General features: G+C 50.2%; 1 long non-coding RNA gene across 1 annotated transcript; it reads right to left on the bottom strand.

The window, feature by feature from the left end:
* Window positions 1–33,393: 33,393 nt before the first annotated feature.
* LOC116905921 lies at window positions 33,394–34,711 on the bottom strand. Its single transcript, XR_004388578.1, has 2 exons — window positions 34,246–34,711; window positions 33,394–34,152 (listed from the first exon to the last, which is right to left on the bottom strand). It is a non-coding gene; the product is annotated as an uncharacterized LOC116905921 (long non-coding RNA).
* Window positions 34,712–72,089: the final 37,378 nt, after the last annotated feature.

Here is a 72,089-nt window from a genome sequence, read left to right as displayed (position 1 = left end):
TTTGTATCAGTGACTGCCGGATTTACATGCAAAGGTGCCCAACCCATTGTCCAAGGAATCCTGGGAATGTAGTTCGAAATAAAATCATAAATTTGCTTAAAACATTGTAACTTTTGTTTTGTTTTGCTTTTGTTTTTTAACCTCAGTGGCATGTTCTCAAGTGAGAGATGACAATGTGTCTCAGGGGAGCTAGTGTAACTTGATCACAAGCCACCAAACTCATTTTCAAAGGGACCTTCCCAGTGTGGCACTCCTGCCTGGGTGTAGGAGCTCTGTTCTCCACCAGCTAAGCTTGGTGTCTGAGCCTCTAGTCTCCAGTACCCTCAAGGGCGACAAGCAGCATCTCCCATCACTGTGGCTCCCACTCTAAGCTCCTCAAGGTTTCTGGTGTCCAAGTTTGCATATGAAGACTGTCAGACAGTATTATGTCTGTTCGTTGTCCCTTGTCCCTTTGCTCCTGATTTGTAGGTCTTTGTTCTTCTGACAATGAGGTCTGTGGGCTGTGGGCACTTCCTCAACTGTGTCTTCTGAAGACTAGAAGAGGGTTTTCGTTCCTTCGTTTGCTTTTCTCTTTAAGAAGTCTTTCCCTGTCCCAGATGAAGACGCTGCTCCTGAGCTAGGGAGATGGGGAGATGTGGTGGACAAAGCCCTTCCCCTTATAAGCACAAGTTCTAGAATTCAGATCCCCAGAACCCACATGGAAACTGAGTAGATGTGAGGGTTTCCTGTAAGCCCTGTCCTCAGTAGGCAGAGGCAGGAGTGCCCAAGCAAGCTGGTTAGCTAGACTATTTAGAGTAAAGAAGTTCAATCAATATAGTGATTGAAAAAGACACCAAACAGAAACCATGGGCCAACACACACACACACACACACACACACACACACACACACACACACACACACACACACACAGGCATTTCACACACATATACACAGGAAAATCACACACATATACACAGGAAAATAAAATTAAATCTCCCTTTCTGTAACTATTTTCTCAATTGAAACATTCTCTTCTGGAGGGAGAAAAGAGACTCGTGGGATTCAGGAAGTAAACAAAACTTAGGAGGCTCAGGAAGTTCCTGAAACTTAGAAGCTTCACCAGACCCCTCCCTAGTTACAAATCAGCAAGCACTTGCTAAGTAGACTCTTCAGGAAGCCACTTGCATCTGATGTGTGCAGAAAGCCCCAGATGCAGATTTTTGAGTTTTCACCCACTTTGGTGATGCAAATGCCTCCAAGTCACCCATGCTCCAATTATCCCAGGCAACTCATGGCTCACTAAGCTAGACCTGGGTGTGATTATTTCTTTGGTCTGTTGCCAATGTCCTACCTGGGGTGAACAGACATTTGTTCCTGTGTCCCCAACACTTATTTCCCCTCCATGGAAACTCTACGTCATTAGCTCGTAGGTTTTCATAGAAAACCCATCTCAGAACACCGCAGGCTTGTCCTCACTCCACATTTGTCTCAGCATTGCTGGTGATCTGATGGGTTTCCCACTCACAGCAAGAAGCAGGGGCGTCTGTCTCAAGACCGACTGAGGCACGAGTATGGCTCTATTTCTGAACTGTGATTCTGCCCCATTCAGCAGCGCCTAGGCTTAAACCTAAACATCCCATGCTGGATGCCAGAGCTCCGGGTTGGACTCCGTACTGGATGATTTCCTCCAACTCTATTCTCTTTCAGAATTCTTTGCTTCTCCTACCTTGGATTCTTTGTATTTCCAGATAAAATTTAAGACTAACCTGAAAGTTTCTACACAGACACGTCCTGCAACTTTGATTAAGTGACATTGAATCCGAAGTTCAATTAGTGAAGAATTGACTCCTCACCGGCACCAGCTCTGTAACAGTGTTGATCTGTTGCCATGCCAACCTTGTCTTCCTTGATACCTCTCTGTTTATTTACATCTTCAAGTCCTCTCATAATGACATTCGAAACAATAAAACGTCCTTTAATTTAATTTAATGAATCCAGGATAGCTCTTCATATATTCCTAACATTTAATTTTCAATGTTATCATAGTTGTTTGTAGACTTTCATGTTTCTGTTGTTCCCCCAACACGGTGAAAAGCTGAATCTTCTGCATTGATGTCGAATTCAGCATCTCATGAAACCCACTCCTGACTTCCAGTAATTGTTTCATAGATCCCTTAAGAGTTTCTACATTAAAAGTCATATCTGACAGAGGGGAATGGGGTTCATAATATGGTCATGTTCGTCACACACATAGCTAGTAATTTCCGAATGCGGGACTGCAGAGGTGACTCAGTGGTGAACACTGGCTGCTCTTGCAGAGGACTTGTATTTGATTCCCAGCACACACAGGGCAGCTCACAACATCTGTATCTCAAGTTCCAAGTCCGATGCCCTCTTCTGGCCTCCTTGAGTGCTTCACGAATATGGTGCCCATATACACAATGCAATCAAAACAGTCATACACATAAAATAAAAACAAATACTAATGTATGGATCTACAATTCATCTATGCTAAGAAAGGAGAAGGAAGATCCCACAGCTGTGAATAGGGGCATCTTACATCTATCTAGCTAAGCTGTAAGTCTTTGGTTCCTTTCCCCATCTTGACTCTCCCACAGTCCCCAGCACTGGTAGGCCCCAGGGGCAGGTCGTTTGCTTGTCTACCATAAGGATGATGTCTGTTATTGCTAGATGCCCTCTACTGTTTGCAGCCTGTGGAGAGGTTGTTTGTCTATTTGGTTTTTGTTTGAGCCTTGATGTATACTGATTTTTGTCAAATGTTCTCTATCTGTTACCTTTCTCTGTAGTGTGACAAAGTGCCTGGCAAAAGCCACTTAAGAGAGGAGGGGTTTGTTTGGGCTTGAGAGTTACAGTCCATCAGGATGCAGAAGGCATGGCATCAGGAGTCTGAGTTGGCTGGCTACATTGTATCCACAGGCAGGCGGTAGAGGCACAGATGACTGCTGGTTCCCAGCTCACTTTCTGACCTGGGTTTTGTTATTCCTTGGGTGGTTGGCTGGTGTCTGACATTAACTGTCAACTTGGAACACCCTAGAATAACTTTTAAATGGAGTCTTGATTGAGTAACTGTCTTTATCGTGCTTGTGAGGGATTCTCTTGATTGTATTCATTGATGTCAGGGAGCCCAGCCCACTGTGGGCAGCACCATATCCTAGGCAAGTGGTCATGGGCTGTACAAGAAAAGTTAGCTGAGCATGAACCTGTGAGCGAGCTAGCAAGCAGCATTCCTCTGTGGCTTCTGATTCAGGAACCAGCTTGCGTCCCTGCCCTGACTTCTCTCAGTAAGTCCTGACCTGGAAGTACAAGCCAAATATACCATTTTCTCCACTCTTGCTTTTGGCCAGAATGTCTTATGACAACACAGAAAAGCAGCGGTTACAGTGTCCTTACTGGGTTTTGCCAACATGGAAAGTAGAAGCGCCCACCCTGTTTTGTGAAGAGTGTGCACACGCCTGCTGCTGGATAGAACTCAACCGAAGAAACACATTAGGCTTTTCTTGGATGCTTGTGATTATAAATATAATTATTAAACTGCATGTGTGGGGAGGTCTGGCTCAGTGGAATTGTGTCTGCTCAGCAAAGCTCCATCCCCATCACCACAAAAAATATCCATCTGACCATTTTCAACTTTAATGAGGATGCTCACCCTTGCACCCCCAGTGTTGCTCTGAAGGTTCCCTGACTTAGCTCACTGTTTTGAAGTCTGTATTCTACTTCGTCATCTCCTTCATGTTCCCATGCTCTCCTCTTGCCTTCTTTATAGTTAACTTGATCTTCCCTATCGGCGTAATTTCTTCACGCTATGTGAGACGGTGCATGTGAGTGTGTATGTCAGCCAGCACTCCCCAGTCTGTGTCCTTTAGTCAATTCTGATCCTATTAATTCTTTGCTATCTGGGGCTGGGAGAGGGCTCGGTGGGTAAAGTGCTTGCTACATAAGTATGAGGTTGTGGACCCTTCTAACAGCAGGGTGTGGTAACATGCATCTGTAATCCAAGTGCTCCTGCAGTGAGATGGGAGGTAGAGAGGAGAGAATTCCCAGAAGCCCACAGGGCAGCTAGCCTATGCTGTCTACAGAAGTGAAAATAAAATGACTCTCCTCAGACAAGGTGGAAGGCATGGACCAGTGCCCAAGGTTTTCTTCTGAGCTCCACACACGCACTGGATCACATGCGTACCCATAATCATGCACACACCACAAACACACACACACACCAAACACACACACATACATAAGCACTCACATGTACACAAAGGCACAGAACCATATACACTCACACACATACACATACTCATGCACATACATGCTCACATCATATACACACATACACACATGTACACACATCATATACATATACACATATACAAGCATGCACACGGACACATACATCTCATACACACACACATGCACACACATCGCATACACACATACATATACAAACACACACACATATATACACACTCATGCACACACATACTAGATACATGCATGCATCATATACACACAGGCACACACACTCACACACATGCACACATACATGTACACACACATGCACACATATACACACACAAGAAAACTATAAAAATATATATTAGATATACTTTGGAGTATTTCCTGTCAATCAGGAGGCCCTCCTGTGTGTATGATGCATGCCTGCCTGCCAAGGAAGAAGCATGTAGGCTCATTTTCCTGAAAGTATCTTGATTTTTTCCTCTATTCTGATGGATAGTTCTGCTGGATATAAAATCCTGGAGAGGTTTCTCCTTTCTTCAGCCCTTGAAGATGTTGATCTATTGTTTCAGACACCTTTGCTTCCCAGCACTGATCAGCTCCTTGTGCCTTCTGTCCTCCCTACCTGGTCTCAGAATAGGCTCTTAATGTTTTTTGTTCTTTTTTGTTTTGTTTTGTCTTGTTGTTGTTTGTTGTTTTGGTGTTTTGTAGTTAGCAATACCCACTTGTGTGTTTTCTTGGGTTTTGTCATGCTTGAAATTCTGTAGGATTCAAGAGTCTTTGTTGATTTTGCATCAGGTCCAGGAATTTTTATCATTAAAAACAAAAGCCATCATTTTGCACAATTCTGGCTTCATCTTCTGTGGTGGTGAATCTTGATTGTCACTGTTCAGGATTTAGGTACCCATGGAAACACTTTAGATGTGTTCAGGAGGCTGTTTCCAGAAAGGTTGAACGTCATAGAGAAGACACACTTTGCAGTATCATCTTTCCATGGGCTAGGTCTCACACTGAATACGCTGAGCATTAGTGTCTGTCTCCCTCTGCTTCCTGGCTGCAGATGGACTGTGACAGTCACCTCCTGCTGCACCTGCCTTACCATCATGGACCAGACCCTCAAACCATGATGCAAATTAGACTCATTTTCTGATGTGGGTCATTTTGTCACAGCAACAAGAAAGTGAGGGACACACACTCTTGGATATAAACTGCTTCTTCATCAGAACGCACTGCTCCACCTGTCACGTGCTCCAGTCACCAAATCAACTAGATTGTTCTTACAAACCCGACTTTGTGGACTTTCATGTTCTCCGTTCTGGTGCACACCCAAGTGAAGAATGATCTCAGGTACTGTGTCATTCACCTCTTGCGTCTCCATTTTGTGTGTGTGGTGTGTATGTGTGTGTATGTGTGTGTATGTGAGTGTGTGTATATGTGTTTGTGTGTATATGTGTTTGTGTGTGTATGTGTGTGCATGTGTGTATGTGCGTGTGTGTATGTGTTTGTGTGTGTATGTGTGTATGTGTGTATAAGTGTGTGTATGTGCATGTATGTGTGTGTGGTGTGTGTATGTGTGTGTGTATGTGCATGTGTGTGTGTGTGTGTGTGCATGTGTGTGTGGTGTGTGCATATGTGTGTGTATGTGCATGTATGTGCGTGTGTGTATATGTGTTTGTGTGTGTGTGTTTGTGTGTGTGTGTGTGTGGTTTGTGTGTGTGTGTTGTGTGTGTGTGTGTGTGTGTGTCTGTGTATGTGTGTGTATAAGTGTGTGTGTGTGTGTGTGTATGTGTGTATGTGTGTGTGGTGTGTGTATGTGTGTGTATGTGCATGCATGTGTGTGTGGTGTGTGTGTGCATGTGTGTGTGGTGTGTGTGTGTATGTGTATGTGTGTGTGTGTATGTGTGTGTGGTGTGTGTATGTGTGTGTGTGTGTGGTGTGTGTGTGCATGTGTGTGTGGTGTGTGCATATGTGTGTGTATGTGTATGTGTGTGTGTGTGTGTGGTGTGTGTGTGTGTGTGTGTGTGTGTGTGTGTATTTTTCACTTCCCTGTGGAGATTTCCATCCATCTAGTCATTCAGGCTACGGTTTCTTTCTTCTTTTAACGCATGAGCCACTGTTGTTGTTGTCGTCATGTTTCTTTCTGTCCTTAAAATACCCTGGCCATCTTCAGGATGGCTCCCCCTCTGTGGTCCTCAAACTGTTGTGGTTTCTGCCTAGCATCACTTCTGACAGTGAGGCCTCCCCTGTGTCTCCTAAGTGGATCAGTGTTTTCTACACGTGAACTTTAAACTCTGTCCCAACACTGGATTTAGCTCCAGTATCCGCTTCACTCTTTCTGTCTCTCGGCTGTTGCTCCAGGGTTACGTGATCCGTGCTCCAAGGCATTAAAGAGCCTTTACCAAGAGTCTAAGCGTCTTATTAGAAACGATCTTTTTAACGTCCTTCGTAATGTGCAACCTATGCAGATGCTAGGTTAGGACCTATTGAAGTTCTGTGCTGTAAAGGAGCACAGTGCATTACATAAATCACTTCCCTCTTTTCAGTAACCTTATCCTACTTCTCCTTTGCCACACTTACCCTAACCGAACACACAGCTGGGTTTAATCGCTGGTGTTTCTGGCTGGGATTTGCATGCATTTGAATGTTCTATAGCAGAATTTGCCAGGGCCTGTTCCCTAAGGCCTCCCTCCCAGAAATGCTTCCCGGTAGAAATTCTCTGTTCAGACAAACCGGGTTGGGAGCCCTGCAGACTGGGACCCTCTTACTAAACTCACAGGGCACATCATCATGCGACATCTTTGGGTCTTGGAGTCAGGACGATGCTGAGTCCCTTGGATCCCTTTGTAAGCTGTGCAAGCTGACTGGGGCAGTGAAGCCTTTTTTTTCCCCCCCTTTCACAATGTCTGTCGCTCCTGTTTGAGGAACGCACAGTGAGTCACCATACATGGTCAGCTTTTGCTTTCAGAGTTTCCTTTCTCTTACAATATTAACTAGCCAATTTCCCAAGTTAAAAAAAAATATTAAACTGTATTCAGAGAATGGAACACAGCTCAGTCCAAAGAGCATTTGTTGAGCGCGCATAAGGCCCTCGACTTGACCCCCCCCCCGTGTCAAACTGGATGCGACACTGTGTTCTTGCAAGCCTAGCACTGGGGGAGGGGGCTAGAAGCAGGAGGACTAGCAGCTAAAGACCATTGTTGGGTCTATAGCAAGCTCAGGACCAGCCTGGGCTACCACTCCTGTCTCATAAAATAAAATAAAATAAAATAAAATAAAATAAAATAAAATAAAATAAAATGAAACCAGCAGAGTTCGAACATCATTTCTCAAGGGCTCGTCCTTCCGCGTTTCCAGTGCTCAACAGAGAGAGCCTGAGTCCAGAAACTCTTTGAGAGGTAATTCTTTTCTACTTAAAAAAGAATTTATTTTCCAGCAATGAGTGTCTCTTCATGCTGTTCAGTTTTTTGGGATGCCAACTTGTACAATTTATGTGCTTTTATTCAGATTTATTAGCATACAACCATGCAAGTAATTCCTTGCTCATTTCCTAAATCGCCTTCCTCGTGTCTTACGCAATTTAGCATTTTGTTTAATGGCTGTTTCATGTAGTCCCTGGATCAGCCCGGGCCGGAACGCTGCTGGGCTCCTCCATACACTTAGCTCCCGATTTATTTATCAGGCCTCGGTTTTGTTTTTTCCTAATTTAATAACTTCTGTTATCTGCTCTCCTCTGGACTTCTTTAGAACTGCATTTTAAAACCCTTATTGACTTGAAGACCGTGGCTTTCTTCCCCCCGGTGTTTGATGATGAACGCCTTTGAAGACAGTGTTTCATCTCCAAGGAGCAATCTGGAGAAACTTGTTCCTTTATTTCCGTGATTTTTCTAATAGTCGAGAGTTTAAATATTATTTCTCTTTCCGTTTCCCTCGCACGTTGGTAGGAATACTTTTTAATTACCAGTTGGGAAGGATCCTTAACTTAGACCTTTGTTAATAATGTATAACTTTGTTCCTTCGAGATGAAAGGCATCTGTACAAATTTATCTCTCTGTACATATTAAAATTATTATGTGTAATGTTTACATTCATTTGCCTGAAATCTGCCACCATTTGAAATACTACTTTAATTACCCAAACAAGCACGAGCATATGTAAACCCACACTTCTCCTGACCCCATTCCAAGCTCCAGTCTCCTCGTGAGAGGAGAATCACGCCTCTAGCTGAACTTACACGAGGTAATCTCTCATCAACAGAGACATGTTGCCTGCTCACCGTTGTGAAGGTTCGGAGTCTAAGACACCAGCAGGTCCCACCTGTGTTGACTCGCTGCTGTGGGAGCTCACGCCCCGCCTGGGTACACGAATACCAACCCAACTCACAGAGACTGAGCCCTCGGGCCTGTCTCTGCCCAAAGGCCTGCGTCTGAATGTGATCACATTACTGAGTTCTGGCATACAGATTTCGGAAGGGACACCCACCCTCAGACATCCCGCATGGAGGGTGCTCTCTTTGGGACACTGTTCTGCACGCTGGCACAGAGACACGCCGTTTTGTCTTGTCCACAGTTGAGCCACCTTGTGAACGTCAGTGCAGCCCGGCGTATTTGTTCACAAACGCTGCTTACACGACTACCCTTCCCATGTCCTCGCTTCTGTGTTACTCTTCCCAGTATCTACCAGCGTCCTGTGGCTTTAATAAATGGTAATTGATTCATTCCCCCTACTTGTGGACAGTTCGGTTTTCTTTGTTTTTTGTCTGTGAGCAATGGGTCCTGAGCATTCTTACATAGGTCTTCCTGTCTTCGTCCTCTGGGCTTTCCTCTTTAACTCTTTCTGACATACACCCTATACATGGAAAAGCAAACAAAACCACAAACATGAAAGTCACAGAGTATTCAGGAAATGAGAATCAGGTGTCAACCATACTGCCTCTCTTACCCTCCCTCCACTGGTCACTACGCCCCCTCCAGGGCAAGACGCAGACCCGGGCCTGACTTCAGTCCCAGAGTCCCTGGGTATGTCACCTTAAACTCTAGCAAGGGAAGCGGCCACACCGACTCTCTCGGGTTGAGGCGGTGTGGGGAGGAGGGCGTTTCATTCAGAGCTTTAAAGATTCGACTGTGTTCTGTGTGTTCGTTTGTAGCCCATCCTTGTCTGGATCTGCAGCACTCGCAGTGTGGGTGTTCCACAAATTACAGGCTCATGCTACCCCAGGCAGGCGTTTACTTTGGTGCTGTACACAGTGCTCCTCCGGTATCCCTGCTTCCATTTCTGTTAGGTCTACACCTCAGAGCGTAAGCGCTGTGTGAGCTGTGAGTAGTTCCTGACAAACATTTTCTCAGTTTTATACCAACTTGCATGCCGGCCACAGGTGTGTTCCATTTGGTGATTCTGATGGGTATTGTGCTAAGATTGCCTTGTGTACGGGTACTCCAATAATCTTCATTCCCTTACCTCTGATGGAATATGGCACCCTTTCTTGCATTTATTGTCCACTTGGACGCTTTACTGGCTAGTTTTATGTCAGCTTGTCACGAGCTAGAGTCATCAGAGAGGAAGGAACTCGATTGAGAAAATGTCTCCATAAGATTGGAGACCCTAGGCAAATTGGAGGATAGTTTCTTAATTAGTGACCAATGGAGGAGGGCCCAGCCCATTCCTAGGCTGGTGGTCGTGGTTCTATAAGAAAGCCAATAAAGAACTCCTCCATGGCTTCTGCATCAACTTCTGCCTCCAGGTTCCAACCCTGTTTGAGTTCTTGTTCTGACTTCTTCCAGTGATGAACAATGTAGACGTGTAAGCCAGATAAACCCTTTCATCCCCAGTGTTCTTTTGGTCATGGTTCTTTTTCATCATAGCCGTAGTGACCCCAAACGAGATAGACACGGTGTTCTCGGAAGGCCTGCTTCCCCCCACTTTCCCCTGGGATTATCTGCCCTCCTGATGGCCTGCGGCGGTTCTGACACATTCTGAACCTAAGTGCTAAGTCACTCTCCCTCCACTTGTGCCCTGTATTAATGAAGTCTTTACATGGCCAGGAATGCTCATTTGAACGTGGCTCCATTATTGGATGTCCGTGGTTAATGATCCTGCATTTTTCATCCAGTAAGTATCTGCCTACTCTGGAGCATTCTGCTTTCCTCTAATTTTTCATTTGTTTGCATGTCCACTTAGGGCTAGACCTGCCAATCATCTAGAATTGATTTTGTGAAATTTAATTAAAAATATTTTATAGAATGTATTTTGAATCATGTTCTCGCCTCTCCCCCAAGATCCTCCCCCAGCTCCCTACTCACCCAATTCCATGTTCTTTCTCTTTCTTAAAAAAAAAACACCCAAAACAAACAAAAAACCCACAAAACTGAAACAGACAAACTAAGAAAACAAAAAAATCCGTAAGACAATTACCCCTAAACAGAACAAAAAGCACCCAGAAGTCCCCCGTCTGTCACGTGACTTTTCTAGACCTGGGCCCGCTTTGGAGTGTGGTTGATAAACCCAGTAACTCTCCACTCGAGAAAAGCGATTTTCCCTTTTTTAGCAGATACCACTGCAAATTCTTGGTTACCAGTTGTCTGTTTGGAAGCGGTGCGGTCTTGTATCCGCTGTCATAGTCTCCACGTTCACATGTGCCTCAGTCCCCGTGTGTCTGGAAGACGCCGTTCCCTTGGAGACATTCACTGCTTCTGGTTCTTACAGTCTTCCAACTCCTCCCCATAGATCCCCGAGCCTGAGGGGGTTGATAGAGACGTCCGTTTATGGCTGAGTGCTTCAAAGGCCTTTACTCTCTACACACTGTCGGGTTGTAGAGCGCTGTGCTATTTCCCATCTGCTGAAGGAAGAAGCTTCTGTGATGGTGGCTGGGGGCGGCACTGATTTGTAGAGGGAGCAGAATGATACTAAGCCATTGTATTGCTCTGTTCCTTTAACTGAATGACAATACTGTTTTCCCCTCGGCCCATGACCTATCTCATCTCATCCCAGGCTACTTTAGTTCTTGGTCTTATTTTCAGTCTCATGGAGTGGACCTTAAATCCACTCTTTAAAAAGGTTTTGGTTACTCCCTTGTGATGGTTTGCATATGCTCTGCCAAGGGAGTGGCACGATTAGAGGTGTGGCCTTGTTGGAGTAGGTGTGGCCTTGTTGGAGTAGGTGTGGCCTTGTTGGAGTAGGTGTGGCCTTGTTGGAGTAGGTGTGACCCTGTTGGAGTAGGTGTGTCACTGTGGGGGTGGGCTTTGAGACCCTCAACTTAGCTGCAGGGGAGCCAGTCTTCTGTTTGCCTTCCAATGAAGATGTGGAACTCTCAGCTCCTCCTGCTCCATGCCTGCCTGGCCGCCATGATCCCGCCTTGATGATCATGGACTGAACCTCTGAACCTGAGCCAGCCCCCATTAAATGTTGTCCTTGTGAGAGTTGCCTTGGTCATGGTGTCTGTTCACAGCAGTAAAACCCTCACTAAGACACTCCCATAATGTTTGTGCCACCATCGAACCAGTATATCTCGTAGGCAGGTCACTGTTGTGGGTCACGGGGTTTACAGATGTGTCCTTTTGTAGCGTGTGTAGTGCCTTCCAGTACCATAAACGCTACTCAGTTAGGGGAGAGGCTTCTAGTTCATAGAAGAACTATTCATGAAGAACAAGCTTGATTTCTCCATGTTGGGTGACATAAGTTAAACCGTGTCTTACTGATTGTCTAATCTAGGATACCTTAACCGTCACCTTGTATAGGGTGGCCAATACCCATGATGCTTGAGGGTGGGGGCTATGGAACCCCTTTGGCTAATGACTCAATAAGATGTAAGCCATTTCTGGCCATAAGATAACTAGCTGGGATATTCTTCTCCATTATGTTGTGGTTCGATTTAAATTAAATTAAAATTATATATACTTAATATATATAATATATATATATTCCCTTTTATGTCTGTATAGTACTTTATTCTAAGATTCTCTCCTTTCCCCTTGTACCTTACTAGTTACTATCCTCTGTGGTCCTTCTTTTTGAAACACACATATCTAACGCTAACAGCCACAGATGAGAGAAAATGTCCATTATTTCCCCTTTGGGTCTGGGTTACCTTGGTCACCATGATTGTTTCTAGCTCTATCCATTTCGTTAACATTTGAATAGCATCCAAACATGCAACATCTTCCTTGTCCGTTCATCTGCGGATGGCCATTTAGGCTGCTTTCAATTCCTGGCTGTTATGAATAGAGCAGCCAAGAACATGGATAGGCAAGTGTCGCCGTGGCATCGTGAAGAGTCCTTTGGGTGTGTGCTCAAGAGTGGTGCTCCTGGATATTGACGTAGACGGAGTCCCAGCTTCCTGAGGTGCATCCACACTCATCTCTCTGTGGCTACACCAGTTTTCTCTCCCACCAGCAGTGATAACCGTTCCCCTTCCCTGCATCCCCTCCAGCCCGTGCTGTCGTTTGTTTTATGGGTCTTGGCATTCCGGCTGGGGTAAGATGGAATCTCAAAGTAGTTTTCATTTTCATTTCCCTGATGGCTAAGGATGTTGAATGTCTTAAAAGTGTTCCTAAGCCAATTGCGTTTTACCTATTGAGAACTCTGTTAAGTTCGGCACCGTATTTTGAATTGGGTTGTTCATTTTCTCAGTGTTTGGCTTATTATTTCTCCTTATATTCTAGACATTAACCTTCAGTTGGGTGTGTCATTGATAAAGACCTTCTCGCTTTCTCTTGTCACAGAGAAGCTTCCCAGCTTCCTGAGGTCACACGTGCTAGTTGTTGATCTTAGTGGCTGTGCTGACAGCGTCCTGTTCAGAAAGTCCTATCCTGTGACAACGAACTCCAGACTATTCCCCACTTTTTCAGGGTACCTGGTCCCGTGTTAAGGTCCTTGCTCCATTTTGAGTTGAGTTTTTGTGAAGGATGATGGACGTGGATTTAATTTCATTCTTTTGTGGACAACTCATTCAGTTTAGCCAGCACCATTTGTGGACGATGCTGTCTTTTCTCCACTGTGTATTTTCGGTTTCCCTGTCAGGAATCTGGTACCCATAGGTGTGCTGATTTATTTCTGTATCTTCGACTCTGTCCCATCAATCAGCGCGTCTGTGTTCATGCCCATGTCATGCTGGCTTTAGTTCTGCAGCTCTGTGGTGAGGCTTGAGATGTGCGATTCACCATCTCACATACTCCGAGCAGCTCTTTCATTAGTTAGGATCGTCTCGGCAATCCTGAGCTTTCCGTGCTCCCTCCTAAAGCTGAAGTTGATATTTCCAGTTTCTGTGAAGAATTACGTTGGAATTTTTTTGTGGGGATTGCATTAGATTGCTTTTGATGGGATGTCAATTTTTCACAGTGCCAACCCAACAAATCCAAGACTGTGGGAAATCTTTCCATCTTCTGGTTGTCTTCCTCAACTTCTTTCTTCTTTCTCAAAAAATAATTTTTTTTGTTCACTTGCTTTGCTAGAGTTATCCCAAGATCTTTTTTTTTTTTTTTTTTTGAAGTTATTGTGAAAGGTACTGTTCCGATTTCTTTCTTAGTCTGTTTCTCCTTTGTATACTGGGAGGCTACTGTTCTTTTGTGTGTGTGTTAACATTGAATCAGTATCCTGCTACTTTGTTGAGAGTGCCTTCCAGCTGTAGTAGTTTCCTAGGGGATTTTTTAGGTCAACTGTGTATACTATCATATCATCTCCAAATACAGATACTTTGACTTCCTTCTCCCCGTTTGCTTCTTCAGTTGTCTCATTGCTCTAGCTATGTCTTCAAGTACAGACCAAATAGGTATGGAGAGAGTGGGCACCCTTGTCTTTTTCCTTATGTTAGTTAAAACGCTTAGAGTTTCTCTCCATTTAAGATGTCTGACTAACTTGGCTTTTTCTCTGTCTCTTGATTGACTTGTCTCGGGCTTTGTCAACCTTGATTTTCTCAAAGAACCACCTCTTCTGTTTCTTTGATTCTCCGTTTCTGTTGTTGTATCTTTTTCACTGATTTCAACCTTGAGTTCGGTTATTTCTTTTTCATCTTTCTCTGTTTTCTCCTTGTTTTTTTTTCCATTTTCAGGTGTCACTAAGTTATTAATTAACAGGAGCTAGTTCTCCACGTTGTCTTCTGTAGGCTCTTAAGAACTTGCCTCTTAGAACTGAGAATTGGGCATCCTCCAGGATTTCTTTCTCGACTTCATGTTCACTCAGTAGTGAGCTGCTCACTTTCCGTGAGTTTGTGTACTTCCTGTCATTTCTGCTGTTGTTAGTGCCCAGCTGTAATCCATGGTGGTCAGGAAGGAATCAGGTCACGTCTTGGTTTGGGTTTGGTTTGGATTTATACCCCGCCTCCTCTTTTGACCAACTGTTCTAGAATTATCAATTACTTGTGTCCTCTTGGGTGTGGTTAACCTCTTCAAACTGAAGCTCATTTTCTAGTACCTTCTGTAGAGCTGGACAGTGCTTACATTTGTTTTTGTCATGGAGTGTTTTCCATTTGCCCTCTATTGTGACAGTTTGCTAGGAATTGTGACCTGGACTGGCATCTCTGGTCTTGAAGAGTTTGTAGAATGTCCACACAGGCTCTTCTGCATTTTAGAGTCTCCATTGACGAGCTGAGTGTTAATCTAAAGAGTCTGCCTTTATATGTGACTTGGTCTTTTTCTCTTGCTGCTTTATTAATTTGTCCTATACATTTAGGGTTTTGATTATTATATGTCACGGAGCCTTTCTTTTCTAATCCTGTCTATTTGGTGCTCTGCGTGCTTCTTGCAATTTTATAGGTACCTTCTCCTTTAGACTGGGGACATTTACTTCGCGACATTGTTAGAAATAGTTTCTCTGCCTTGTCTAAGTTTCTTCTCCTTACTCTGGGCTATTATTTGTAGATATTGGTCTTGTTACGGGATTCCAGATGTCCTTGACGTTTTGTGGTTGGAATTTTTAGATTTAACATTGCCTTTAACTCATATCCCCATTTCTTCTTCTACCTTGTTTTCAACACCCCAAATTCTCTCTCCCATGTCTTTCACTCTGTTGGGGAAGCTTACTTCTGAGGTCTTTCACTCTGTCTGTGAGGCTACCCTCTGAGGTCTTTCACTGTTTGTGAGGCTAAGGTCTTTGTTTCACACCCCGAGGTTTTCATTTCCAAATTTGTTTCTCAGTTTTGGTTTGCTTTAGTGATTCTATTTCTTCGTTAATTCCACTTTAATGTTGTGAATTGTTTTCATTATTTAATTTAGCTGTTTTTTTCCCACAGTCTTCATTAAGGCCTTTATTCATATCCTCGTTAATGTCCTTGAATGTACCCATAGTTGCTGTTTTAAAGTCCTCGTCATGTGCTTTGGCCAAATTACTCTCCTCTGGGCGTACTAGAGTAGGGTTGCTGGCCTCTGGAGGAGTATTGTCTTGGTCCTTTAAGTCTGTGTTTTTGTACCTGAATCTGAGCACTGGAGTAACGATATGTGGAGTGTTTCTTGGTGTAGCTCTCTGGTCTCCTCTTTGTGGTTGAGCACTTTTGGTCGCTGTTGTCCAGTCTCATTCCTAGCCTAGTATGGTGGTTGTTGAGTCCCTGGTAGAGAGGAGCTCTGCAGGTCAACGGGGAGTCACAGGGCAATGAAGGTAGGGGAGAAGGAAATTCTGAAAGGGGCCACCACCAAGAACTTGAGTGTCTTAATCAGGGTTTCTACTCCTGCACAAAATATCATGACCAAGAAGCAAGTTGGGGAGGAAAGGGTTTATTCAGCTTACACTTCCACACTGCTGTTCATCACCAAAGGAAGTCAGGACTGGAACTCAAGCAGGGCAGGAACCTGGAGGCAGGAGCTGATGCAGAGACCATGGAGGGGTGCTGCTTACTGGCTTGCTTCCCCTGGCTTGCTCAGCCTGCTTTCTTATAGAACTCAAGACCACCAGCCCAGGGATGGCGCCACCCACAATGGGTTCTCTCACCCTTGATCACTAATTGAGAAAATGCTTTACCGCTGGATCTCATGGAGACATTTTCTCAAGGGAGGCTCCTTTCTCTGTGTTGGTCAGGATTAACGATCACGCCCACACAGAGGAAGCTGTTCAGGAGAGTGGTCCATCCAGACTGTCGTCTCGCCATGCTGCAGAGTCTGTTTTTGTGGCTTTTTTTTTTTTATAACTATGCTATCATTTTGAGTGTAGAGCTTGCCCCTCCTGTTCCCATGTTTATTCCTAGGTGTTCGTATTTCCAGAGCCTTTGCAAACAGTCAGTTTACCCTGTTCATCCTCCAGTTGCCGTCCCAATGCCTAAGGCTACAGGTGCTGCTGCCGCTAAATGTGTTTCTGGCTGGAGGGTTTGAGTCAGGCCATGGTTTTGCCGCTGATTCACCAGGGCATCTCCATAATGGTCACTGTATGGTTTCTCTCCTATATGTTCCCGTGTTGTTTGGGCCTGAATGCATTTACTGGGAAATCACACTGCTGAACGGGAGTGAATATGGCCCCTGCACGCCCTGCCCCCTTCCTAGTCCTACGGTGACTGCTCTGCGCTTCCAATGTCTTCTCACGATTCGTATCTGTGTGTGCACTCATGTGCGCATGTGTGCACATGCATGTGAAGACCAAAGAACGGTTTTCGGTATTGTCCTCAAGTTGTCAGCTTTTTCTTAGAGACAGAGTCTCTCACTGGCCGGGAGCCTGCAAAGTACTCCAGGCTGACTTCCTGTGTGCCCTAGGGATCTGTCTGTCCCTGCCTGCCTAGGCTGGGTGACAATCACGCCCCGTCTACAGCTGACTTTTTTATGTGGGTTTTAATGAATCAGATTCAGATCCTTGCACTTGTGAGGCAAGCACTGTGCCAGCCCAGCCACCTCTCTGGCCCCACCGCAACCGTTTGAGGTCCTGTGAAAGACGTTTTCCCAACTGTTGGTTGCTCCCGCTAATCAGCAAATCTGTACAGTCCTGCAGTTGTGACAATGACCTCATGAGGTATATCCTGGGGTTTGATCCCATCCACGAGCTCTGTGTTCTTAGGATAACCCCTCACACCTCCGTGTATCGCGATGTCTATGTATCACAGGGCTCTGCCTGCCAGTATTTTCCTATAATGTTCTTAAAGGTGGGTTTTTTTATTCTCCTTTTTCCCAGTGTCTGTGGGCAGCCGAGGATCAGGGTGGAGCTGGTCTTACAGCATGAGCCAGGACCAGTACAGTTCTCTCTGCTCTAGGGGTGTTTGCATAAATCATTTATTAGCAACTGGGGAAACGCACTAATATAACCGAGATTTGAGTTTTATCGGTGGAAATCACTTTAATAACAGACACTATTTAAAAAACATTAAGGTAGTTGCCTGTCGATTTTGATAAGCTCTGGCTTTAGGCAGAGGGGAATCTGCCTGTTTAGGTCACCAAGTTTATTAAAGTTATGAAGCGTGTCCTCATCTTTCTAATGCCTTCGTAAAAAGAAAAAAAAAAAGTCTCTGAGATCATTTATCTGCGTTTCCCCACCGAGATCACAGTTAGGACACAGATATTTTATGAACACTTTTAAAGAAGCAGCAGGTCTCCCTCACACACCTTCAGCTCCGTCCCCCATTCCTAGTTTTGTCTCATTCCATGTGTTTCAGCAGCTTCCGCCTCTCCCAGCCTCAACACCCGAGAGCTTGGGCTGTCGATGTCCTCTCCACTGTAGACATCATCCCTCCCAGACTTGACTTCCCTCCTTGTCCTGGGGTATCAGAGGGATTGTGTTCTTTTGCATTTTCTTCTGCGACTCGATTCACGGGATCCAGGCATAACTTCCAAGCAGCCAGGCCTCTTCTAGTTCTATTTTTGTTACTGTGCGTAGCTTAACTCTGATACGGGCGGAGACCACATCAGAGCCGGGGGGTGGGGGGGGACCAGCTTCATGAGGTGGCACCTGGCTCTGGCGGCCTCCCGCATGCGGAAAGGATGCCGAGCCGGGTGCAGTGGTCTGTATCACTTGTCAATTAGGTCAGGCTGTCAGCTGCGACATTGCGGATTCTGCCTCCTCACGGATGAGCTTGCTCGCGACATCAGCCACCGAGAGGCAAGTTAGCCTCCCTGTGTGAGCGGGGCTTCTCCCTTCTTTCTGTCTCCTCCGCTTCTGTTTCCACATCCTTCCCATTACTGGTGCTCTCTTGGGGGCTGGGGCAGCCTCTCAAAGCTCGGACGGCGTGGCACACACCCGTGCCCACCCACCTGACCTCGACTGACTGTTGCCCGCTCTGCCTGGTTCGCGGTCATGCGTTCTACCGTCCCCTCCCTTACTTTTCCTTCAGCCTGTTTTGATGCCTTTAGACTCGGGAAGCATCCTTTAAGCGCCTTACACTTGGCTTTTATTTCTCTCATTCCGTCCAACTTTATTAGCCTCCTCCCTGGGCCATGAGCCGGCTGCAGGCAGCATCGTTTCTGAAGGTTTTGGTCTTAACTGTCATCTCGCATCTGCCTTCTGTTTGACTCCCCTGATTCATGTTCCGTTTCCTCTCGCCTCCTGGCTTCTTGGAGATTAATGAAGTCCTTTTGCCTTCCCACTCTCCCTGTCCTAACTTGCTAGCTCTAACACTATCGTGGTTTGGGGTGGTGGTTATCCGGGCGCTCTCAGCACTCACCCTTGGCTAATGTGCGGCAGCTCAGTGTGAACATAGACCTGGCCAGTTTCCAAGGCTGCCACAGTGTCCCAACAGTTAACTCCATTCACCCCACGCCCTCCTTCCTCATGGCCACGTTGCACCTAAATGTAACAGATTGGTCTCACCAGCCTCCTCCATTGTTGTGTGACACACAGGCAAGGCCTGTCTCTCTTGACAGATGCACCTTCCCGGTGCCCCTCGCTTCTGGGGACATCTCCTATTTCTGCTGGGGATTACTGCCTCCTGTTGGAAGAACTGCTTTTAGGATTTCATGAGTGTGAGCCCATGGTGGTGAATTCTGGAGAGTGCTTTGCCTGCAGGGGCTCCGCTGATGGGGAATTCAGACAGGCAAGCTTTTTTATTTCCGCTCTTTAGACTGTCGTCCTGATAGCTTGCAGCTTGCTTCCTTCCCACTCAGCGAGAGTTCAGCTTTCAGTCTTGTTTTAGCTTTGGAAAGGTAACAATGTATCATTTCCTTGCATCTTTTTTACAGCTCCCTACCCGATGTAGGGGTTCATGGCAAAGCCCGCAGTCTACCACTAAGCTCGCCCTCCTTTGGTTTCCAGTGGGTTTTTCCAGAAGGTAACCGGGTGTGGTTTCCTTTGTTTCAATCCTGCTCGGGCTTGCAGATCTTCCCACATCTGTAAGCCGTGCCTTCTCTTGGTTTTAGAAGTTCTTAATAGTTAGTTCTCAAACACAGCTTCAGCACTTTCTCTCTTTCCCCCTTGCTGGGCTGCAGTTACACCCGCCCACGTGGTAGGGTGTTCCCTGGTAAGCCACCCTGTTCTGCTCCCTTATGCTCTTTGGTTCTGATCTTGTTTGTCTATCCTCAGTCTTTAGCCCATAGTGCTACTGTATCTAAAGCAATGTTTGCTCAGGTCCCACCTCATTTGGGGCTGATCTCTGTAGCCGGTGAGGTTTGGGTCTGATTTCATCCTTTTGTACACCACAAACATCCCACTTTCTCAGCAGCATTTGTTGAAAAGCCTACCTGCCCCCAGTCTTAGCACATTTGTGTGGTTCCTTCTAGACCGTCTGATACGTTCCAATGTCCAAATTTCCTTCTTTTTTTTTTCAAGCTAATGCCATGCTGTTTGATGGCTAGAACTTTGTACTACAGTCTAAAGTCAGGTGAACTGTCTCCTGCCCTATTCTTTGTGCTTTCTGGGGGAGCTGTTAGGGTTTTGTCTGGTTCTGTGGTGGTGGTGGGTCCATACACAGTTGGGGATTGTTTCTTCTAGTTCTGAGAAGAGTTCTTTGGGCATTGTTACGGGGACTATTGCATTGATCCCCTGGGACAGTGTGCATGTTTTAGCAGCACTGAGTCTCGTAGCCTGGGAATGGAGTATTTCCCTTTCCTCCGTGGGCTGTTCCACTCCTGTCCCCTTGCTTTATGCTTTCGGCTGTAAAAATCATTCACTCCGTTAACTAACTTCTTCCTAATTGCTTTACTACTGACATAGCAATTAAAAGTGATTTTTATTTTGTCGAGTTCTTTTTTAGATAGGTCACTGCTGGCAGGTGGAAGAGCCACCATCAGGCTGGGTCTGTGCACTGTGGCTTTGCTGGGGTTTTTTGGTTGTGATCATCTTGAGTGCTGTCTTCAAGGGATTCTTTACACATGCGGTCACTCCGTCATCTTTGAGGATTAACAACATTACTCATCCTCTCTGGTTTGGCTCTCTTCATTTCTATCTCACAGGACTTTCATTGTCATGGAATAAGTGTGGCCTGGAGACCTTGTCAGGTTCTAGCTCCCAGCTTGCCGTGCTCTGCGTGACAGCAGACACAGGCTTGCGAGGTCTAGCTTTTATTGTCCCTAGGCACGTTTCTCCTAAGTCTACTTTGTGCTGATGCTGCATTCCATAGAGGCCTCCTCATCCTTGTCTGTGGAGAGCATCATGACATTTATCATCCCTTCGGTAGATGGGGTGCACTGTATTTGTTGATTGGTATATGCTGAACCTTCCTCGTCTGGAACTGTGGAATTACTAGGAGAAAATGTCACGACGTTAGTTCAGGCAATGTCTCTCTGATGGGGACCCCAAAAGCATAGCAAGTAGACAATCAGGATCACGTCGAATTACAAAGACTCCGTACCACAAAGGAAACGACCAACCATTTGAAAAGGCCATCCTGCAAACAGGAAGAAAGTGCCAATCACAGCTGCTGATGATTAATACCAGAACATGAGAGGAGTAAAATAACATAATAGCAATAAAAACCAACTTGAAAATGGGCAATAGTCCAAATGGGTGACCACCAGGTACCTGAAAAAAAAATACATTTATTCAATATTAGGGAAACACTGAGGCTGGAGAGATGGCTCAGTGGTTAAGAGCACTGACCACTCTTCCAAAGGTCCTGAGTTCAATTCCCAGCAACCACATAGTGGCTCACAACCATCTGTGATGGGACCTGATGCCCTCTTCTGGTGTGTCTGAAGGCAGCAACGCTGTACTCATAACATAGAAGAATAAATTAAAATTTTTAAAAAATAATGGTTTAAAAAAATATTAGGGAAACACAAACCAAAACTACAATGATCTAGCCCCGCCCACGGGTTAGGATGACTGTCACCGGAAAGGCAAAAATTGAGAAGTGACAGCAAAGGTGTGGGGAAGGGGAGTGCTTGCACGCCCTAGGTGGACCTGTGAGTTAGCACAACCACGATGACAACAAGGAAGGAGATAGCTTGAAAAATTAGCATCCGAACAGCGTGTGATCCAGCAACCCTGCAGTGGGTATCCATCCGAAGGAAGGCAGCACATCAGACACCTGCATCACTGTGTTTGTGGCTCACGTTAGCCTAGCAATGTCCGTCAGCTCATGAACAGAGGAAGAAAACGTAGCACATAGAATGGGATGCTATGCAGCCACAGAGAAAGGGCGAGATCCTGTCGTCTGCGCAATGTGGATGGAGCTACAGGTCATTGTGTCAAATGAAGGCGTTGAGAGACAAACCCTGCATGATCTCACCCGTACAGGACACTTAAAAGCCCGTCTCATGATGTCATAGAAATTGAGGAGTTCCCGGAGGCTGGAGAGCAGAGAGGGGTGCATGTGGCCGGGGCAGGGGGTGGGGCAGCAGGGTGGTTGGGGAGGAGGTTGACCGGGGGGTGAGAAGTCACAGTTAAGCCAAAAAATAAGTTCTGGGATTGCACAGCACAGACAACACATAGCAACAAGGTCCTACATGTGTCCCCCAAACCCAGAGTGAATGGTTTTGAATGTTTCTGCCACAGAGAAGCAGTGAACTTTAGAGGAGATAAAAATATATATATGTGTGTATGCAGATTTGTACCTCACACAATGTGCACATATATAAGAAACTCACAGGATGTTCTAGAGAGATGCGTAGTTTCTATGTGTCAAAGCTTGAAATCCTAAATAACGCAGTTAAACCTATTTGCTGCTTTTATTTTCCCTCCTCCCCTCCTTCGCTCTCTCCCTCCCTTTTCATCCCTTTCCTGTCTTTTGTGGCAAGGCCTCCCTATGCAGCTCAAGCTGGCTTCGAACTCCAGCCTCCCTCGGGCTGAGACTGCAGGTGTGTGGGCTACCGAGCCTATATGGCTGGTTCTCTTACTTTATAATTTCCACTTCGAATTTTTTTTTTATAGATTCCACTTCTTTGGTAAATGGTTTTTCCCTCTGCGTTTTCTCACCTTTGCCTCTCTTTCCTTGCTGGCTATTTTAGGATCCTCGTGGGAGAGTTCCAAGTGCGAGTCACTGCTGACCCTCTTCCCCGTGCTTCCTTTCTGGCCCGGCCATGTGTCTCTTGGCACCCTGGCGTGGTTGTTATTGGCAGCTGGATGCGATGTATAACCAAACCCTGCAGAAGTTATCCGCTTTGTCCCTGCCAGGAGATGTGGCCCCACCTCTGATGGTACAAGAACGGGGTGACCACCAGGTCCAAGAAGGGCTTGCAGACTGGCTCCGTACAAGTTCCGATGTGAGCTGGGGAGAGGGGAGGAGGTCTTCCAGGGCCTGCACTGACATCTTTTCAGCAAGGCTATGATTCCGGTGGGTCCTACTCTGCAATTCAGAGGTCTGAGGCTATACGTATCCTCCATACTGTGAAGTTTAAGAGCCTGAGAAACAGCCGGGAGGAACCTGTTGCTTATGTGACTCAGGCCGATCCTGTCTGCGGTCTGGACCATGGTGAAAGCTTTCCTCTTGTCTGCTCTGATCCTTAGACAGGAGCCTCAGCCTAGAGCTCTAGGCAGGCCATAAAGAAATGCCTACAGAGTGCACGCAAACCTCTCAGATCTCCCTTGGCTGGCATCTGGAGCCTCTGGCCCTGAGTCTAGCCTGTCTCGTTCTCCCTGTTGCTCTCATCAGGAGCTGCTCAAAGGAAACCAGAGGCTGTGAGGGTGTCTGCAGGCTCACACACTCACTACTGAAAGTCATATAGGGACTACTAAGGTGTCCTCTGTACAGGTCACTGAGGACTGGGTGTGCCATGGTCTCCTGAACTCCAAGTCATGGCAGCAGGACACTCATTAGTCCACTTCATATCACCATGACAGGTTGCATGTCCATAGCATGTCGATGGCATGTCCAGCATGTCCATGGCATGTCCATGACATGTCCAGCGTGTCCATGGCATGTCCATAGCATGTCGATGGCATGTCCAGCATGTCCATGGCATGTCCATAGCATGTCCATGACATGTCCAGCGCGTCCATGGCATGTCCATAGCATGTCGATGGCATGTCCAGCATGTCCATGGCATGTCCATAGCATGTCGATGGCATGTCCAGCATGTCCATAGCATGTCCATAGCATGTCAATGGCATGTCCAGCATGTCCATGGCATATCCAGCATGTCCATAGCATGACCATGGCATGCCCATAGCATGTCTCTCCAGTACCCTGAGGTCACAGGAACAGAGGGAAAGGAAAGCCTAGTGGGTATGCACAGGGCCATCTACAAGAGGATGGATGACACAGTCACAGCTGCTCACTGGTTTTACTGTTAAGAACAAGAGAGTGGGTCCTATGGGGGGGCCAGGGTCTGAAATCCATACCCTCCACTCTGTCACCCCGTGTGTCAGTTAGAACACTCTTCCTGTGGCTAATCTGGTAGTGGGACAAGGGCTCGTTTATTTAAGAATTGCATTTCCCTGATGAAGGAGATTGACTTTTGATTTGTTCCTTGGATGTGCGGGGAAACAGGCAGCATTTTAAGACTAGAGATAAATGTGTCCTGGAAAGCACTTATAGGCTCTCCATTCTATAGGGCCCACACTCTGACGTCCTTCCTGATTTCATACACTTCCTCCCTCACCACGTATTAACAATGCTTGGCTGAACTTCTATTGCAGCTGTGTCCGTTAGGTCTCCTTGTGTGTCTAACAGTTTTTCTGTGTGCATTTGTGTCAGAGGCTGCGCACATACAGGTTTAAGCTTGTCACGGCTGTGCTAGGTCTGATACCTCTATCAACATACATGATTTGTGCTGTGAGCCGTTTTGACTGAGATTAGCTCTGGCGGCTCTCTGGTCGTTTCCTCTGCGTCTACGTCAGTCTTTGTTCCTTCGCCGCACATCGGAATTTATGAAAGTGTCTCTTTTAGACAGCACATGATCCGGACTCTGGTTCCACATGTGACCTCGTTCTGCCCTCCTGGTGCGACTGAGTGCAGCTGGGCTCTGTGGCTGCCTCATCTCTAATTCCCACCCCTTTCTCTTCTGCCTTTAACCTCAAGTCAATCAGAAATGCACTCAAGTCCTTGGTACCTGTAAAAAAAACAAAACCAAGTCCCTTCCTGACAACACTCGTGTTTCTGGAGTGTGACCCATACTGGGTTTGGATCCTGCCCCTCTCTGTCTTGTTGGGAACGCAGAACTACTTTGCCCCTGCCCCCTAGCCATCCACTCCCTCAACTCATTGATGCTGGCATTGCTCGAATGTCCCCATCTGCCTGTCCTCTCTGATCTGATTACCTGACCTGCTGCCATGTGGGTCACCACCTTCCCCCAGTCCAGTTGCCAATCCCAGATCTACACCTCTAGGTCCCAGTTAGACCCAAGGCTCCCAGTATAGACCTCTGACCTTAGCTATCTGCGGGATGAGCACTGGGGTTCTGCAGCTGACTGGTTAGGGCTCATGTCTGTCTAGACCCCAAGCAGATGATTCTGCTCCCCATTTGCTCTCTTTCCTCTGAAGAATGGTTCCAACTTGCTTCCTCTGCATGGAGCCCCCATGAGTACCTGGGCAGAGCTCCCCAGGGGGGCCCCTGTGATTACCTGGGATGTCGGGAGCACATGACAGATTGTAAGATGTCAGGCACTCGACTAACTGACTGAATAGACTATTTTTAGCCTCCTAGCTCTGTCTCACTCTATACTGAATCTGAACGTCCTCAAAAACTGTCAACCGGGGGATTTCCTGTGGTGGATCTTCGGTGACTTGCTTTGTGTCTATGCCTATGAATGACATTTATCCCATGGTGACATTCACGGGCGGCAACTTCTCCCGAGGGAACCCTTGCCACCACCTGCACTGTGTCTTCCAGGTCATCAGAGTTAATTATCTCCAGACCAAGTTCTTGGAAAGGGGGTGGCTCCGTGACAGCTGAGTTTGTAAGTCAGAGAGGCTGACACATGACCACACTGTGACCCACAACGTGAGGCCTCAACCTGCTCCCCTGTTGTCTGGGAGATGCACAGAGATGCCCACAGCAGAATAGGGACAATAGCAAGCAAAAAAAAAAATCTCCCGTGGCCAGAAAGTGACATGGTGATTGATTGACAGGTTGACTGCAGCATGGAGGTCATGCAGGCATGGGATCTTTGTCCTGGGTCACTTACAGCCAATGTCACCAGCATTACACCACCCCACCAGCCCTGCTGTGCTGGGGGTTCCACTGACCTGCTAAAGCAAGTATTTCTCATCACCACTACTATGCGGGCCTACTATGTGAGCACACCCAGCTTTCCGTGTTGATCCTGCACATCAACTGGAATTAGAGAAAGACCTTGAGACCCTTGCTGAATAACAGAGTTGAAGATGTCAGACCTGGTCCTTCAAGGTGTGTTCAGCCAACGACATGATGCCTGTATTTTGTGGGAATCCTCTTCTCCGCAGGGAGGAATGGGAGGAGGGACAGTCCCTATCGGTCTGTCATTATGGGATGGAAGCTCAAGTGGGACACTTTACTTCATGGTTTACCTACAAGAGACAGAGAACAGATTTGGCTCCTTGAGATGCACAGCGGAACGTGCAGATTCCTGGGCTCCCTGTTGTCTAAATAAGTCAGGGATCCAGAGGACCCCAGAGGAGGGAGCACACTGCTGGGTGGCACTGGCAGGAAGCCTCATTGGGAGACAATCTCACTCCACCATGATGGTGTCACACTGTAGTGGCATACAGTCCTCTTAGGCTCTGCAGCTCTGGCTGCTATCCGCTACCCCTGGACCTCACCCTGAGCGCCGCAGAGCTGACTGAAACTCATTCTGTATTGCTCAGGTTGATAACGGTACCTGGGGTCCTGAGTAATTTGGAAGATGCTTTCTGTGGCTGGACTTGAACGACAGTTTTATTCTGTTTGGAACTCTGGCTGGTTCATTCTTTCCCTGAGGTACGGTGTCCACTCTTGGTGCCTGGTTATAGGGTGAAGGATCTACAGCGTGGGCTTCCCTTCCTGCTGCCTAGGGTTGCACCAGTTCTAAGACTCTGTGTGTCTGCAGGTCTTTCCCAGCAACCCCTGGGGCTGTCCTAGCACCCGCTGCTAGACTCAGGGTACATTTTACCCTGATTTTTTTTCTTTTTTTTCAGAGCTGGGGACCGAACCCAGGGCCTTGCACTTGCTAGGCAAGCTCTCTACCACTGAGCTAAATCCCCAACCCCTACCCTGATTTTTGAAAAATTAATGTTGCACATGAGGGGTCTTTGGCTTGCATGCATGTCAGTGAGCCATGGATACCTTGTGGCCAGGCCTCGAGGTCAGGTCCCTGGAACTGCAGTTACAGATGGTTGCGAGCCACCATGTGGTTGCTGGGAATTGAACTCAGGACCTCTGGAAGAGCAGTCAGTGCTCTTACCCACTGAGCCGTCTCTCCAGCCTTTCCCCTTACATGAGTTAGCCCTTTATTCTCTGGGAGGACACTGCACCTCCACCTTTGTTTTCTTATCTTTTCTTCGTTCTATTGTTTGTTCCATGCCCCTCGAGCCTCACCCCACTTCCACTGCAAGCCTTGGGCGATGTCTGTCTTTCTGCCGAAGTCCAGGGCAGCTTCTGAGTAGCCATTTGCCTTTGCTTCTCTATTTCTGGCCTTGATCTCTATGCTGGCACTATGCCTGGCCACGAAGCACCTGTGTGGACTGTCCACCCAAGATGCCTAACAGCCACACTGCACTGTTGCCCACACTGGGACCAGTGTCTGTCCTGTGTCTTGTCCCTCCCGGTACCTGATGAGCTTACCTTTAACCTATCTTCAGGGCTTCACTCCTAGAGTCAGGCATTAGTGCGACGCTTTTCACCCAGCAGCCAGAGTGACCTCAACAAGTAGAGAAGATACCCTGTGCCCAGCTTCTCCTCACTCTGATCGAAAATAAAATCCGAGTGGTTCGGTTCCTCCAACCCAAAGCATCCCTTTCCTGTCTCTAAGGATGCAGAGGAACTGCCCTGATGCCCCAGATGTTTACCACAACCGTCTTCATACCTCTGAGGTGAAATTCATGTAGAGTCTCCCCCATCACAGTCCCCAGCCCCAGTCCAAAGATGCTGTCCCTTGACGATCTCAGACCGCAGGTTACATAATTTCTGTACCACTGCTCAAACGTTACCTGGCAGGCCCTTTCCAGCTTGTTCCGGGATGTAGATAGTAGCCCCCATTGTTTCCACTAGATGACAGGAACGGTTAAATTATCTTTGTCCGGTGTAGAGCGGCCGCTTTTGCTCGTTGCTTTAGCCTGGGAACCACTTCCTGACGCCAGTGGGGACCTGGGATGTAGAACGTTCCAGAGGATTTCAGAGCTTCTGATGCTGTGTTTCTAAGTCTCCTTCAGAAGCTTCTGCTCAACCAGCACCAAGGCTAGGTATTAGCAGGGCAGGGCAGGGCTCAGGTCACAGCAGCAGAACTGGGAAGCCACCTGTGACTCAAGCCTACCTGCCTAGTTGGGACCAGATAAGGCTGGTTGTTCCTGGATGACAGAGCCTTCCACCCCATGACTGCCACCAACTTCTTTGCAATGTCAAACAGCTGAGCGGTAACTGCTGTCTTCACCTGGAGTCTGAATGACTGGCCTAGAGCCTGAGGTGCACACACACACACACACACACACACACACACACACACACACACACACACGTGTTTGCACAAATGTATGCATACATAGATACATACGCATACACTTCTGCATGCACACACATGAGTATACACAAATGTATGCATACCTATGTATATGCACACACACTTCTGCATGCACACACATGTGTTTACATAAATGTATGTGTATGTAGATACATGCACATACTTCCATGCACGCACATAGGGAAGATGGGTCAGGGGTTCTGGGAGGATGCCCGATCCTGGATATGCCATAGGCTCAGCAGTCAAGGGTTCCTGACCCCCTGGGATTTCCACATTCTCTTTCTTGGTCTGCTCTCACACTTTGTCTATACAGAGGACACACACACACGTACACACACGCGTGCACACACATCCCATGGGAGCACTGAAATGACGCTTGAAGTAACAACTGCTTGTGGCACATCTCCAGGAGGTGTTTCTAGCATGTGTCAGACTGTGCCCAGTTGGTTAAGTGAGGCAGAGGCACAGGGGACCATGAGCACAGCTGGAGGGACCCCAACTCAGCCCTACCATGCTGCCCGGCCCAGCCCATGATTCTTGTTAGGCTGCTATCAGTGTCTTCCCACCCCCCTCCCGTGCCTCAGTTTCCCCCACATCCCTCTGTGCCTCAGTTTCCCCACATAGAAGTGTCCTCTTGGCTCTGGCTGTGCTTTGGCCCGCAGGCTCTGGTTCCACTTGGTTCTCTGGCTGACTGAGCTGGACATGGAGACCAGGCTGAGGGAGCTGGCCAGGGCAGTCGATACTTCCTATGTGCCTCATTGCAAGGTTGAGACAAGAGCAGGAGAAGGCAGAGGGTGTGGCACAGGCAGCCAAGGAGCTGGGATTTTCCCACAGAGGGAAGAATGCCTGACAGAGGTGGCGCAGGGCCCAGCCGTGCCTTACAGGCCTGGGAGCCACTTCGTGTGAAGCTGCCGGTGACGAGAAGAATCTCCCTGGAACCCAAGTGTTGGCACCAACGTCCTGCCGCGCCTGGAGACAGGTAGGGTGTGGACTCTATTAATGATGTCGCAACTCCAGACACAATTGAGTCTGTGCTCTCAGCTGGGCTGGGCCGGGCAGCATGGCGGGCAGGGCCAGCGGTGCGGCTGTGGAAGGTTTCCAGGCCCGCCACGGGGAGGTGGGATGCACCCAGAGTGAATGATCTTCACTTGACTCCGAGGTTCTCCTCAGTCCTCTCCACCCTCCCCACCTAACGGACACCAGCTCTGGTCCCCAAGCAGATAACAGAAGCAGGACTGGGGGAGGGACAGGGAGGAGAACAGCCAGACCCCTGGCCGTAGTCCTTCCTCGTGCCGGTGGATGCTTTCTCTTATTACTCTGAGGCCAACAAGGTCACTCCAGGAAGATGCTCTCCCTACCCAACAAGCAGCACCCTTACCCCACACCAACAAGCATGCAGGGCAAGGGGGGCGTCTGTGAACCCCCATTAGCTCCACATGAAATGAGAAGGCCTTGATCGTCCTGCCCCCGGCGACAGCAACGGAAGCAGACAGGTGCTTGCTGGGTGGGTAGACCTCCCTACTTTACATTCAGACCACCAAGGCGGTCCCTCCAGGTGCCTGCGAACAGCCATCCTTCCCCTTGCCTGGGAAGTAAACTCCGAGAGTTGTTTCCATAAAGCCAATGGGCTGTGACTGCACACAAGCAAAACTGTCATGAAACGTTATTGCCTTGAGATACGGCGGCACCGGATGGCGGCGGCACCGGATGGCACTGGGTGGTGGGCGGCCAGCTGTAGGAGCAGATGCTCCAGCAAGGACAGGGACAACCCCCGCTGGGTAGACGCTGGGTGCCTTGGCTGCTCCCCCGTCCCCTTCAGTTACTTTCGAGTGTGCTGTGTTGAAGTCACGGCTGCCCACATCCTCAGCTTCTTTCTGGCCCACATGGGTGACTCTGGGAGCTCGAGGCAACTCCAGACGCTGTCCAGGATGCATCCTTCACCCCCAGGTGGGTCTTCCCAGCAGACCACGTTCCTTGACGCACACGGGTGAGGAGGCCATGCTCCCAAGTGGGGGCTACAGGCTCACGTGCTGGATTCTGCATTCGGCCTGGACGCATGGAACCCAGACGGGCAGCTCATAACTGACACCCTCAGGATTGTTCTCAGAACACCAGAAACACAGACAAGGGACCCTGGCTCTGTCTGCTGAGGTCCTACATGACTCCATCAGCATAGAGGAAGGTGACCACTCAATACCACATGCCATGGGTCGGTGCCTTTCGGTCACCTACCACATAGGTCAAGTGTCCCAAGGACAGCCTGGACCTGTATGTGCCCCAGTAAAAGCCTGGCCTCTGGGGCTTTCTAAAAGGCTGGCTCTGAGGCCCCTACAGAGCACAGTGGCTCGTATAACTGGGCTCAGAACCCTGTCTTACGAGGCGGATATCATTCCTGATGATACTAGATGACCCAGCCACTGCCCAGACCCTGGACCTCGGTCACAGCAGGTGACAGAGAGCTTACAGCTGATGGCTCACAGCCCAGGAAAGCATGGGCTGAAATCCAAACTCTGTCACCTTGCTTGGGCTATGGCCTGCACAGAGACTATCAGGTGACCAGTTCAGTCAGACTAAGCCCTGGGAAAACAAAGTAAGGCCGGAGGGCCAGCCCTGAGGAGCCGGGCCCAGACTAGGTATTTTCTTTGCTGTCCCTTTGCATAGTGGGGCTGACAGGGACGTCAGGCTTATGATCCTCTTCCAGGACCACAGTCCCATCCTCCTCCCTAGAGCTGAGGTGCTGAGGGCGAGAGTCAGAGGCTCCGAGACCCACCTGAGCCAGGTGTGTGCTCCGTCTGTCTTCAGAACCCACCGTAAGGTGGTCCCAACCCCATCCTTGGTCCCACATGGAGAACTGGAGATGCTGAATGAGAGCAAAATTAGAGTTCTCAGGGGCGCCCCTGCTGCTCCTCGGGAGAACGGGCTTGGATGGCACTGAGCATGGGGTCGTCTCTTCTCTGGCCATTTTGGTCTAAGATGACCAGGCTGAGCTGGGATCGGGCCAGGCTTGAAACCCAGGGTCCATAGCTGTCTTCCCTCAATTCCCCAGTCATTTATACTGCAGCAGGGGCCAGGCCGATGAGGACACTGGGAACTCACAGACGATCAAGCAAGGCAAAGCTCATGCTGTGACCCCACGTGAGAGCCAGTGCGCCTTACACCTAGATGTTGTGAGCCCTGGTTGGCACTAATTTATTGCAAATTGTTTGGAGAAAGTCAGTTTAATTAAAATCTAAATGAAGCTCCCTGGAGGCCCCTCCCCCCGGCCCTGCTGGGCATAATGAGGAGGCCCGGGCGCCTCACCGTTCAGTGGCACTCCTGGTTTTTTTTTGTCATCACAAAGCCCCGAGATAATAAAATTTATTCATAGAATTCACACTCCAGTGGTGTAAATAAATGCTGGGCTGAGGTACACAGAGAATAGTGCGGAATCCCAAACCGGAACCAGGCGCCAACCCTGTGACCATTTCCTTCACATTTTAATCAAAGCACGGTGCAGCCTCCCCCGGGATGGATCCAGGTTTGCCTTAAAGGATGGTCTGTGGAAGCACCGCTCTTGGCTTGCTTTGGAGTGGACACTATTGTCTGAGGAAAGGGGGTACTCCTGGAGCCCCAGCCTGTGCCCAGATCAGAGGAAGCCCGAATAGCTTGCTTCCTAGACCGGGGTCCTCGCTGCATGCCATGGCCAATCCTTGCGCTCTGTGGAGCCTCGGTTCCCTCCCTTGTAGTAGGGAGCACCTAGACTGGCTGGTTCTGCCATCTGTCCACCTGCCATCTGTCCGTCTCAGGTAAGTCCTCTTTCCTCCAGGTCCCAGCCCTTGGCTCATCAGCTTGCCAGGGCCCTCAGCTGTCCATCAGAGAGAGTCATCATGGCTACGCCGGGCGATCTCAAAGTCCTAAGGTAATCTCATGTGGACGAGACCCAGCAGATGCCCAGCTGCAGTCATTTGCTCCAGACCCCAAGAAACCGAAGCAGAGTCTGTGCTGCAAACCGTGTCACAGGTGGAGACAGATGGGTGGACGGATGGACAGGCGTGCATGGTCTGAGGATAGAGAAATCAGGCCAGCCCTGGGAATTTTCCAAACGCTCCTTTCCTCCGCTACGGTGGTGGCAGCTGATACTGCTCAAGTGGGGCGGGGTGTGTGTGCGCGTGCGTGTGTGCATGTGTGTGTGTGTGTGTGTGTGTGTGTGTGTGTGTGTGTGTGTGTGTGTGCGTGCGTGTGTAAACGCTCCATCCCAGCACATCAGAGGCTCCGCTTCCAATCACCCTTCAGACAGGATTGGAACAAGATGTTACTTGTGAGCCCCACAGCACACAGCATCTCCACAGTCACTGCGCTTCCAGCCCTGAGGACTCCCCAGGGGCCAGGCGCGCTGCCCACACCCTCCCCTTCCAGAACCGGGCTACCTCCCCTCCCCAGGCGCCTGCTGCACCTGTCGCCCTCTCGGAAGCCGCAGTTAAACACACTTCGGGGCTTTTATCATGGCCTTCTCTAGTGTTATGATAAATAATTGAAACTAAACCACATGTGTCAAAATAAACGACCCTCTCGCAGAGGGGAATGAGTCTCTACAGCCTGAGCTATCTTTCTCCCGAGAAGCCATAAAACGAGGGTATTCCCTGAAGAACAGGCCTGGCATCCAGACTTAGAGAGAGTAGCTAAGGACTCCTGCTGGGGTGTGGGGGCGGCTGAAAGTGCATCTTACGGAGCCGTGCGCCCTCATCTTGTGGTGTCATCTACGCTCCAGCTCAAAGGCCAGGTTCGGGTAACGTCACTGGCCAGCACCGCCTCCTGCTCTTTTTCCCATGGGTGCCCAGCCTGAGCTCAACAAATGTCCAGCCATCGGGGCTCCAGGTGGCTGGCAGGCAGTTCTGCACGACCCCAGAGCCACGGTGATTCTGTCCGGGAGCCGGCCACATCTGTCTGAGTAGCGGGTGCAGTGAGCCGTTTCTGTGTGTGATTCCAGTTCTGGGCACAGCTGGGGATGGACAGACAGTCGGGGGACAGTCAGGGCCTAGCACTGCCACATGCCAGGAGCAGCTTCACCAACCTCTGCTGGGGACCCTGAAAGTAGAGGGCCCCATGCCATCTGAACCGAGGGGCGATCCTGACCTGGCGGCAGGGCCCAGGCTGCCTCCAGCAGGCTGCATGCAGATCGTTAGGCCGTGATTTACATTCCCGGCCTCGCCAGGTGCTCCCGCCCACGTCAAGTACATGCGCCGATTTTTTATGCAAGATTGAACGACTTAACGGCCTGAACAAGTCTGATGACAAGACTTTAATTGCTATTTTTCTCCCTCCATCCCTCAAGAGAGCTATATGCAGACATTTAGAGAGGTATTTCATAAAACAGAAAAGAAAGCAATTCAGGAAGTTCCTTGTAAATTTGCCTCCCGAGCCCTGAGGCCGCAGGGTGCTGTTGTGCTGTTGTGTAGGTGGCTTTGATCAGCCTGGCTCCAGGAGTGTCACGGTGCTTCCTCTGGGGTGCATAGGGGTGGGGCAACTCCGGCTTCTAACTGGCCAGTGTCTGGGGGGTCCTGGAGGAATCTAAGACCCAGATTCCAATCCAATGGCCATCTCCAGAGAACTGAGGCTACCTGTGTCGTTCCTCATTCTCCACCAGAGTACACACCCATTCATTCATACACTCGCTAACTCGTCCATGTACACATCAAATGTCTACACGGCCAACGCCTTATACAGGCCTAGGCCATCTGGTCAGCAGTTCTCCCGAATGTGTAGTGAGTGGTAGGGAGGGGGTTAGATAAGGAACCAGCCTGAGGCAGACATACTGGACGATACCCGAGTGGTTGGTCTTGGGATGGGCTTGGGGCTGGGTACAGTGAGCTAGGAGCAGCAGAGAAAGCTGAAGGTCGGGGCCAGGTCCCCACAAGGAGCTGCACATCACTCGGGGGCTGTGGGCATCCATCCGCCTGTGTATGCGGGGACAGCGCAATCAATACCATCGATACTTGACTGCCGTGAAGACGATGCCAGCGCTGTCCGTGGAAGCACGTTTTGTCTGGAAAATGCATAAATTCTTGGGCCGGGGGGGATGGAAGAGGGAGGGAGAATACCAATGACCATAATTTGTTAGCGAAGGATCCCACCTCACCTTTAGTACACGGCATGACAAACACCTGGAGAACACGGGAAATGTATTCAGGAGACCAAATGGAAATCAATCTCTCTTTTCACGAATCTGCAGCCCGCGGTAATTCTGAGAAGCCGCCCCGGCTGTGTTCATTGCTCATTCACGACGTGTTCAAAGGACTCCTCGAGGTTAGAATTCTTCTTTTAAGAAATTGCTCAGGGCAGCGGGGCTCTCGTGAAGAGCTACTGGCTGACACCTCTCATTAACGGCCTCCGAAGGGCTGAGGGCCACTTGGGCTGAGAGCCAGGTCTCAGCCGATCTTTGTCCTGCACAAAGGATGGGCTAGAGGGGAGCACAGCTGGTCAGAGCCTGGTAGGAAAGGACTCTCCAGGGACACAGCAAAACTTTCTATTGGGGCTGTTCATACACATGGGGAAACTGAGTCTGGGGCAGGCCAGGGTACTGTCGTCAGATCCTGATCTTCCTTTCCTCACGGGCTGAGTCAGAAGTCTGTCCTTCGAGCATTTGTGTGTTTGCCCGGCGGGTGTCCAGCGCCCGTCTTGTGGTCAGGTTGATGCTGACCCCACGAGGTTAAGCCAAAGATCAGAGCATCCAGCGATTTAAAGAGAAATGACAGGAACCAGGCTAAGCCCGGTTGTCTGGGTTCCCAGACACACAGACATGCACAAGTGTGCTCCTGCGATCACATGCACACAAGTGTACACACACTCACCAAGCAGGTGTGCACACGTGTGGTATGCCTGCTTACAGCTGCCAATGGCACACTCGGGTGCATATGTACATCTCTGCTTGCACACGTGCTTACCCACACGCGTGTGCGCACACCAGGGACAGAATAGTCCAGGCTAAAGCACGAAGGACGTTTGAGGATGATCCAGAGATTCAAGTCTAGGGTCAGCGGTCAGCAATCAGTGAGTTCCTTGTTCCTCCCAGTCAATCAGAGAGCACAGAGAAGCTGTGCTTGGCCACAGGCCCTAAGGCCCTGCTGCTCAGAGATAGGCTGCAGGGAGGGGTAGGGGTGGGTGGGGTGAAGGGTGGGTTTCTCTTCAGAGCTGCAGCACCCCCACACCCCAGCCCTTGGTTCCTCCTGGTTGTTCTCCAGGACAGGCTTTTGCACCACTGAGAGGGGAGGGGCTGGGCCAAGCCGCCATGAAAGGCCCTTGGTGTGGAGGGACAGGAGGATCCCAGCCCAGCAAAGGAAATATTGAAATTAAATCCTTTCCCAGGGTTGAGGGAACTTCCGTCCTAATTAAATAGAGGGGACTCCTGGGCCTGCTGTCAGAGCCGGCCTGCTCTGGGAGGGAGGAAGCAGATGCTGTCCTTGGAAGGGGAGAGGGAAGGGGCGGTGGGCGGCCGTCCCCTTTGATGCTGATTCCAGGCACACACACACTCATCACGTCTAATTAAGGCCGAGCCTGTGTCCCCTGTCCTGAGGCACAAATCCATATTCAAGGGCTGGGTGGGGACCACAGGCAGGCCTACGTGGGCAGCTGTGAAGAGGAACTCCCCCTCCACACACACACACACACACACACACACACACACACACACACACACACACACACACACACACTGTGCATGCCTCTCCTATACGTGGCCCACTAGCTTTGATGTCTAGCACTGTTCCCCCTCAGCCCTCTCTGCTGAGGAAGGCCCTGATCCTGGAGCAAAGGAGCAGGGGAGCCCAGTGCAGAGCCCTAAGGACAAAAGGAGCCAAATGCGAGTCTCGGAGCTCAGTCCAGAGAAAGGCAGTATAAGCAGGGTTCTAGAGAAAGGGTCTGTCTGATCCCTGTGTGGCTGTAGAAAGGAAGCAGACTCCCGAGCCCCGACCTGCCTACCAGGATCCCGTACACCTATTCCCAAAGCAAGGTGGGGGCAGAGGACAACTCTGAACTTCGGAAAGAAACCATGATCACCCGGGACCTGTGCCTCTCTGGTGAGACCATCTGCAACCAGGCAAACCCCCTATACACCAGTGTTTGTCAAATTCAGGTCAAGTTCAGTTTTGAGAGACCGTGTCTGACTCTGCTGTGTTTTAGACTTCCCTGCCCTCCTCCTTGGTGGCAGCTCAGGTCTCCATGTCACTTCCAGCTGTACTGGACTGTGGGGAACCAGAAGATGACACAGACACGCCATCTTAGATTGGCTCTCTTCTAGCCTGCCTGCCTTCCCCTCCCCCTTCCTTCCTTCTTCCTCCTTCCTCTCCCTTCCTCCTACTTCCTTTCCCTTCCTTTTCTCTCTCCTTTCTCCCTCCCTCCTCCCCCCTCCCTCCCTCCTCCCTCCCTCCTCCCTCCCTCCCTCCCTCTCCCTGACCCCCCTCACTCCCTTTCTTCTGTTGGTAGCTAAGGGCCCTTAAGCTCTGTTCTCATTTCCAAGCAGGGAAAGACCTCACAGTTTTCATTGACATGGTTGTGTGCCACCCTGCTTGATGCACCCAGGGTCTGCCCCTGTGCTGTCCTCAGAACCTGCCAGCACTAGGCTTCTATCCAGGGCCACCAGGGAGTGCTCTCTTGCCTCTGCCCAGTGCTCTCAGCGCCTGTGGAAAGGTTTGTCTGATGTGAGTTAGCTTGGCTGCTCCAAGAATCCAAATCCTGGGGAATTGTTGTCATGGTCGTTAGTACTTAAGGTGGTCTTTATTCTGGGACTAGTGTGTCTTCTACCAGAGCTGTCCCTCTTCCGATTGATTTCCCACATGGTATTGGCAGGCACCGCACGGTGTCCCTTCCAAAGTTAATTTGCTGAAGCCCTGACCCCCACGTGACAATCTGGAGACAGGGTCTCTGGGGTCAAATGAGGTGACAAGGGAGGCTCTAATTTGATAAGACTCTCTGTTCTCCCAGATGCCCCCCTCTCTCTTCCTGTCTTTCTTTCTCCTATTCTTTCCCCTTTCTCTCCTTTCCCTGTCTACCCCCATCCCTGTCCCTTTCCACTGAAGGCACAGGGAGGAGGCAGCCACCTGCATGCCAGAAAGAGGACCCTCAAAAGAACCTGGGCTTGCTGACAGCCTAACCTGGGCCTTCCAGGCTCCAAACCACAAGAAACTCATTTCTACTGTGCAAGCCACGCAGCCTGGCCCCGAGTCAGTAAGGGTGGTGCTGCTGAATACGGCCACACAAGAGGTTCCCTCCAGCTAAGTGTCCCAGCACCACGTCTTCCAGCCTTTCGCTTCCTCTTTGCCCTCGGCATGACCCCACAGCATTCCACCTCATGCCCTTACAAGTTAATCAGCAGCAGACGCCAGGGCACCCTGTATGGACATCAGGAATTGTTCCTGGATTCTCCTCTTTGAGTCTTAACGCTAAGTTCTGGGCCCCTTACGACCACCCCTAACCAGGCCTCTCCATCCTGCGGCACACTGTGGGTCATGCCTCCAGAAGACTTCTCAGGGCTTGTCTCTCTTGTCTCCTTGCCTCCCTCTGTCAGGAATCACAACCTCCGGCCTGCGGTCCACCATGCAAAAGGTTCATGTCTTCTACCGAGGTATGTGGCTTTTCAGAACAAAGGGAAGTCCACACCCGTTCTCTCACGATCAAGACAACTGTCAAGGCCACTTATAGTGGTACATGTCTGTAACCTTAGTGTTCTGGGGGCCGAAGCAGGAGGACTACAAGTTCAAGGCCAGCCTGGGCAGTTTAGTGAGATCCTTATCTTAAGATTGTAAAAAGTCACACGAGGAGAGAACAGAAGCCGTAGCCCAGCCGCATGGGTGCGTGCTTAGCATGCTCACGGCCCCAGGTCCACTCTCTGCCCCTGAAACGCAAAACAAAAACATACAGCTGTTTCACTTCTGCTCATACGCACATCGGCTAAATGCTGCATTGAGGGGCGACACATCCTCACAGATGCGCACCCCGGAAGCAAGGCTGGCTTTACACAGACGAACAGCTGCCGCCAGCGCTCAGGACAAACGTGAGCATCTCCGGCACCCCAGAAGCCCCACGCGCGCCCCAACCCCAGAGGGTGGCCAGATTACCCCAGCCTGGGCTGTTCTGTATCAGAGCGCACAGGGCAGTCTGCCCCTCGCCTGTGGCTTCCTCGGGTCTTTCTGTTCTTTTCAGCATTCCGTGCTGGAAACTACACGCAGCAGTGAGTATCTTCCTCAAGGACAGCCGAGGCATGTCCACCCACGGTCCTCAGGCACGGAGTATCTCTGGCTTGCAACTCCCTGAAGGCAGCTCTAACGGCTTTTGAACACACATGTCTTAGACACCCGACGTGTGGCGCTCTGTGAGGAGGAGGAGGAGACCCAGGGGTGGGAGCGCAGAGCAGGTCTGCTCATCTTGAACAAACTCGGCCTAACCACACAGAGGAGTTGACTTGGGACACTCATGTCTCTGCTGTCAGATTACATATTCTCCCCTTTTCCTTTGGCTACTCATTGCAGAGGTCAGGTCACACAGGGTGATCACAACCTGTGTCCTCCTGACAACCAACAACATTGTTCTCTCTCTCTCTCTCTCTCTCTCTCTCTCTCTCTCTCTCTCTCTCTCGACCTGTGGGGGCCCTGAGGCGCTGAAGTTCCAGCACCCATATTTCTGCCTGTTTTTGATTGATTTGCTTCACCTCTGTTTTAAAGACTGCGTTCAAGTTCTCTCTCTCTCTCTCTCTCTCTCTCTCTCTCTCTCTCTCTCTCTCTCTCTCTTTTTTTCCTTTTCCTTCTAAGCGCGTGTCTTTTGTCAGGTGGGAGCGTCAAGGAGCCTGATGTCTCTGTTTGTTTTTTGGCCTCACTGTGCCTCTGGGCTAGCATCGGATTGATGAGCGCTCCCATTCGGACAGCGCTACCAAATCCCATTCAGTTTCCCCCACCCCCAGCCTGCTCCGTTTTGAGCCATTTCCGCATCAGGAGGACCCTGAGCGTAGCCTGCTCTTCCTAGCCTTTGTTTCGGCCCCATCTTGACAGGCAGGCCTCTCCTCTCCTGTCTACATCATTGATAAGAGTATCAGACAATGCAGGACTGATGTCAGTCCCCCGTGGCGCCGCAGACCTCCCCGCAGGGTTACACGGGGCCATTAGCTAAGGCCTTTGTCTATAATTATATACAACAGGCAGCATTCACTTAGCAGATCATCTGGGATGCACTAACCATTTCATCCTCGAGAACCACGCGGCAGACTCTGCCAATGCCTGCTGAAGTCACAGCAATCACAGGTCCCTCTGCTATAGGCTAAGGACCGTGACAAGGAGAGACAAGGAGGTTAGTCTCACATGATCAGCTCTCAGAAAGCCAGCATGGTTGGGGAAGGGAGGCCTGGGGGGTTTGGTGGAGGGGGAGGTTGCCAGCACTGTATTCTCTCTGCTCTGGGATGAGATGTGTGCTAAGAGCTGATATTTTAAGAAATCGGCAGGGGCCCTTCAAACCAGAGCAGATTTCTCTTGACTGAGCTGAGGCAGGTTGCCTAGCAACCAACTCTCATTACGTCATTGCCAGGCAGATTCTGAGGACTGGGGGTGGGGTGGGGGGGCAGAAATATGAGTATCTGGGAGAGAGAAGGCCACACAGGTAGAGAGGACAGGAGGGTCACTTACTGACTGGCCTGGGGAGGCCTGGGAGGCTTCCTGGAGGAGGTGACATTACTAGTGTCCATGCAGATGGTGTGTGGGGCAAGACCTGATGCATCAAGGTTACTTTCCTAGTTCCTGTGATAAAATACAGGACAAAAGCAACTTACATCGGGAAGTGTTTGTTTTTGCCTGTGTTTGGAGGAAACGGTCCGTTATTGTGGAGAAGGCATGGCAGGCACAGCGTGAGACAGCTGACCACGTGGGTCTGTGGTCGGGAAGCAGAGAGAGATGACCGCTGGTGCTCAGCTCAGCTCCCTTCTCCTCTGTATCCACAGGATCCCAGCCCACAGATGGTGCTGCTTACCTTCTGAGAGGGTCTTCCCTCTCAGCTAAGTCTCTCTGGAAACGCTCTCACAGAGAACAGATGCGTCTCCTAGGTAGGTTGATGCTGAAGTGAGCCATGTCACCTGGGCCCTCCTTTGCGGTGCCTCCCAGACAGAGGGGCTCAGTGCCTCTGAGGTCCCCAGAACCTGTCGAATCAGACAACAGCCCCAGGGCCTCGGCTCTGGGGTCCCACACGCTATCTCTGGTGCCCGGGTGCTGGCTGAGCATGTGCCTAGCTCTAAGAGGGCTCTGTGCACATGACAGCTCACGGCCCGTGTGTCCCTGTGCGACCTTCCCACGATGGCATACATTTACTGGGACAGACAGGAGCCTCTCTGCTGTAGATACCTGGTACCTTACAAGCCTCTCCAACTCCAGGATCCCATCATGGCTCTGTGGTCACAGCCCTGTGGTCATTGTCTTGACTTTGCATGTCACCTTCAAGCACAGACACCATGCTTTGCCTTGCCCAAGGTCTGGCTCACACAGAGGAGGCTCAGCTCTGCATTGCCCCACACTGTACTCTCCGAGCTGACACAGCTTCAGTCCTGTGTCCTGTATTTCCAGCCCCACAGGGCTCCTCTGGATTCCGTGTCCATGTCTACTGGCAGATAAGATGATCATTGTCTAGCCTTGACTGCCTCATCCCTCTACTTCTAGACACCCCTAGGGGACATTGGCCACACAGGTCTGTAACCAGCGAACCCTCCTGGCCAGTCTAAGCCAAATCCACATCCTCGCTATCCCACTTTGTCCTCTCCAAGGCAGACACCCTGGCCCTACTGCATACTTAGGAAAGCAATTTCTTCTCTACCAGCCCGGGTCTTTTGCATATCAAGTACAAGGCTCTGAGGCCAGTGTCCCCACTGCTGTCTACGCCCTAATCAGCCTGTGGGTCTGGAACCTAAGGCAGCAACAGAAAGGTCGAGGGCCCTGAAACAGGGGTAGTCCTGGATGTGGTCACAGTATCCCAGGAAAGAGGAGGCGGGGGGGGGGGGGTTAGAGTCCAGAGGACACGGGCAGGAGCTATCGGAGGACAGACCTGCAGAGCTGGCTTTGAAAATGGGGAAGATGCCAGGCCCCAGAGTACAGGCACCTCTAGGAGCAGAAAAGACCAACTGGGAACACATGAGGCCTGGTCCGGGCACTCACTGTCTTGAAGCCTTTAGAGACACGGTGATTTTAAGTTAGAGCGCAGTGTACCTCAGACCCTCAGCTAATGGAGATCCCCTCCGTACTGACCTCCATGGGACCCTCTCGGGACTATGAGCATTTTGTCTTGGAGACATCTATCTAGCAGTCCCTTGAGGAAACACTGTCTCTGCTTGGGAACACAGAAGACACCCCTAAACAGACAGCTGTCTTGAGAATCTTAGCCGGCGGGCGAGACAGACACCAGGAAGGAGAGACACCCAACAGCCCCGCCCACCCTACTCCCATGTCCCTGCCCACGAGCTGTTGGAGATGCCCCCGCCACCCCACCCCCGTATTCCCTCATCCCTGCATCCCAGAGAGGGGCCAGGTCGGACTCGCACGCATGCGCATGCGGCTTCACTGTCTGACGCTGCTGGTTCCCGGGGAAGCCTTAATCGACGTAGCAAAACAAACATTTGCTTTGGTGATCCACGCTGCGTTAGATGCACGGCATTATTTTAATTAAGCCTGGTGACTGATGAGTCTCAGGGAAGCAGATGCTCGGCTGTATTCAGGTATATAAATAAAAATAACATCAGGCGGGCGGCGGGGCGCAGGCTTTGCACAAGCTGCACGTCATCGCGAGGGAGCCCGTGTGGGCTGCCTAGACCCGGACACGCAGACCTTGGGAAAGGCCACCAGTACTCTGGAGTTCAGCATTGGCCCTGGAGGGAGACCAGGAACACTTGGCAAGTTTAGGCCTCCTCCGGCAGTCAGGGAGGAAAGACTCCCCTGGGAGGAGAACGGGTTTGTGACCTGAAAGACTTGACACCACAACCACATGCCCTTGGGCTATTACCAGGAGAACACAAAAAATCCCCTAGCTGGGACCTTAAGCTCTGACTGGTCCGCTAGGTACCACCTTGGGAGGAAACCAGGGGTCCTTGACTCAACCACATACCCACAGGTGCCCCTCTCCTACAAGATCCCACCCAGTGGTGTGGGGATTAGAGGCTTGGGTATGTTATATTTCACTCCACTTGTATGGTCCTTAGTATAGGTCAAGGGTCCGTCACCCAAGCCCCCTGGATTCTGGGGGGCTCAGATTCCTGGGATTCAATGACACTGTCTACATCACAGCCTCTCTCCCTGTACTTTAACTGTCTCCAGGCATCTTGAACTACCTCATGGACAGTGTGAGGAGCAGGAAAACCACACGGAAGGGCTCCTGTAGCCAAAATAGTCTGTGAGGGAGGCAGGACAGGGCTTGGTGAGCCAGCATCACCAAGTGAAGGGATCACCCACCGGGGGCGTGGTCTCTGGAGTCCTCACCTCCTACTCCTACCCCACTGCTAACTTGGCTTCCACACCATGTGTTTTCCCGAGCAACACCCTCAGGTTCCTTGCGATTTCCTCTCTTTCTCCATCTGGGACTTCATCCTCGGCTCTCCCCCTCCCCAGAGCAGCTTGACGGGCCTCCATCAATTAACTCCACCGTTAACTGAGCGAATAATGATCTGCGAAATTGGTGGGAGTTGCGTTAAGTAGCTTGGTGGTTAACTCTGACGCTGTTGATATTTCTGCTAAAAAATAATTAAGTGCCTCTCATTGGCCAGACTTCAGCTTACAGTTGTTACGCATCTAATAATTTTATCACAAGTCATTTAACTTGGAATTTTGCTTAAATTCACTGCTGGTTTGCAGCTGTGATAGACGCCATCAAAAGAGCCTGGGCTAGCATGAAGGATTGATGCTGTGTCCATTAGAAGCCATTACCCGGGGCCTCCAAGCCTTTTCCCTGTGATGTCCTATGGTGGAGCATTACAGAGTTAGCTGTCCTGCCTGTCATACACTGGCCACCAGCTTGGCCAAGCCATGCAGTGGTTCCTCCCATCACCAGAATCCTCCTCACTGCACGTCAAAGTGTCCCTGAGAAACTGCTTCTCTTCATGTCCTTGTGGTGAGTTTATCTTGCCAATCAGACCCCGCCGAGCCCTTCAGGAGGAAAGCAGACAGATACAGAGAGAGACCATTGCCACCACCCTCACCACAGGAACCAAGAACCTTTGCCCTCAAGAGATGATGGCAGGTGGCAGGCAGGTCGTCAAATGGTCCCAGTCAGCCAAGATTCCCAGGAGACCGTGGGACTCCTACCCGGACAGAGGCTGAGTTGATGGCACCAGTACTAACGCCTGGGTCTTCTAGAATAGCTAGGACTTCTAGAACAGCTAGGACTTCTAGAACAGCTGGGGCTTCTAGAACAGCTGGGGCTTCTAGAACAGTTGGGGTTTCTAGAACAGATGGGACTTCTAGAACAGCTGGGGCTTCTAGAACAGATAGGGCTTCTAGAACAGATAGGTTTTCTAGAATAGCTGGGTCTTCTAGAACAGTTGGGGTTCTAGAACAGCTGGGGTTCTAGAAGAGTTAGCTGGGTCTTCTAGAATAGCTGGGTCTTCTAGAGCAGCTGGGGCTTCTAGAACAGCTGGGGCTTCTAGAACGGCTGGGGTTTCTAGAACAGCTGGAGCTTCTAGAACAACTGGGGCTTCTAGAACAGCTAGGGCTTCTAGAACAGATAGGTTTTCTAGAACAGCTGGGGCTTCTAGAACAGCTGGGGCTTCTAGAACAGCTGGGGCTTCTAGAACAGCTGGGGCTTAAGGCCTCACACAGATCCCTTCTGGGAAAACAGAGTCCTACTCCTTTGGAATGAAGCTTTGGGCCAAAGGAGACCAGTGAAGGCTCAGGAGCTCAGTGTGCACTGGCCTAGAACATGTGTGCCTGGAATTTAACCTCCAATGCCAGATAGAAGAGGATGGGAATATGTTTCAGAACTGAGAACTGAGCATAGCCTCTGGTCCATTAGTGAGCAGGCAATCTGGATAATCGTGTTTACATGTGGATGGCTTTGCTGGCCCTGCGAGCCACCCTAGAGGAGAGAATCTTATACAAGGTCCTACTGGTGGGGGCTCTGCATCCACAGCGCTGTCTCTGCATACCCTGGGCCAGGGCTGTGAGGAGGTTTGGATGGGGTTGAGTACAGATCCCGAAGCCAATGGCCGAGGGACCACACAGCCCCAGTCCTTCATTCCCAAAGGGAGGCAGAAGCTCAGTGACAGAGGGGCCTCCAGTTGTCAAACAGTCAGGGCAAGGCACAGAGCAAATGAGAAACCGGTCTCCTCTGCCAGGGACCAAGGACCTCAAGTGTGTCCCGTTGCCTCAAGTGGAGGCAGCCCTCAGCCTGGCACTCACTGGTGACTACGGCTGTGTGGCAGGCCAACCCAAACTCAGCAGGGGGAAGCAGACATTGCCTCCAAGCCCTGTGATTCAGGAAAATGGGTGTGTCTTAGCCAAGCCACATCTCTTAGGACACTGTTTACCGAGGTATGGCTGTTGTGACACAAAGGTTCAGCAGGGCCAAGAGCTATGCATCAACCTTGGCCAGTGCCTCAAGTCCTAGCCATCCTGTCCTTGAGTCTCCACACAGGGTTGCCTAGTAGCAGGGCAGGCTTCCCCAGGAGGGGAAGGAAGTGTCCCACAGAGTTTCAGGACCTTCTGTTCTTTGGGTTGAAGCTCCTGTCACCCTCAGAGAAGAGACTGCCGTAGGAAGTCGAGCACTGTGACCCTCTGTATATACCGCTGCCCCCCTGTCCCCAGACCCCAGCACCCTTTCCAGTCACGTGCACGCTCACATTCACATACAAGGATGTCTTGTATATGACTCCTGGCTAAGATGCATTTGGCTCCTGAATGTCATTACGCCCTCCAGCCCCGGTCTATGGACGGTGCACACTGTGTACATTTGCTTTCGCAAAGGGCATGGCTTTTCACCTAGAGACTTCTGAATCCCCCCCACCCCTCCATCTTTGATGCCAACAGCCCTCTACAACTGGGAGGGGACAGCTTCAGTGGACCCTGACCCTCTCTGTTTCCTGGACCTACTCGCTGGCCAATGGGGTATTTGGGGTTGACACCTTGTTCTGACTTGGTACACAGAGAAATCAAAGTCTTTAGAGACCAAGAAAGGAAGGGGCTTGTGTGGAAGGTACAAAAGTGGGCTCAGGAGAGAGCCGGGCTTGGTGCTCTGGGGACAGGTATTTAATAGAAGGAGACGCCCATGCCGAGGGATGTCTCAGGACCTGGAAGGCTGGTTAGTAACACGAGACTGCTCTGAAAGGAAGGCGCTGACTACAGAAAGGCATTCATCAGGTGGGACCGACCCCATTTGTCCTTGGGGCGAAGGCTGTGCAGTGAAGGGGAAACAGAGCTCTGAGAGGTTAAGGCAGTAGCCATCTGACCTCCCCTCCTGGTGTGGACGCAGCTTGTCCCGGTCATGTCTGCCTGGGTCTCTATCACATCTTGGTAATAAATGAGACGTTCTGAGCAGGCCATCAATTTTGGCGCGATTGGCTTTCCAGGGTCCAGGCTGTCTGCACTGCCTTTGGGGTGGATCAGCGCACTGGCCGGCCTTTGTTCCCAGCTTCCGAGAGAGACCGTTTGTCAGAGAGATTTATACTCACTCGCTGGCTGGGAGCGGCTGCTGGGCCTCCGAACTCCGTTTATCTCCTGAGGGTGCTGGCTCACCTTGAGTCTCTCTGGGAGGGGTTCCTCGATGTGAGCACTTGAGGCTCCTTTGAAGCTGCTCAGAGGGTCCCAGGTCTGGCACTCAAAACTCCCAGGCCTGCCTTGCAAACGCCTGCTGTTGGGAGGAAGCATGACCATGGAGCCCTGGGACAGGCAGGAGGATTAGAGTCTCCTCAGGAACAGGCTGTTACCAATAGGCTTGTGAGTCAGGGTGAGATGGGCCCGGGGTATCTAAAAGACCTGAGGACCAGGCCCACAGTTCCTTCCACCCCAGGTATCTCATGGTAATAGTCTACAGAACAAGCTAGCAATTGGCCCATACAGCTTAACCTTGGGCTGATCAGCTGGCATTGGATCTGCAGAACCCCGGTTGGTTTGGAGCTGGGGCTGAAGCCCCCTGTTTCTTCCCTATTTCTGTTCAGCAATGGGAAGAGGGTCCAGATGTTTCCAGGAGTTTTAGACTCCTTCCATGAGGGGTTCTCCAGCTTCATTTCAGTTGCTGTAACAAATATCCTGACCAAACGAACAAGCAAAAACCAACATAGCGGAGGGAAGCGTGTGTTTTAGCTTCAGTTACAGTTTATCATCCACAGAAAGGCCAAGGTGGGAACTCAAGCAGCTGGTCAGTCACATCATGTCTACAATCAAGAGCAGAGAGAGGGGGAAATACCCATGGAGCCTGCTTTCTCTTACCTCATTCTCCTGCTATGTTCTATAGTTTAGAACCAACCCTCTCCTAGGGAATAGTGCTGCCCATAGTGGGCTAGGCCCATCCACATCAATTAATACTCAAAACAATCATCAAAGACATCCTCACAGGCTAACATGATCTGGGCAGGCCTTCATGCCAGACTCCTTTCTCAGGTAATTCTAGACTGTCTGCTCTGCCTCAGTATCTGGAACATGGCTCTGGCCCAGACAGGAGTGGTAGGAATCTGTGGAATGGGTATGCTTGTAAGAAAGAGGGAGAGTGAATAAAAAACAGGCATGCATTTTGCAAAGACGAATTTTTTTTTTCCTTTGTGGGCTTGGAAGCAGTTTTGAGATCTTTGTCCCTTGGTTGCATGCCCACCCCCACGCCCTTCCTAGAGTGTCTGCTGTTGATCTCTGTCACTGGGCTTCCTCAGGAGAGAGGAATGGGTACTGTCAATTCTCTGAATCTCCAAGTTTCTGAGCATTTCCATGGCATGGGAAGGCTACCTGTGTGGGCATCACAACACACCATTCCACTGGACCATTCCACTGTCCAGCTTTCTAGTTGGCTGACGAATCAGTGCTTATCTGAGCTGGCAGCACAGAAGCCCGGCCCCTAGGCCCAGTTGGTAGGCCCACCTCTCAGACATTGCTACTGGATCTGGGCTCACACAACACTCACCTGACCCCACTCTTCGCCAAGACTGTATAGTACTTTACACACTTCTCTTAAGTGCTAAGCTTTCTCCGTCCTGTTTTGGTGTGTTTGTGTTCTTGTGTGTGCAGGTGACCATGTGAGTGTGTGCTGCATGTGTGCACGTGTGTGCACATGTGTATGGATGGAGAACAGAAGTGATGTCATTCCTCAGGAGCCATCACCTTTGTGTGTGCATGTGCACGCGCACAAGAGTGCATGTACGTGCACGTGGGTGGGGTACACTTCCATGAGCGGAGACCAGAGCTTGTCTCCCTCTGTCACTCAACATCATATTTTTGAGTCAGAGTGTCTGAGTCTGGAACTCACTGATTGGCTAGACTGGCTGTCCATTAAACCTCTGGGCCCTGCCTATCTCACTTCCCCGCCCTGGTATTCAGGCCACACCACCATGCCTGGCTTTTTTTTTTTTTTTTTTTTTTTTTTTTTTGGAGCTGGGGACCAGAACCCAGGGCCTTGGCTTGCTAGGGCAAGCGCTCTACCACTGAGCTAAATCCCCAACCCCCATGCCTGGCTTTTGACATAGTTGCTGGGGATCTAAACTCGGGTCCTGTTTGCACAGATAGCGCTTTATCCACTGAACTGACACCCCAAACCTATCCTCTGCTTCTCCTATTTCCCTCCTCCCCTTCCCCTCCCCCTCTCCCTGCCTTCCTCCTCCCCTTCCCCGCCCATCCTCCTTTGAAGACAAAGCCTCTCACTGGGAACTGGAACGCACTGATCAGGTTGAGCTAGCTGGCCAACAAACTACTAATCTTTCTACCTCCCTAGTGCTGTGACCGCAAACGTGCTATCACGCTTGGCTTCTTATGTGGGTTCTTGGGGGTCACAATAGGATTTCAGGCTTGTAGAGGAAGCACTTCACAGACCGAGCCGTCTCCCCACCCCCAGTCAAAGTTCTGAATAAAACTACTCGGGCTTGTTCTGAGGCAAGAGTCTACAATAAAGTCAGTTTCTTGACAATCAAGTAAGGATTTCCAGGGTTTCTATGTCTCCGTGTTATCATGTTGAATAAGGATTAATGTGTTTTTCTATAAACTGCCTGTGATGGTCACTCTTCATTATCAGCCTTGCTGGATTTAGAATCGCCCTGGGTATAAACCCTGGGTGTCCAGAGAGGTGGGAAGGCTCACCCTGACTGTGGAGGACGCCCTTACATCGCTGGGACACCAGAGCTAATAAAAGAGCTGAGGGACAGAGCTAAGAGCCAGCATTCATCTCTCTCTGCTTCTTGACAGTCGCAGGCCAGCCATCCCGGACCCCTGTGGCAGCGATCTACCCTCAAACCGAGAGGGCAAACAAACCCTTCCTCTCGTTCCCTTTGCTGGGTATTTTATTACACCAATGAGAAATGTCACCAGCATATTGCCTGTTTCATCAAATGTTCCACATTTATTAATGGAGGATGTTCATGATACTGATTTATGTTTCTCGTCTTATGTTTTATGTCAATAAGCTTAACACTTTCTCACTGCTACCACCTGTGTGTGTCTTCCCACGTTTTCTTTGCGTTTCCAAGTGCACGTGCGTGTGGAGTGTACTGCATGCTTGTTTGAGTACGGGGTTGGGCGTGGACACGTTTGTGGGAGCCCGAGGTTGATTTCAGGCATCTTCCTCGGGTGTCCTCTACCTTATCCACTGAAGCAAGGTCACCACTGTCTGGACCCCAGAGCTCACAGGTGTGGTCAGCCAGCTTACTCCCGTCTCTGTCTTCCAAACTCTGAAATTACAGGAAGGCCCCCGCGTTGTGGTTTGCCCTGAAGTTATCTCTATTTTGATGCTAATTCCACTGCCCCAAGGACAGCTTCCTAGTCACTACTCAGGAATCAGGTGACTTCACCAGAATCTTCTCCCCATTGAATTTGTAAAGTACAGGTGAGGGGCAGGTACTGGATAGAAGGAGGCCTGTCATTGGAGAAAGAAGGATGGGTGGGAGAGAAGTTTGAAGGAAGAGGAGAGTAGAACAGAAAGGAAAAGACAGGAGGAAGAGAGAAGGGGAGAAGCTGTAGCAGGACAGTGGAGGCTGTTCTCACTCTGTGTATTTACAGGTTGTTACCAATGTTCCTAAGGGATGGTTGGTACCGGGCTTTGTATGTTTAAGTGGGCAATTATAGCTTATCAATTGGATCTAAGATTATTGTGTTGTGTGTTCTTTTATGTGAGGGTTTGAGTATAGGAACGTGTGCGGCAGCTGGAGACACTGGGCCGCCGAGGCGAAGTTGGGATGTGTTTCCGCCAAGATATCTAGCAGATATCTTGGGGCACCACAGTGCAGGACCTAGTGGGGGTAAAAGACACCAATTTTTTTTATTTTTATATATTTACAACAACACCCCCATGTCCACATAACCTTGGGTGGATTCTAGAATCTGAACTCTGGCCTCAAGGGTTTCTTAGCAAGCACTTTACCATGGTTTACAAACAAAAATGGCGCACACACGTGGAAGACATCGTGGTATTTTGATTGGTGTATCTGTTGCAGGAAAAGTCAACCAAGCTAAATGGCATGCTGCCTCCACCCTGGTGCATTGTGGGAGAATGTCTCAAATCTATTTTCTTGGCAATTTTGAGATACACAGTAATCTGCAAAAGGCAGTTAACGTTCCTGTCCCTGTGCCGGCCATCCCCAGGATAAATTTGTTCAGCAATTCGTTCCATTTCAATGTCTGAGCTTGTTTTGACCTCCTTCCTATCTCCTTGGTCCCCTCTTCTCAGTTTATTGAGCTAGATGCTTAGCACATTAATCCTCAGGCCCCTTTCCTTTCTAATTGAACTATTTAAACCGATTGAATTTTCCTCACGTGCCATTTTCGGCTAACCCAGCAAGTTCTACTACTAAGCACTTGATCATCATTATTTCAAAATTCCAGCTCCTCCCTGTGTCTTCTCTCGCTAAGAGACTGTTTGTTTTGTGAACTTCCGGGTATCTCCAGTTGAGTCCTTGTCACTAGATCTCACCTGGCCTTGTTCCAGGAAACACACACATTGTACAGTTTGGCACCTTGGAGTGGCTTCATCACATAGATTGCTCCAGGACCCTCAATCAGTCTCCAAGGCGACAACTTGCTGGGCTGGTGAGGTGGCTGGGCAGCTAAGATGGTTACTCACTCCAGGGGACCCAAGTTTGATTCCTGCCTCCCACGCAGCTGCTCACAACCAACAATCTATAACTCCAGTCCCAGGGGATCCAACCCCCTCTTCTAATCTCCTTGGGCACTGTGTACACAGACATACCTGCAGATAAAACATCCATATACATAACATGAATAGTAGATATTTTAAAGTGGTACTTGCCTTCGGGGTCAGAGTCAGGGATTCGTGTCCTATGGAGATGCCTCCCTGGTCCCTGCTGTCCAGAGTCTCAGCAGCCACAAAACTGAGGAAATCTGGGCAGCGGTGAGGGAGGGGAGGAGTCACCAGAGCCTCCTAGTCTCAGGGATGATAAGGAGGGCAGAGCTGTGACCCAGGCGGAATCCAGGAAGTCTCCCAGAAGAGGTGACATCTAAGCTGTCACTGGGAGGATGCCCACTGAGTCCCACCTGCTGTAGGCAATGGGAGGAAGCAAGGATCAGCCAGGGCCTGTGAGTGAGGGCGGGCTCTTCTGCAAGAGCTTCCTGGCTGTTACACAGCATTGCCCTCTTTACCGTCCAAGCTAGGGGCTGTGGGCACAGGTGTCCTTTATACGGAGGTGAGAGCCAGCTCAGGGACCCCTGCAGACATTCAAATCCTCAGATGCTCTAGTCCCTGGCATAAAGTGCCAGTGGAGCATCTGCTGAGCCCTCTCCCTCCCAATTACATCGTGTCTGGATTTCTAACAGGGCCTAATGCAGCTAACTGCTGTGTAAGTGGTTGTTATGCTGCGTTCTCCAGGGAATAATGACAGGGAAAATCCTGTGTTCAGTGCAGATGTAAATTTTTTTTTTAAGTATTTTTTGGTCCACTGGTTGAATGAGGACAGCGGACTGTTTTATCATGTGTGGGCGGGAAAAGGGAAGCAAGGGACAGCTACTTCACCAACTCGAGGTTGTTCAAGTGTAAAGGGGTGCGGTCAGGATGGCGACCCAGGAGGGCCCCCAGCCTCTCCCCATGGGACAGAGTTCTGCTCTCCCACAAAGTGGGGCTTGTAATGACCCTTGTGACAGAGGCTAGTAGGAATAGGGACCTGATGGTCTGTGGGATGAAGTCATAACACTCGGCCCTTGCTCTGGCTGGAAATGATCTGGAAATGAATGCTTCTGTAGGGACAGACCAGGCTAGCACCACCCGGGTGGCTCTCTATGACATCAGTGGAACTGTGGCACCTTTCACACGTGAGGAGACGAATCCCGAGTTAGGCAGCATTTCCTAAGTGACCTGAGGTGGCCCCTGGTTGTTCCTTGTGACCTGAGCAGAGGTTGTGTCCTTGTTCGGTCCAGACACTGAACACTTGACAGTATAGCCTATGACCGTGGATTTCACGGTCACAGCCTTTCAACCTGAGGGGCACCAAGGCCAGTTCTGTGCTTACAGTATGTGTCTGGAATGGCCTAGTGTGGCCAAAATCATCATAAGGCTATCTTCTGTGTCTGTCTCCCATGACATCTCCACTCATAGCCGGCAGACTGGGTTTTGCTTGCTGTGTTACATGGGACTGGTGCAGGAGAGTGACCCTGGAGATGAGAGTCTGAAGTAGGGTGGGGGCTTCCAGGGAGCTGGGAGAAATGTTCTAGGGACAGCCATGTGTCTGGTTACTTTGGGCCACTGGAGTTAGGAAGGTGTCATCCCTGGAAAGTGGAACTGCTCTGTTCAGAAGTCAGCTGGATTTACCAGGTTCTGGGGTCTGGACAGATCCCCAGGAGCCACCAGGACAGTGGAGGAGGGGCAGTAAGAGCCCAGGGTCCAGGCTTTGGCTCAAGTGCTCTGCCTGTAGAGGGACATCTCCTGCTGCTCATTTCTCATGCTGTTCATGTGGCCTTTGTCCTGAGAGCAGCCTCGCATGTCCTCTGCAGACCGGTCACTCTCGGAACAATTTCCCCAGCACTCAGTAAATATTCAAGAATCTACGTCCTGGTCCCTGTCACTGTCCCAGCTAGCCGGCCCAGTCCCTCCCCAGCAGGGCCTGACTGATTCAGAGTAGTGGGAAGGGGGAAGATGGCCACACTAGCTGTGTGGGATTGCTGAAGGGCACCGTGGACATCAAGGGGGGAGAAAAGGGAAAGTCTGCAGCCCATCCTTTCATCTCTCCAGTTCCTGTGAAAGGGGAGGTCCTCCCACCACGCCAGTCCCCAGGCAATGCTCTCTGAGGAGCTGAAGACAGGAACAAGGAACAGGAAGGAAGGAAATAAAGAACGCCACCCCCAGATCCATGGAGGTCTCAGACAGAAAGGCTATCCCCCCTCCTCCTTGAAGGGCCACACAGAGAGCATGGGTCCTCTAAACACAGGGACGGAGCTGGAAACCTGTCTTCCCATGTGGATGTCGCCATGGCTGGCTGACCCAGAAACATCTCCAAGGCCTTATCAGGCTTCCAAACACTCCTAACCAATATGGGAGGTCCCCCTAAGAGGGGAGGACACGGCACAGAGGAAAGGGGCTCAGAGCGTTTGATGAGAATGTCAGGATGCTGTCCTCTGTGACTAGAGCATCTGGGGAAGAGTGTCCATGAATCTAGGCCTCATCTATGCAACACAAACCTGCAGGTCTCTCTCTGTTTCTGTCTCTGTGTCTCCATGTCCGTGTCTCTGTCTCTCTCCGCTCCATTGTCCTCTCCCCCCCCCCTCCCTCTTCCCTTCTCTGTCTTTCTCTCCTTGGAAATGGAAGAAAGCAAGCGAGAAGTTTTTCCTCAGCTGATCTTCATGGGGGAGGTGACACACTGTCTCAGTCAGGGTTTTACTGCAGTGAACAGACACCATGACCAAGGCAAGTCTTATAAAGGATGACATTTAATTGGGGCTGGCTTACAGGTTCAGAGGTTCAGTCCATTATCATCAAGGCAGGAGCATGACAGCATCCAGGCAGGCATGGTGCAGGAGGAGCTGAGAGTTCTACATCTTTATCTGAAGGCTGTCTGCAGAATACAGGCTTCTAGGCAGCTAGGATGAGAGTCTTAAGCCCATGCCCACGGTGACACACCCACTCCAACAAGGCCACACCCACTCCAACCAGGCCACACCCACTCCAACAAGGCCACACCTCCTAGTAGCACCACTCCTTAGCCCAAGCAAATACAAACCATCATATTCCTCATTCATGTATCCTCAAGACTGGAGGATGGAAGGCCACCTACAGGTGATATATATGCAGGTTACAGGGACCACAAAGCAGCCAGCCTGCCCGGGGAACTGAGAACGAGGGGCCACTGGCCCTTGTCTCAGCTCCGGCTACATAGTGTGATGGAAGAGGATTGGTCCTGCATTGGTCATCCAAATACCTAGCGGAATAGTGTAAGGGAGGAGACGCTTGCTCTCACTCATGGTTCAGGGGACTTGGGTGGCCCAGCTGCAGAAGCCACAGAGACAACAATGGCTGCATCTGCAGCAGGATCAGGAAGCAATACACTTCAGAAGACACAGACAGGATGGCACAGGCCAGACTAGGCACAGGCATAACCTTCAAGACAGTCCTGCCCCTCTCCTCTCCCAGCTCTGCTTCTGGTGTTGTCTGGGTTCTGCGAGGACTCCACACCACCAGAGTGAGGGCTGAGGCACACTGGGAGGCGGAAGTGCCCGGAGCTGGCCAGTGGAGGGGCCCTCAGCATCAAGGTTGCATTCCAGTGTCTGGGAGGAGATCCTGAGTCTTGCAGGATGTAGGTGGGCCATCATCTCAGGCACCTCCCATGCCTGTGGACCCCCTGAATCAGGCGTAGAGGGTCATCACGTATGTAGACATCGTGAGTGGAAGAGGCTGAAAGTCAGACCCTAGCCGAGCTAAGGGCTGAGCTCTGAGCTGTGCCTGGAGTGAGTCCCGCCCGGAGCGAGCCTGCCCAGTCAACACCTGTTGCCTCCCTTCGTGCCTTCCTTTCCCACCAGCCAACTATCCCTGATACGTGTCTGTCTGCGGGTACCGCCAGCCCTCCTCTCACCCACGTGGGTTTTCTATAATCCAAGTCATTTGAAACACGGACAATATTTTAACTCAGCTCTACCGCCATTACGGATTCATTTGACATTCAGTGTGCAGCAATAATGAATTTCCTGGGTACTCAATGTCACGTCTTTCCACGAGAGCCAGCCGGTGTCATTACCATGCACAGCGGTGTCCCCGGCTGCGCCCCAGCAGACTCTGGACTCACTGAAGGCCAATGAGCACCTGAGGGCCTAGGCCATTCTACCCACCCACACTGCTGCTGTCCACTGAGAGAACCCACTGGGGCTGCTGGAGAATGGGAAGTGTGGCATGGCTTCCCATGGGGCCAGGATCCTAGGAGTTCCACATGACTTAACGGTCCACGTAGAGCTGGGACAGTCACTTTTACAGCAGTTCACAGACCTTGCAGATCCCCTCTGCTGGCCTGACCCGTGTCCTGTGCTGAGTGCGCCGATTCCCTCTCAGCAGAGCCACGGTGTCCCCTCCCTCTTCTTTCAGAACCAAGCTGGGTCTCAGGCTACCCTGCGGAAGGATGCAGATTGAGCATGCTCCTTGTGCTCCTCTGGCCTGAGCATGCGCCTTGGGCTCTTCTGGTGTGAGCGTGCTCCTTGGGCTCCTCTGACATCTGCTCTTCTAGCCCAGAGCCTGTAGGAAGCACCGAGTTCTGCCACGTGGCCGTAAGATGGGTAGCCCAGGACCTCCCACAAGCAAGACATGCAGATTTAGGACATGCATCCTGTGTTCCGACAACTCAAAGAGGTGGTTCTGTCCTGCCTATGAGTAAACAGTGGGATTGCAAAGGTGGCCAGCCCCAGATAACGATGCTGGGCACTTGCCCGCACCTATACCCCACCCTAGGGTCCCATTCCCACCCTCCTCTCCTCTAAGCGTCTGTACTGGCAAAACCACCACCATCAAACCGTTCGGTCTGGTCCTCCCCGTTGGCTCTGGCCTTCCCTCCCCATTAGTGTAGGCTGACACTGCCATGCCACGTGAAGTTAACTGTTAGATAGGCAGGGCTCTTTTCTTCATGTGTAGACAGGAAGCTTGAGAGAGGGAAGGCTGTAGGGGCAACAAGGCCAGGAAGGAGCAGCGGAGCAGGCGCACGCTAGGCAGGGAGACTCATGGGAAGAGTCTGCTCAGATAAGAGAGTCTACCCGAGAACCAACTGCTGACCTTGATATAGGCTTGGAAGTCCTAACTCCCACTCTCCTCCTGGGTTGTGTTAGCTGCTTTCCTTGTTGTAGCAATCTATCTGACAAGAACAACTCAAGGAAGACAGGCTTGCCGTAGGTGGAGGGGACATGCCAGCCCCTGCTGAAGAGTCAGTCAGCAGGAGCAAGAGGCAGCCATTTTGAGTCCACAGTCCAGAAGCAGAGTCGTGCATGCCGGCATTCCGCTGGATCCCTCCTTTTCTTCTGTTGTGCAGTTTGGAACCTGGCCACGCATATAAGGCCATCCTGTCACGGATGTCTTCCTCCTTTAATTAATGCCCCCAGGGGACACCCTCACAGACACACCCAAAGGTGTGTCTATCTAATCCCTTAAGTGTTTTTTAATTTAATTTAATTAGGTTGACAGTTCAAATTGAACCAGGTCTGGGGCAGGGGTGAGAGTCTTCGGCCCAGACATCTGAGAAGCCAGGAAGTTGGGACCTGGTTTACTAAACCAGGAGTGTGGCAGATCCAGGGTGGAGCAAACACCTTACTTCTCTGGGTGTAGAGTTGGATCCCTTCCTTGCCAGGTCTACACTGCCCTTGGGTAGTAACTTGTTTGACTTTAAGGGTAGGAAAGACATCTGGAAGTTCTGAGGCCAGGTTCGGAGAAGCATGTGGCTTTTGTTTGGGTCACCAGAGACAGCAGCCCTGAGGGGCAGATCCTGTGGAAGATGTCTGATCCCTTGACCCAAGGAGAGCAGCTAGGCATGCTGGGTAGTGAGGAGAGACCACCAGTCCAAGGCCCCCAGCATGAGCAGAGCTACCACCTTGGGACATGGTGGCCACAGCAGATGCCACATGGGGTCAGAAGCCCTCCCCATGAGCCTTTCCAAATGTCCAGCCCACAAAATCCCCAGGGAAATAAAAGGAGGAACTTAACCACCATCTGTAGGTTAACTCATCCCTTAGGTGCAAAGCTCAGTGATGACAGAGAGTGTGACTGGGTGCCCGGAAGTGAGCTACCACTGTAACACGTGCATCCGGCCTGTGTCATCACACCGTGCGCCCAGATAAACTCAGAAGGTGACAAACGTGAGACTGGAACCGATGAAACTCATAGAAGAGAGCCTCAGGAGGCAGCCTGGGGCGTGGCTTTGCAGGTGTGAGACTGAGGTAACACACAGTTACAAGTGAGTGAGGAGCATCAGGACAAAAGGCTCCTGCACCCCTCAGGAAACAGCCACAGGATGAAGAGGCCATTGTGGATTCAGAGGGAGGACTCCTTACATTGGACGTATGCATTTGTGTGCGTGTGTGTGTGTGTGTGCATGCGTGCGTGTGTGTGTGTGTGTGTGTGTGTGTTGCAAGACTGGTCACGACGTGGGAGGTCAGTCCTTCTGTCCTCTGTGTGTCCTAGCAAACAAGCTCAAGGTAGGCAGCGAGTGACTTCACCGGCTGAGCCTTCTGAACAGGCCTGGAGAGCGGAGTTGAAAGCCAGACATCAGTTAAGACCAAAATAAATACGGTCAATACAACAGGAAGGAGACACAAAATTTACTGAAAAAAAGTGGGCAAAGGACCCAAAAGGGCAGATTTCAAAAGACAGATGAATGCCAATAAGTACACAAGAAAATGCTGAGCACTGTCAGCAGTCAGGGAGGGCAGTGACAGCCCCAACCACATGGGGACATTGCTTGTTAGAAGGGCCCTGCCACCAAGTCTGAATATAGTAAGAGCCAGCTAGGACAAGGTGTTACAAATAGAATCTGAAGGCTCCTTTTCAAAGATGCCTGGAGTTAGCTTCAATTCCGCTAAAAATGAACAGAAAGCAGCAGACCCCCAGGAAAGCCAGCAGACCCAGGGAAAGCCAGTTAATTTACCCATCCCCCAACACACACACCCAAACTGGAAGTTAAAGTGGAAAACTACAGTCACACTTGCCTGCAAGGTCATGCTCCTGAAAAGCTTCAATGTTAAACAAGGTTTAAAACCTAGGGATGGGGGCTGGAGAGATGGCTCAGCAGTTAAGAGCACTGACTGCTCTTCCAGAGGTCTGAGTTCAAGTCCCAGCAACCACGTGGTGGCTCATAATGTCTGATGCCTTCTTCTGGTATCTGTGATGACAAAGCCTTCATGTATATTAAATAAATAATAAATAATCAAACAAACAAATAATAAATATTTAAAAATGGACAGAGCCATGCAGAGATTTTGAGCAAAGGTATGATGTGACAGAGGCAAATCTAAGTTCTGAGGAATGGGTAAGGCTATTTTTGTACAGGGAGGAAATGCCATGGGTCCAGGGTTGAAGATTTTCTGTGTTCTGAGTCAGGCAGGCATCCTGTTCACAACAGACTTTGCAAAGTCATAAAATGCTCGACCACAGTTTCACCACTCTGAGACTCCAACACTCTTATTATGAAAGAAGTAAGGACCAGTGTTCCTCACCTGCGGATCACCATGGTATTGTAGTCTTCTCCAAACGAGTAACAGAACTGCTACATAATGTAGCAATTCCACTCCCTGTTATATCTGACGGAAATGCAGTCAGCATGTGGAAGAGAACCCACACTAGGAACCAACCTATCCATAGCGGAGTGGATGAGGAAACTGTGGTATATACGCCAGTGATGGACTATTATTCAGCCTTTAAAAAAATAAAAAGACGAGGTCCTCCTTTGCAAGGCTGTGAGTGGACCGGAAGGGCACTTTGAGTGGACCGGAAGGGCGCTGTGAGTGAACCGGAAGAGCATGATGCTAACTGCAATAAACCAGACAAAGAATCAAGAATACTTCAGGATCTCTCCTAGATGTGAGAATTGAGTTTATACACAGAATTAGAGGAAGGAGAGGGCTGGGAGTGGGGAGAAGGACCATGGGTACAAAGCTACAGTTAAAGAGGGTGGGACTGTCCAGAGCCACAGCACAGAGGGAAACTGGTTCCTAACTCTGGCGATGTATTGAGTGTGAGTCTCTGTAGCTCAGGTTCCTGGCACCGACAGAAATGGAGGGCAGAGGGCAAGTCGGTAGTCACCGGTTTGGCTGTGAAGATGGCTTTCTGTGGATAAACACACAGAGCATGGCTTCCTCAGCTTTGCTGGTTGTGATGTGTGCTTTTGGTGATATTAAGGAAGGGTCTCCCTGCTTGGTCTTTGAAATTCACTAGACTGTTAGTGAACAGGCGGCACATGCTAGGTGACAATCTGCTGACAAAGGGAGCTGAAGACTTGGACATAGAGAGGTAGGAGGGTGGAGAAGGAGGTTCCGGACTAAGGAGTCCAAGCAGACTCCAAGAACCAGAGACGGGTGCATTCTGGGATTTTCACCCTAATATCAAGGTCTTCCCAGCCTTCTCTGAGGTACCCCTAGCTCACAGATCCAGAGCGATGATTCTGTCCCCGTGTGGCTCAGTCCACTTTGTGAGTCCCAGGTAGAATCTAGGCTCTCTGTATGGGGTGTCTTGGTGGTACCTTGGTGTAGAGCCTGGGCAGGATAGGTCAGAGCATTCTGCAGAAATTGAGATAGAAGCTGGGAGCATGCAAATCTGTGGGCAGGAGCAGGAAGGTGCCAGGGGTAGAGAGGGCGCTACCTCAGATTCATAGAGGACGTGCCTGAGGGAGAGTTGGAGAATGGAGTCTTATCTAGCCAAAGCCAGCTTAAGGAACCCCAAGAAAAAGGAGAGCGGGCTGAGGGTGGAGCCTCATGTAGGGGGTCAATAATAGGGCTTTTGCTGGGCTCTCTCCCACCCCCAACCCCGCCCCCGCCCCAGCCCCACCCCTATCCCAGCTCCACCCCCAGTCCACCTCACCCCCAGCCCCACCCCCAAAGCAAGCGGCCTTCCAGCATACCACACTTCAGAGGGACAGGAAGTGTGACCCTGAGATCCAAGACATTCCAGAGAGCGAGAGAGAGGCCAGGACCAGGAAGCCACACAGCAGCCCTCGGGCACAAGGCCTTGCATCTCTCTCTCTCCTTCCTGCTCCCTGAGGCCATGCAGCATCTCCTGCCTGTACAGAGGGATCCTGGTTTGTGGCTGGCTGGTGCAGGAATGAGATTTGGAAAAGCAATGGCCACGTGGCTCCCAGTGACCCTCTGTTACTTGCCCAGGCACAGTAGTGCCGAGTGTGCTGGACTCGTGGACAAAGATTCCCACTGCAGCCATGAGGTACCTTGGTATCTGGCAGTTGCCTAGCAACTGTAATGAGTCCCAGTGACAGAGGACCTTCAGGTGGAAGGGTAGTCTGAGGGCTAGCGAGGACCATGTGCCCCTCCTGTCCCTACTCTGCTAGCCTCCGCCGCCAGCCCCGCGGATAGGAGCATTGGGGCTCCACGGCCCATTGGCGAGTCAATGGGCCTCGCCCAGCTCCCCACCCTAGGCAGCTGCTGAACAGTCAGCCTGTTGCCCCAGCATGTTGACACACACAGCCTTATTACCTGGCTAATTAGAGCCCAGAGGATTGCCCAGCCCCCGCTTTCACCCCCAGCCCCTGCAAGCAGCTGCCTAGGCTGCCGGGAAGGCTGTGTCCACCAGTCCTACAACCGGGATGCATTCCGAACCACCATGTTTCCTCATGTCCTGAGGTCTAACGGCTGCTTCCTTACCCTGGACCCACCCACCAGGGTGGGTTTCTTCACACCTCCTCCGCACCTAACAGCACAAGATCTCCTCAATGGAGTTCTCTAAGTCTCAGCATGCCACGTGTTCCCCCAAACTCCCCAGAGCCTAGGTTTTCTCATCAGGGAAGTGAGCACAGTAATTGTCTCCGTCCTGGTTCATCAATGAAAACCAGGAATGTCATCTCGAGCCATCTAGCCCCTGGGGACTCAGACAGGCCTTTGTAAAACTTGACTTTCCCTGACCTGAATTCCGGATCTCCTCAGCTCTGACAGTGTCCAATAAATAACTCCACGCTCCGTGAGTGATGGCAAAACCCAGAACAGCTTTAATTTTGCAGAGCGATAAATTAACGGCAATGTTGGCCTCGTGTGCACGATTAAACTCCTTTTTTTTTTTATAGCATTTCGTTGCTTTACGACTGGGGGGCCTGCACCTCTCGGAATTCTTGGCAGGGTCCTCTGTAGTCAGGCGGACCTTCCAGGCCTGAACCCAGGTGGTGAGGCTGCTGCCACTCGTGCCCTTGGGAATCCCAGACCTGAGCAGGTGGCTCTAGGGCCCAGAGCTAGGCTGCCATGCACTCCTCCAGCCCAGAGGTGGCGCTGCAGGCAACTTCAAGGACGTGGCCCGGGGTGTGTGTGTGTGTGTGTGTGTGTGTGTGTGTGTGTGTGTGTGTGCGTGTGTGCATGCGTGCGTGTGTGTGTGTGTGTGTGTGTGTAAGAGAGAGAGAGAGACAGAGAGACAGAGAGAGAGAGACAGAGAGAGACAGAGACAGAGACAGAAACAGAGACAGAAACAGAGACAGACAGACAGAGAGTCCCCAGCTTTGGAATTTGCATCTTGTTCTTTTTGTTTTCTCCTCCTTCCTGGCCTTTCTATGAGTTCACGTTGTCCGTCGCATGCATCCCCTTTTCCACTTATCTGGATGATACAATGAGCATTTCTATTCTTTTCATGATTGCTTTGATCTGAATATTTGTGCCACCAAAGCTCACTGGTTACAATGCCATGCCCAGTTCAATGGTCTCAAGGGATGGGGTCTTAAGGCGTGATTAGCACCATTTTAAAAGGCCAGAGGGACTCCTTGCTTCCTCTAGGTGAGGACACAGTGCCACTTATGAAGAACTGGCCTTATCAGACTCAGAACCTTCGCACCCTCCAACCTCTAGATATTAATAAACAGTGCATTTATGTTGTTTATGAAGGTCCAAGTCCACAGCAGCCCAAATACACCCAGGCAGTGCTCGCTGGTGCATTTTGATGTGTTTATTTACAAAATAAGAAATTAACCAAAGTTCCCACCTGGTTCAGTAAAGCAAGGAGATAAATAATCATGTGGGAGAGGGGCATGGTGTAGAGGTTGGGGACACACTGTCAGTGTCCTCTCCTGATAGGTTCATTTAAGTAGACGAAAACAGCACATCGTTAGAACCAATGCAAGAGCTTACTCAGTCTGCAACATGCAAAATCAGCATCTGCAGTCCAGTTGCACATCTTCACAGCAACCACAGTTGGAAATTATGCTGTTCACAAAAACAACCGAGAGTACTAAATATTTAGGACTAAAACCAACAATAAATGTGTGATTATTTTATGGGAAAGTTATTTTTTAAAGCCTTTACTGAAAGACATTAAATAAAACCCAAATAAAGGAAGAACCAGGCCATAGTGTGCTGGGCTGGAAAGAGGGGTTAAGGCAGCCCACAGCCACCTCTAAGTCCAGCTCCAGGCAATCTGACTCCCTCTTGTGGTCGCCACGGGCATCTACACATCCTTTCACATACCCACAGACACCTACACACATTTCAAAACTAAAGTGAATATTAGTAAAAGAAATGTAACGTGTATTTCATAGTGTTCGTTTTTCTGAAAGTGATCTAAAAACTTAATAAAGAAGTTAAAAAACAAACAAAAATTCTTTCCAGGGAGATTATTAAGTGGATTTTTGTTTATGTATAAGGTCAAAGGCTTGATATTAGCCAAGAGAGTCTTAGAGAAGAAGCATGATCTGGGCCCCATGCCACCCCATTCAGATTGGAAAGTGAGGTTGTGTGACACAGAAAGAATCTGTCTGCAGGAACTGAATGTGGAACTGGTGATGAAATAAACAGAACAGATAGGATTTTGTAATAAGATGCCTTCAGTAAGAAATAGCAAAAACGAACCCCAAACTTAGAAGTCAATTCTAAGAGATTGAACACATAAACAAAACCACAAGCTAAGGAAGTAACCTGGTTTGCTGGCACAGGCCTTTGGTCCCAGCACTCAGGAGGCAGGGGCAGGCCCATCTCTGAGTTAGAGGCCAGCTCATTCTACAGAGTGAATTCCAGCACAGCCCTACATAGACCGACCCTGTCTTAAAAACACAAAGTTTCAAAACAGAAAAGCGAACAGATGCGGTTTGCTCTGTTGCATTGTAATTCCAAAGGCTGGCCCTCAAGACCTGACTGCCCCCAAGGAAGAGAAAATCCACACAAACATCAAGTAATGCTATGTGACCTTGCTCCTTAACTTAAAACTATTGGTTAAATAAAGATGCTGTGTGCCTATGGCTGGGCAGAAGAGAGATAGGTTCCCGGGCTTGGGGTCTGAGGGGAGACTACGAGGGAGAGAAGAGAGAAGGTGGAGGGAGGAGAAGACGCCATGGGTTAGATGAGTCATGAGAACATGGCCGTGAGGGCTGGCCGGCTGGAGTTAAGAGCAGCCCAGACGGAACATGGCAAGTTATAATTCAGGGTTATTGATGAGGACATAGATTCTAACAGCTCAGAGGGCAGATAACCTGCCCAGCTTTAGTACATTAAAGTCTTATTAAAAATATAAAAGTTGGGGTTGGGGGTTTAGCTCAGAGGTAGAGTGCTTGCCTAGGAAGCGCAAGGCCCTGGGTTCGGTCCCCAGCTCCAAAAAAAAAAACCAAAAAAAAAAAAATATATATATATATATATATATATATATATATATATATAAAAGTTGTGTGTCCTTTATCTGGGAACTGAACGATCAAAGGTGGGGTAGAAACCTCCAATTCCAATGAAATATTTACTACAGAACCAAAGGACAGCAAAAGCCCAGGAAGGCCAGAAAGGAGCTAACCGTAAAGGAAAGATTGTAGCGAAGGTAACTTCATCGAAACTAAGACATTCCGTTCAGAAAGGAAACTGTTTAAATTGTGAAAAGCAAAACCACAGCTTGAAAGAACACAGCTGACAGGGACAAGCACGTGGATATACAAAAGAATACATCATTTCAGAAGACAAAGGCGCCTGCTAGGGAAGGGTGCAGAAACCCGAGAAGGCCCTTCACAAGAGAGGTAGGGGCTCTCAGGTACAGAGGTGCCAGCCAGGGAGTTCTGACGTAGCCTGAGCAAATGTACACCACCTCCCTCCAAACTCCCGCCCTAATGACAAGAGCCAGGTTTTCTAAAAGCAATGGAGCCTTGGGAGAGCAGAATGGAGCGGGGAAGAAGATGCATTATCCACAACAGACCAAGCCGTAAACAACAAACAGGAAACAGAGAAAACAAACACAGGATTTTGGAAGCCGAGGAGAAACAGATCGGGGAATCTGCCTGAGCAGACTTGAGAAAGACAAATCCTGAGCCAGGAAGGAAAAACTGCGAACACGCCTGATTTGTTCCCAAGAATATTCAACAGGAAGGAGCTGGCAGCCCCAGGTGTCTCTAGGACTAGGGAGGGGAGGTGGTGACAGAGCTGGCTACAGAGTGGCATGGAACGCAGGACAGAACAGCCGTGAGTGAGGCCACATCACCACGGGACCAAGAAATCTAAGTCCCACTTACAGACTCTGGGCCAGGGGCTGGGAAGAAGTGCAAATTGTCTGATCACTCCAGAAAATTACCGGTGGTTTCGAGGGGTGAGTAAATTTATGTTCCATGTGACCCAGCAATTTTATTCTTGGCCGTTCACACACTCCCTACTCCAAATTAGAAGCTAACTCCACATCCCAATTTATACACTACGGTTTACTACAGTTTTATCTCATAGCCCTAAACCTTCTGTAAGCCAGGAAATCGCCCTACGATGGTCAAATAAACTATGGTCTGTGCTCACCACGGAGCACGGCACACGGAAGGGAAAGGCTGCTGGTGTGTTCAGTAGCTTGGGAGTTCACGTGGGAACAGTTCTCACACTCACAGAAAAGCCTCTGCCTCAGAAGGTGGTGACTCTGAGACAGGAGAATACCGGAGAGGACTTCTCCACTCTAAAGTAAACTGATTTCCAACCCTCCTCGGCACTCCCAAGCCTGAACAAGCCTGGGAAAGACCGGCACGTGATTATATTTCATTACAACACTTTTAGTACTTGTGAATTTCGATTTTTAAAATATACTTGTGTTCCGTACTATATAATTTACTAGACAGGGCTATGTTAAATTGAACTGTACCCTGAGCATCCCTGCTCTGAAAAGATAAAATTCAGAATGCTCCCAAATAGGAAACATTTTGAACACTAATACAACATTTAAAAAGGTTTTCATGTTGCAGATGCTTAACCTGTAACTTCTATGCAAATGTTATGCAAATCAAAGAAGATCTGAACCTAGCGCTTCTGGTCCCAAGCACTTTGGATAAGGGTTACTCGGCAACATGAAAGTGAGACAAAATTATTTTCAAATACGCATTTCTCAAAGATAATTGCCTCCCGTGTGCCCCTCCCTAATTAGCTTTGGAAATGTTCCGTAAGATTAGGAAGTAGATGAGGAAGGTACGGGATCCTTCACGGGAGGAAATACATCCACCTGCACGGTGGTGAGGGGAGATGCTTGGGCTGAGCTGGAAGCCGCCTCCCAGGAACCAGCAGACCAAGGCGGCCATCACCAGTCTCCTGTTGGCGACCCACCTTTTATTTTTAGAAAGCCACAGGAAAGCTCCCTCTAAGCAAAGAGCCAGTCAACAAAGAAAAAGACTGAAGGAGACACAGAGACAACAGAGACCCTGTTGGTGAGAAGAGTGGGCAGAGGGACCCAGAGTGAAGGAAATAGGCAGCTCACGCCAGAAGAGAAGAAAGTCCGCAGAGACCGGTGAGGAAGAGAGGCTACCATGAAAGGCACTGGAGGAGTAAGCATCAAGTGGGGGCGAGGGGTCAAAAAGCAAGGCAATTGCTAACTTCAGGAAACACAAAAGGCAAAAAGGAAACACAACTGGACTACACTGTTGGATTGGGTTGTGAATGAAGTGTAGATGAGGAGTAAACATGGAAAAGTTATTCATAAATAAATGTAATGTACCCGCGTTGAGAAAACACAGAGGAAACAAAGAATATAAACACGACATTTTCGTTCTACTATAATGGGGAATTTTTAAGTTATGTCTTCTTAATTTAGAAGGTAGCCATATAGAAAAAGCTGCTATAACTGTGTGGATGTGTGAATGCCCAAAATAAAATATTTTAAAAACTACAGAACATTGATTCTGGAAAGGAGAGTGGAGGAGCCCAGGGAAGACCCACGGGTAATTCTGTCTCATTACAGCACTTTCGGTGCTTGTGAATTGTGATTTTTTTAAAACATACTTATTTTCAGTAATATATATACTTTACTAGACAGGACTATGTTAAACTATATTTACTTCTTAATTGAAAATGAAACAACAAAGGCCACCAAGGAGATTCAACAGTAAAGGCAACTGCCGTGTAAGCCTGGTGGTCACACACGCCTGAGCACACATACAAGCAAACACACACCACAGATACACACACACACCACACAATATACCACACTTATCACACATACACACACACACACCACACACACACCATACATCACACACATCACACACACACCACACACCACACACACACACACCACATACACACACCACACCATACACACACCACATACACCACACACACCACAATACATTTCACACACACACATACCACACACATACCACACACAACACATACACACCACACACACACCACACCCACACACAGCACACACACACATACACACACACACACACCCCCCACACACACACACACCCCACACACACACACACACACACACACACACACACACACACACACACACACACACATACACACACACACACACACACACACACACCACACCACACACACACACACACACACACACACACACACACACACACCACACACCACACACACACACACACACACACACACACACACACACACACCACACACACACATACACACACAAACACCCATACAAACACACACAAAACCACCAACACAAACACACACACACACACACAAACACACACAAAAACACACAACAACACACACACACACACACACACACACACACACACACACACACACACACACACACTCAGGCCAATCCCAGGAAAGGATGAGGTGGGTGGAGGAACAGACATTCATAGTCACAGCAGTTAGAGTTACAGCTATTCTCAAAAGCTGAAGATCACCTTTAGCAAAGGTGTCACACACAGGTGACCAGTGAGCCCAGTTTCCCTCCTAGAATATGCTGTCTCCTACCTCCACCTTCAGGCTCCTCAGTCTCTTCTGTGCCTTGGCCGTGTCTCACATGGCACAGTCTCCTGCAAACCGTGAGGCCAGCCAGGAGTCTTCGCCCAGGCTGGCTAGGCCCCCAGGCTGCTTCAGGATGGAGGCCACATCCCCCAGCCCTGTGTGTGGGGTAGATATCTTTGGCCAAACCTCTGGCAGTGAAACACAAGAGTGTGTGTGTGGGGGGGAGGGGGTGGTATGTGTGAGGATGTGTGATGTGTGTGGTGTAGTGTGTGTGTATGTGTGATGTGTTTGTGTGATATGTGTGTGGTGTGTGTGTGTGTGGTGTGTGTGTGTGTGTGTGTGTGTATGTGGTGTGTGGTGTGATGTGGTGTGTGTGTGGTTTTGTGTGTGGTATGTGTGATGTGTGTGTGGTATGTGTGATGTATGTGATGTGTGTAGTGAGTGGTGTGTGTGATGTGTATGATATGTGTGGTGTGGTGTGTTTGTTTTTTTGGTTTGTATGTTGTGTGGGTGTGTGTGTGTGTGGTGTGTGTTGTATGTGTGGTGTGTGGTGTGTGTGGTGTGTATGTTGTGTGTGTGTGTGTGTGTGTGTGTGTGTGTGTGTGTGTGTGTGTGTGTAGGAAGTGTTCTTTTGGGATGGAGTGGATGTCCTTTCTGCTCTTTTATGTCCATACATTTTAGAATATAGAATGACGAGTGTACTGGCAGACATTTTGGACCAAACTTTTGCGACAGGAAGAAAAGCCACGCAGAATCAAGAAAAGAGATAGGCCAAAGGGTTTCTGATGCTGAAATGCCCCACCACTGCCCTATGCTAGTCTTCTGACTTTGACATACGCAGAGATGTGCACTGAACCCGCGATCACCTGGAATCCTCTCTTGCATACAGCAACAGTATGATCCTAATCCCGGTTAGGAATGGGACGCCTCCCCTGAAAAGAAACAGCACATAGACTGGGTCTTATCTTCAGGGGAAGCAAGTGTCCTCACGGATCAGCAGGGGAAACCATGTCCTGTGACTGCATGTGGCTCTCTTGGCACTGCACACTGTGCTTTCTGGGGAAAGAGTCCAGCCCACAGGGACCCTTTCTTCTATGTTCTAGATGATTACGCAGGTGGCATGAGGAACACACAAGCTGCTGGCTGGCCAGTGATGGTGGGTCCCTCTCTACGTCCCTTGAATCAGGAAACAGAGGGTCACCAAAGTCTAGAACACAGCTGGTTCTTGTCTCTGGTCCCCTAGGCCATCCCCTGAGGCCAAGCTCCTCCTCTCCCATGCCTCTTGCCCACCAATCTCTGTCCCTCCCTCTGCTCAGGCAGAGCACCTGAGCCCTGCCTGAGGTCTGGACAGGTGGCAGGCAGTGGCTTACATCCTGAAGGCAGGGGAGTGGATACCCGAGGGCCTGGGAGTTTAAAGGGAGCTGGCAGTCCCTGCACTTGAGAACTGTCCCCAGCTTGCTTTGTGTCCCAGTGTCACACCCATGGTCTCTCTGCTGCAACAATGATTGTTGGTGGTTCTATCTCCAAGACTTCCCTGTTTCCTTGGGTCCCACTCCTGGCTAGGCTCTGTGCCCAGACAGGGGGAGGGAAAGATAAGCCAGGGGTACTAGAGTGGGGGCTGAGTGACATGGCCTAGGGTGCCTTGGAGCCCAGGGACCCAGCCAGGTAGGCCTGAGCCCTGCTCCATCTGTACACACTGCCTGGCAGAAGGATGATGTTGGGAAGGTCCCTGGAGAAACCTGAATGTTTCCTCTGATGGAAATCAAACAGCTCAAGAGTGTGGCCTGGAAAGGCCTGGAGAAGCCCCGACCCAGCCACACAGGTGTGTATGTCCCAGCTGGCACCCATGGTGTGGGTCAGAGAGGGTCACAGAGGGTCAGAGAGGAGTGTTTAAGACAGGCTCAGTGGTAGAGCTCTTGCCTAGCAAGGGCAAGGCCCTGAGTTCAGCCCTCAGCTCCGGGTGGAGGTGGAGGTGGGGGTGGGGTGGGGTGGGAGAGACAGGGACATCCAGGGGTGCCAAACCGGAGCGAGCCTGTGTGCTGGTACGGCCCCAGTATGGACTTGTAAGTCAAGAAGCAGGTAGCTCAGAGAGACAGATCTGGGAAGTGCGTGCCAATGGATATGGTGACTGTTCATACCGAGAAGGGTGGAAATGAGGAAATTGATCAGCCCTATCTGGATGGACAGACGAGGAAGCAGAGCGAGAGCCTGTGACAGTCTTGGGTAGCCTGTCCAGTGCAAGCAAGGCCTCCTCTATCCCGCAGCTCCGGATGAGCCTTCCTCAGTGTTCCCATACCCATTCCTGACCAGAAGCAGATGCAGTCACTTCACGCAGTGATCTCCAACATCAGCAAAATAAAGATGCAAATCAATCCCCTGACCAGGCTCCACACCGCCCACATCCCCCCACACCCCACCCACGTCCCTCACCATCCCCCTGCCCACGGCGACTTTGAATTTTAAATTTCATTTTCCCATCACTTTTCAATAAATGCTTTTCCCTGAGATGTCTCCAGTCCTGACCTTATAATGCCCGAGTTAAAAGGCAGTGTCTTGTTTCCAGCTGCAAATAATTTACTTCTGAATGGTCCAATTACACGGCAGAGACGGCGCCGCTGGCCCGGGAGATAATGGTGTTGCAGGCAATGTAACTGTTGACTGACCTGGCCTGTCATCATCTGCACCAGGGGCACTGAGGAGGGTGGACAGGCTGGGCCACCCGTGAAGATCCCTGGAGAGCCCTTTTGCTAGCCCAGAAGACAGAAGCCTCTCTGTTAGGCAGGACCGTCCCCTTGCTCGCCCAGGGAGTCCCTGCATGGTAGCCCGCTCCACCTCTGCCTGCCAACACCAGCCAACGATCAGTGCATGACGAGCTTCCCGCCCGTGTTCAAATGGAGCCCAGCTTGGGAATGTAAAAGGAGGATTAAAACATGGTGGGACAAGGTAAAACCTGACTGACCGACCACAAGCCCTGGTTAAGTTCAGCTCTCCCCTGGTGGCCCTGTGCACCTCCCCGAGACTTAAGCCCTGAATGGTTGGTGCGAACTACCTGTGCCTTCACAATGAAATGAGTGGGTAAGCTCAAAGAGAAAGCACGGTTCTTCCCCCTAACGAGGTATTCAGGTTTCTTGGTGGTTTTGCATCAAAGGCCTCCAAAGCTCTGTGATTCCACTCTAAAGCCCCCAAACACCTCATTATCATTCTTGAAGGAGTCAGCAGTGCTCAGCCGAAGAGGGGGCCGTACTCCGGCGTGCAGGGCGCGCACCCTCGATTAGCGGGAGACCCGTGACTCTTAAAGAATGCTGCAAACACCCTGCCGTTCCCACAGGGAGGTGGAACTTGTCTCTCTACCCCTGAGGTCTGAGTGGTTGAGGCAGAGATGACAATGGGTCCGGCTCAGGCCAGAACTTTCGGGAGATAAGCATCTCCTACCTTGGAAGAAGTGCGTCTGAGAGACTACTAGGGAACTCATGAGGACACCCATGGCAGAGGCCTTTAGAAGGTCCATGGAGGCTGTGGGAAGAGGCCACAGGGCGAGGCCACAGGGACAGCCATGAATGAGCCCACGAGAGAAGTTCTTCAGAGAAAAGAATCAGATGGGAAGACTCAAGGACCTAGTCAGACACGGAGATATGTCTGCCACCTGCGTGCACCCAGCTCCTGCATGAGGCGCCTGTGTGGAAGGGGAGCCATGGGAGAGATGACGATTCACAAGGCTGGCTGAGTCTTCCCTTAGAGAAGCACAGAGGTTGTCATTTTAGAATACCATGTGATACAGTCATGACCCACTTGTCTCAGTCAGGGTTTCTATTCCTGCACAGAACATCAGGACCATGAAGCAAGTTGGGGAGGAAAGGGTTTATTCAGCTTACACTTCCACATTGCTGTTCATCACCAAAGGAAGTCAGGACTGGAACTCAAGCAGGGCAGGAAGCAGGAGCTGATGCAGAGGCCATGGAGGGGTGTTACTTACTGGCTTGCTCCCCCTGGCTTGCTCAGCTTGCTCTCATAGAACCCAGGACCACCAGCCCAGGGATGGCACCACCCACAATGGGCTGGGTCCTCCCCACTTGATCACTAATTGAGAAAATGCCTTACAGCTGGGTCTCATGGAGGCATTTCCTCAGGAGAGGCTCCTTCCTCTGTGATAACTCCAGCTTGGGTCAGGCTGACACACAAAACCAGCCAGTGCACCACTTTCCCTGCTGTGATGTCTGATTGTGGAAGGACAGACAGTCTACACTTCAAGCCATGGAGAGCCAAGAGGGGGACAAGGATGAATGGATGGCCTGGTGGAGATCGCCAGTCTGCGTGCAGCTCAGTTGGAGAGAATGGGAGCTTCCTGTTCAGGAGGATGAAGCTTGAGGGTGTCCTCTTCCTTTAGGGGGATCTTCCCCACTTATGGCATACTCCATGGTGGATCTCCACAGCAGTTAGAAGCTACCCGGGCCATGTACCGGTTTAAGTGCTACAAAGGTGGTGGTAAACTACTTGGTGGCCATCTCCTCCCCTGGGCTGGCCTCAGCGGCTACACGCCGCTCACTCAGAACTCAGGAAAAGAGCCCTGGCCCTTCTGTACCACCTCTGCCTCCTGCCCACAGTCCCACCCACTGAAGCCCAGTGTCCTCACAGAGCTGAGGGAAGGGAAGGAAAACTCCCTCCCTCCCAGAAAATAGACTCCAGGAAGAGCACCATGTGGCTTTCATGGTCCAGTCAGCTCCATGCCAGCTCCTTCAGCTCACATGGGGCAGGTGAGGGGGTCCCCTGCAATGCCAGCTGAACCAGTGTTTTTAAGTGAGAAGAGGTTTCCAGGGGCCGCGCTCCACCGAGCCTGGGGTGTTGGGGACTGAGGGGTAAGTGCCAGAGTTGCCGGGGAAGCAACCACACTAGGGCAGCCAGGTGGAGGGAGCTGCGACAAGCTCATTAGACAGCAAAGAGTATCGCCCTCAGGGTCTACTGACAGGAGGCTCTGCCAGTGCAGGGCCAGCCACCAGGAGCCACCATTCCTGCCATCCCTACTGGCTTCGAGGCTTCAGCTGCCAGGCCACCCTGAGCTGGATGCCTGCATGATCTTGGGATACGGCCAGGAGCAGGGAGCTGAGCCCACTTAATGCAGGTGAGTTGCACGGGGCCCAAAATGGCTGGACCTCCCCAGCCAGCTCACACTGTAAGCTTGATGGCCCAGGCCTTTCAAATTAACAGTGGGCCCAAGGAAATGTCAGCTTAGGAGTCAGCTTTGTCCCCAGCCATCCTCCCGGGTCCCCTCCAGGAGGGCGGGTAGAGCCACCGGTGGTGGCCGTTGCAAGCCTTCACACACATCCCCTCTTTAGACTCTTCCTGGCTTTTCTAGGATGCCGGAGGTGGGGCGGAGAGCAGCTGGCCCGCGACTCCCAGTCTTCACATCGCTGTGGGGTCTGAACATCTGCTGTGCCACCGACACGAACAGACTTTATGAAACCAAAATGCAAATGGCCCCAAGACACAAGTGGAGAAAGTAGGCTTC

This window comes from Rattus rattus, chromosome 7, assembly GCF_011064425.1.
Source record: "Rattus rattus isolate New Zealand chromosome 7, Rrattus_CSIRO_v1, whole genome shotgun sequence".
In the NCBI taxonomy this organism is placed as follows: Eukaryota; Metazoa; Chordata; class Mammalia; order Rodentia; family Muridae; genus Rattus; species Rattus rattus.
This window is presented reverse-complemented; position numbering and strand designations above follow the sequence as displayed.